Below are 60,948 nucleotides of genomic sequence, written 5' to 3'. Positions count from 1 at the left end.
TCCTATTTATCATATATGAGGTTCTACAGATGCAGCGCATAGAAGAACCAGAAATCAAACGCTAAAGTTTGGAATATTGCATTAAAAAGGTTAGATAGATATATCTAATGGCAAAAATGATTGTTTTGGATAATTTCTATGGTAGTTGTAATGATAAATACCTTGTAATATCAGGTTTAACATCAGTGGTAATTTGTTTTTTTTTTTTTTTTACTTTTCCTTTAAACCCAACATGGTTCCCTTTTCTGATCATCAACAGGCTGTTATAGACTTATGCTGGATAACTTGGCTAGACATTAGAGTAATATTATCATTAACAAAAATTTAAGCATTTGGGTTCGGAATTAAATTTTCATTTAATAAATGTGCATTGTTTCATAATTCCAAAAATGGGACACGACAAGAAAGACCTGAATTCTTCTACCAATCACTGTAGGTTGAACAATATTTTATTGATCTCTGTGGTTAGCCTGCATTTTTAAATTAACTACAACAGCAAAATGTTTATAATTTGAATAAAAATGTAATGTAACAGAGACGACAGATTTAAGACTGAAGCAGGCAAGAGAGGTAATGTTGAATATGTTTGTACCATTCAGGTTTTGTTCGTATACGTAGAGTATTCCTTTGAAGCACAGTATTTTGAGAAGTGTGAGCAGCTCGGTGAGAGCTTTCAGGCACTCGTATCCACCTTACTGACGGCAGTACAGAGCATCATCCTAGCATTGTCACATGCCTTTGAACTGCTGCATTATCGAATGGAGCTGTTCACTGCGCTTCTGCATGTTGATTTGTTCCTCTTTCAGTTTCTCTTGCTCATGCAAAATCTCCTCCTGCAAAAAAAAAAAAATACTTGCTTGATTTTTCTGCATCAGTTCAGAATGATGCCTTGACTGCTTACTAAAATTGTTTATTTAAATAAAAAATGTATTTTTCCTCTAAAGTCAGTTTTTGGTGTTTGTCCTGCATAGTCACATGGTCTAAATCAAATACTAAATCAGTTTTAGCTCCAGTTATGTCTGTCTTGGTTCTCTAGGTGTTATTTTAGCAAGCGGCTAAGTAAGGCCTATGCAGGGTTAAGGGGCCTCTGTATGTAAGTGTACTGAATGTGAGGATTTAATTTAGTGATCTGGTTCTAGGCTGAGAGTCTTGGGCACTCTTCCTTTTTTGTCTATACATTTTTGGCAAAACAAACAAACAAAAAACAACAAAAACATTAACTACATTTGTATAATCAGTCACAAAAAAGGAAAACATTGCAAAATTCCATCGCCAACATTCAGACCTTCATCTACGCTCTATGACTTGGATGATATTGTGTTTTATGTGGCCTCCACAAACCACTAGAAAGATCTTCGAAAGGTCTGAAATGTCAAGGAAATTGCAGTTTTCATACAGACAGAAAAGAAATGATGCTTCTTTGAGAAGAAGGAGTGAACATTGAGCTTCACGTCAAGAAAGAAAGCTGTTCAGCTTTATGGAGTGACTGTTTTTTTATGATAAAGTGGCGGCTGAACTGTGAATGTCTGTTTTCCTGATTGTTACTGGAAAGCAGAGCTTTAGCAGCACCAGATTAGAATGTTTAGTCTATAGGACTTGATAGCACCAAAAAATATGATGACAAAAATGTTGCCAGAACTACTAGCTAGGCTCAAGAAATGTTTTGAACCGAAATAGAATATTCTCGTTGAAAGATGGAATATGCAATCGCTGTGAGCAGCTACAAAATATAAGTCAATCTTCAGTGCTGCTAGCAAAGAGATCAGTTGAAATGACTTCAGATCATAGGAAAAGACTGACCAATTCTGAGCCCTCAGAAAGGTCAAAGAGGTTGCAATATATGCCTTTTCTTTGAAGGCAGAACAATGTTAGGATGGAAACTCACAGGGGTGACTAGCTTTGTGCAAAATGTGCGACAGGTGTCTGTGCTGGAATGATCACCATTCACCAGCTACCATTTCCACACCTTACACAGCCACAATAGCATGCCTTCCCATGGCTGCAGATGCCTGAAGTTGGACATTTAGCCAAGAGCAAAATTATCAGAGGCTGAAATCTGAAAACAGCCAGGAGCTGCCCAGAGTCCTGAGCATCCATGAGCCAGAATTAGAAGAGATGATGGGTTTGGATGACATTGTTTTTGGGAGGAAGTACATCTAAAACAGAGATGGTAGAAAGCTCTAATTTCTATACTGATTATCACTACAAGGCAGTGAATGTAGGCAGGTATAAGAATCTTTTACCACAGTAATGGACCATGTAATAGTGTGCTATATGCTTCACTTTGGACAAAACCATCTTTTAAAGAAATACAAATGTAAATGTTATGAAGTAGAATGAAGACATGATTGTTTTACAACCTTAAGATGCACTAAATGTTACTAGTAGTGCAATGTATTGAAATTCGTGCAAAAAGGTGAATTTACAGTATATTTAACAAAGCTCATAACATGGATGAGTTCATCCATCCATCCATCCATCTTCCAACCCGCTTATCCTACTGGGTCGTGGGGGGTCCGGAGCCTATCCCAGAAGCTATGGGCACGAGGCAGGGAACAACCCAAGATGGAGGGCCAACCCATCGAAGGGCATGGATGAGTTCATGTGCTGTGTATATGTACATTTGTTTGATGAAAAACTGACATGACATATAAGGCAAAATTAACAAATTAAGCCTCCAATGGCTTAATGTGAATAAGCAAAGCTAATCTGAAACACGGGAAGTGTGTAATCTCACAAATGAGGGTGAGAATGTGTTTTCATGATTTTACCTGTAGTAGGAAGCTATTGAAGCTTGATTATATGATGTTGGTATGACTTTACTGTACTATTATTTCTGATAAAAACACGTTGTAAACTGTTACTTGTTTACCAGGGATTTCATACCATTACATTACATAAACATACAAAAATTTCTTGAAGTAGTTTACATATAAGAAAGAAAACTGCTTTGTACACATCAGTGCTGAAATGTACCCTCAGTTTACATAGCTCTTTCCTCTCCTTGTCATTCTCCTCTGCCCGAGCTCGTAGCCAGGACTCATTCTGTGCTTTGTGCCTCTCCAGTAATTCCTTAAGCTCCTGCAAAACACAAATTACAAATATAATGGCTTCCTTTGCACCACGGATACACTAAATTGCTGAACAAATAAAAGTATATAGACAAAAGATTCCAGACACATACACAAACATGTTGTTTACTGTTTCTTAAATGGGTTTCAGTCAGATTTCTGCAAATTCTATATATGGCATTCTTAATTAAATCTGTTTAATTCAACCAACTTATTAAAAGCTGTAATTAAACACAGACCTCTTGCTGTTTCTGATGTTGCATGCAGTAGGCCTCACGTTCATACTGAAGAGCCATTGCAGTCTGGGCGATTGCTGACTGCTCACTGTGTCCAAGCAACCAAAACAAGACAGCATCATTGTAAGGCTGAATTCGGTTCCATCATCCTCACCACTCCCTTTTGGCACTTGCTGTCCCTGGAGGACAGACAACTGTACCGTATTCCCCCAATTGTTTAGGCAAATTAACCGGTCTAGTTGGTTTCCCCAGTATGACGAATTGTTGACCTATGTCTGATTACCAAGTGCTTCTTTTCCTGAATGCTTGATTCTCCCTTTGTGTGATTTAATGAGTGTTTCTCCAGTTACCTTGCCCAGTGAATGTTTGCCCCAATCCCCATCTCAGTGCAAGTGCATATTTCATTTCTCCCATGTTTGCATTTGTGCATGCCTTAGAATTCACCCCCATCCCAGGACTGATCTTATGGTTTCTCGACCTTTGCTTCCATGCATGACTACGAACCTTGCTTCTCATTTTGGTTTCCTCTTAGCTCTGCAGTTGGACTGTCCTTTAGGTTTCCTGTTACAGAATTCCTCATCTCAACATGGGCCCAGCAGTGCTCCATGGTAATCTAGCCCGCCTGGAGTGGCACCTGAAGGATATGTCTTCCACCTGATCTCCTGCCCCCATTCAAGCTCCAGTCTGACTGTCCGCTGCTGCTGCCACTGCTCCTTCTCCATCCTATCACTATCCCTTTCTGCAGCATTACGATGGTCTTCCTGAATACTGCCGGGGAATTGTTACGCAGTGTGAGCTGTGCCTCCAGACAAAAAACATCTCTTTGTTTTAGATGCCAACTGGTTCAACTCTAATCATCATCATCATCATCATCATCATCTAATCATGCTGACCAGAAAAGCTTGAAGGTGGGGTATAGCACTGTATCATCAGAGTAGCTCAGTGCTGCACTCATTGGTGGGGAGTGAGGTTGGAAACCAGTTGTTCAAGCTTCTCCAGCAATCATATCTGGTAACTGAGTTCACAATCAAATTTTGCACCCTGGCTGGAGCTAGTAGAGCAAACCAGCTCTTTTGATGGAAGAGGGCTCAATCAAGACAGACGCAGTTGGCGTGCTGGGGCAATTTAGGAGAGCACATCAAACTATCCATCTGGCTGGATAAGACTGTCACCTTCAGCAGCCTCAGGGACTAGTATCTTTTCCTCCTGTACTGACTGACAGCAAACTCATTCAACTGGGAAGGGTCCTGCTAACTTCAGCTGAAGGGCAGCAATGTATGCAGCAGTATCTCTGTCCCTACTGCGGGCAACTGAGACATCTCACCGCCCAGTGCCCTTCCCATCCACCCGGAGCAACACTGCTGCGCCATTCTTGTCAGATCTTCCGTCTTTCTCAACATAATATACCAGCAACTCATAATACCTCTCATCCTCCATTTTGATTCTGGTGTTCATCCATTTAACCCTGAACAATTATGGGGCAGCCAGGAATTTCACTAATGTCACTCTGGCTGTGTGTCTAAATCTGCTCCGGCAAACAGTTGAACTGCCACTTAACATCCGTGTTCTGGGCAGGTCGCTCCCTTGGGGATTGTTATATAATAGAACGCACGAAGCCTGTCCTCCTTCAACTGGATCTGTTCCATCATGAACAGACCCATTTCTTTGTGATCAAGTCCTCCTAGGATCTGGCTGTTCTCAGGCATCCTGGGCTGTGTAATCACAGATCTTGTGGTGCGTGGGTGAGATAACTGACTAGAATCCATCCTGTTTTTAGTTAGGTTTCAACAAGGTCAGTAGAACCAAATTGCCTCCAAACCATCCCAAGGCCTGCACAATTGACCTGTTTTCAGGACCTCTCTTATCTAAAAGTCACGTATATCCCATAATTTTGATGAATCTTGGGCAATGGAGCAATATGCTGAGGAGGCATTGCAGTCTGGATTCATTTGGCTGTCCACCTCTCCTGTTGCTTCAGGATTATTCTTCATGGAAAAGAAGCATGGAGGACTGTGTCCGTGTATTGATGAATGAGATCACGACTAAGTTCAGTTTCCCACTGACCTTGATCTCTGGTGCATTGGAGTAGATTCGGTCTGTTCCATTTCACTAAGTTGTAGTTGCAGAGTTGCAAGCTGGAGTTGTATAACCTAATCCAGATGCAGAGATCCTCTTCCCCCCTGAACATGTGTCCCACGTGCATCAAGTGTTGCATTGTCTCCATGACTACTCCCTGTTTGTTAAGGCAGAGAAGTGGGAGTTCCATATCCAACATTTCACCTTTCTGGCTACATTCTCTCCCAAAGTGTGGTCCAAAATGATCTAGCAAAGACCACTGTGGTGTCTCACTGGCTAGAGCCGAAAACCAATAAGGAGCTGCAAAGGTTTCTGGGATTTTCTAACTTTGGAGACTTGATAAAAATTTCAGCTCTGTTGCAGCTTCATTAATGGCTTTAATCTGTATGGAATATCAGCTGATCACCAGTACTCCCAAAGCGGACAAGCTGCTTTGCATCAGCTGAAGGAAACTTTTGGCAAAGCATCAATTCTCAGACAACCCAATCCTGAGCTGCCATTTGTCAATAAAGTAGGCACATTAAACATCATTGCATGAACAGTTATGTCCCTGCGAAGTGGCACCCCTTCTAAGTTGCACTCTTCCACCTTTTTTCACATAAACTGTCTGAGACAGAGTGAAACTATGAAGTAACTGGGAACTGCTAGCAATTATGTTGGCCCTGGAGGAGAGGAGGCACTAGCTCAAGGAGGCCAAACATTGATTTCAAGTGCTTACGGATCACAAGAACTTGGAATATGTGTGAAGTACCAAAATATTGAGGCCACTTGTCCACCTGTTTCATCCCTCCAGTTATATGGGAACTGTTGGGCAAGACGAAGCAAGTTTTGCTGAGTAATCCTACTCCACCATCCATGCCTCCTAACCAACAGCATGTGCCAGCCTCCTTCATAACTCATACAGTGAACCCATACTCCACTGGGTTCCAGACATCTGGGCATATGAAAGACCACAGAGCTGATGAGTCCACGCTTTTGGTGATGGTCAACGTAGGAGAATATTTAAGATTACTGTATGTCTCATCTTCTCTTGTCTGTACCCAATCAAAGACCACAAGAGTAGCTCCGTCAGGTCAACAGAAACCCTTACTTGTGCCCCAACACCCCTGGTTCCACATCAAAATGGACTTCATCCCTGGTCTGCTAAGGTCACAAGGTTGTACTGTGATACTGGAGGTCATAGATCAATTTTCTCTCATTGTCATCTGCTGTGGAGGTAGCTGAAGTCACCTTTTAGAATGTGTTTCAATTTTATGGCACGGTGGAGCATATTGTCGCTGACTGTCGATGACATGGACAGGTTCTGGTGAGAGTTTTGCTATTGGATGGGGATCTTCCTAAGTTTTCTCATCCCCAAACAAATGGACAATGTGACTGGTTAAACCAGGAGATAGGAATGTTCTTCTGTTCATACTGCGCTAATAACCAAGAAGACTGGAGCCAGCATGTCCTGTGGGCTTAGCATGCACAAAACTCCACACACCATTCTTCACCTCTCACCTGGTTTCAGTGTGTACTAGGGTACCAGCCCCTGCTCAACCCCAGCAACATGTTCATCTGTCTCCATCTCCTCTCCAAAAAGCTGTTCCCCCCAGTGGACCAAAATCCTTCGGCGAATCAATCCTGTTAGCTGCCTAGTCAATAGGTCGATAGCGCATCCCATGTCTCCTTGCACAAGCCAGTACATTTCAGCCCACTGCATCAGTCCACTGATCAACCAACGCCTCCTCCCTCCTTGGATATTGATGGTGATCCAGCATGTTCTGTCCACATCCTCCTCAACTCCAGACATTGGAGGGGACATCTTCTGTACCAAGTGGACTTGGGTCTTGGGTACCAGCATCAGACATCGTATACTCAATGTTGATTGGCGAGTTTCACTGTCAGGATTCTGACTGACCTGCCCCTTGGCCCTGGAGATACCCCCCCGAAGCATCAGTGAAAGGGGTACTGTAAGACTGAATTTGGTTCCACCATGTAACACCAGTTATGCTTCTGTTGCTCCTCTCTACCTGGTGTATTGACAGCTGTACATTATTTCCCTAAACATCTATGCTACTTAATTCGTCTAGTTGGTTTCCCCAGTGTGAGGAATTTTTGACTTACATTTGATTATTTCTCTGAGCATTTGACACTCCCATCTCGTGGTTTAATGAGTGTGTTTCTTTTGTTACCCTGTCCGTTGCATGTGTGTCTCAATCCCTTTCTAGTGTGAGTGTGTGTACATATTCTGCCATGTCTGCAAATGTGCCTGCTTCCCTTCACCCTCAGAACAGACCTTCTAGCTTCTCAACCTTTGCTTCCGGTTCTGACTACAACTCTTGTTTCATTTTGTTTCCCAATTAGTTCTGCGTTTAGTTCTCCTGTTCCTCAGTTATCTCATTACACTCATGTAGGAACATTTATATATTTTATATCACCAGTATTAGTTACATTTTGAATGAGCTCATTTCATGAATTATGCTGTTCGAATTTAACTATACGTCCCATATCTAGTGTGTTCCCCGTCTTGTGCCATATCATGCTGGCATAAGGATCCAGGCTCACTGCCTCCAGGCTCACTGTACTGTATAAGTAGACATGAAATATGGATAGAAATTTTATATAATATAACTTGTATTTGAGTAACTGGTACGAAACATTTATATTGACAGTTTACTTTTCAAGAAACGTCATCTTATAAAATTATGTACTGATCTCACAAACATTGCTTCTTGCTATAGAAGAACTTAAAACTGGATTTCCCATTTGGCAGGACAATTATCTTTAAAGCCATCCATCCAACTTCCAACTGCTTATCCTGAGCAGGATCTCAGGGAGCCTGGAAGTGTTCCCAGGCAGATTAGGCCATGAGGCAGGAGTGCACCCCAGAAGCTGGACTATGGGCAGTGCAGAGATGCCACTTAGCCTAACTGCATGTCTTTGGACAGAGTGGGGATAATATTCATAAACCCAAACCTACTGAGCCACTCTGAAATCCAATATAGGACAGAATTACAATGAAGTGGCATTAGAATGAGTGCCTTGAGTATCCTTGTTATCTGTAGAAATATCTACACATTATATAATATAATAAACCACATGATAAAATGCAAGAAAGTACATTAACACATTTGTGCTAACACATATGTCCACACTCAACCACCCACCTTTTAAAAAATACCATAAATATAAACATAAACATAAAGTACTTTTCTGCATAAATAATTCACAATCTCACTGTGTCCTACTGACCACTGCTAATCCATCGCATGGTTTTTGAAAATCATCAGCCATGCCGTTGCAGGGCTTTCCTTACCATTACAGCGGTTTGTTAACGCAACGGTTTTGTCAGTTTTTAATGTGGAAAAGGAAGCACTTGATCATGTTCCTAAAATAATACCATGTAAAAGTTATCTCCAAAGAGTACAAACGGTTCTCCAAGATTAATTTAGTTTCATCTAGCTGGGAAAAAATGATTACCATTGACCTTTAATATCAAACATGATATGAACGCTACGTAAATGAAGAAAAGCACACAAAACCAATGCACCAGCAACCTGGAAAAAAAGCCAAGTGACCATAAGTGTTCGTATAGATTTGTTGCAGCCCTGTCCCTTGTCCTGCTGTTTCTGTATATTGGTTTGTTCCGTTTTGTTTTACCTGGCTTTTGTTTGATTGTCGACATGCTAATGCCAAACTTAATTGTGTTTCTTTTGCGTTTTCCCTGCCAAAACTGCGAATTCCTGCTGCCTCTACATCCTGCCTATAGGCCTTTCTTCGTTCCCCCTCCTTCTGTCTCACCCAGGAAAGAGAAGCACTGACATAGAGCTGTGATCCTTCCGGAATTCCCCATGTCATGTGCTTTTGTTTCCCTAGCCACCCAGGTTTTCTCACAAGTGGTTTTACTAAATGAAAGTAAAAAAGAACATAAAACCATGGCAGTTGATGTGGATTGGGTTTTCTGTTCTTAAAATGAACTCTTCTAAGCCTTCTACACGCTTAAATAGAAATCAAACAGGCATTGCTAACTACATGAAAGTGTTTAAAGAACACTATTTGTGACAATACAACAAAACAATACTATTATAACAAATACTGGAAAGTGCTTCAATTACAATTATTAAAGCAATTAATAGAACATTAACAAGTTATTAATAAACATGAAACATATGGTTAAGGGTAAGTAAAACCAGCTGTGTCATGCATTGGACAGTATAACTGATTCAGGTTGAGGAGGCCCCCCCCCAGGTCTGGGTGTCTTTTCAGCTTTTCTATATTCAGAAAACATATTTATGCTTTGATTTGACTTCAAAGTTTCACAGCAGGTGGGAGAGCACAAAAGATCAAAATTGGCAACATGACATTATTGAGAAAACTGATTAAAAGTACATGAAAAAGTTTAAATTCATAGGGTATTGGGAATGTTTGACTTACCCTTTGATGCTGGGCTTTTCACAGACTGGCAGCAGAAGGTTTTCACACAGTTTAATATGGGCACTGCTACAGCAACAAAAACTACTACTAATGATTATGATACTACTAATAAATGTACCTGTCAAGCTTTTGGAACTCCGAGTCTAACATGGAGAAAGCCCTCTGGATCATGTCCATTGCTTCATTACGGACAGCTGCGAAATCCTTGCGACTTGCAGTCTAAATAGGCCAAACACATCAAACATTCACTAAAACAGAGGAGTTGCTTTCAATATCTTTAAAATTTTAGAGCATAATTGAATAAACAGAACAGAATATTTCTAAATATGTAAAACAGGATGAGGGGAATATAACACATATATTTCTTAGTGATTTCTAGGCTGCACTAACTGCATTTCCCACTGGAAACTGGAGTTTCACAGATTGGAGGCACATATGATCAGAGGTAAGTTCAATCACTGGAATAAAGTGGTTATACTGAGACCATTAAACTCACTTTTGTAGGGGGATGCATTTCAAGCCTAACGGGAAATGAAGGCTCACTTAGCTCATACTTGATGTTTGGAATCTTCGTAGGAGCAAATCTTGCCAAAGACAGACAATGCAAAACATAAAAACGCGTAAGAATAGAACAAAAATGATTCGACAGAAATCTATGACCACTTAAATGTAATTTTAAGGATTTAATTTTTCAAAGTGGAGGTCATGATGATAAAGAGTGTTGCCTATATAGTTATTTCCATTCCGATGCATGCACTAATATTTTTAAGGGAAATTTTTGCTTTTAGTACCGCCGTGGTAAAAGGAGCCAAAGAGAGCATTAGGTTGAGCACACTTCACAAAATGAATAGTGACACTCTATGGGAGCAGCTCACCCATTGCTGACTCCCTGAATTCCAAATTCAGACAGTATCTCTTTCATTACTGTAAAAAAGAACAAAGGCATTAGGCAACATAATCTAACATTGCTGAACAAAAACTTAAATCAGAGTGTGGCCAATAAAATGATTTACATTCTGCCTTCTATTTGTGAACTGCCTCTTTTGAATTTGGTTAAATAATTAAAATTACACTACACATTTCAGTGGAGGGGTCCTGTTTGAAAACTCGGCATTTTACACTCATTAAAACGTTACCTGGCTGTCTTTCAGAGGGGTTGATTAATTTCATCACCTTTAGGTCACTGAATTCTTGCTCTTCATTTTTACCTCCAAAAACATACATCTAATTAATAGAAAAGATTATTATATGTCAATATATTCTTAGTACATGAGCATATAAACTTATATAATTCGTAGAAACCTATACATTAGTATAAAAAACCTGCTTTAGGGAGTGTGGGTGAATTCTGATAGCATAGTTTATTACACATCAAAAGCTACACAAAAATTAAAAGACAGTAGAGAATTTAATCGCTGTAATTGAAGGGAAGTCTTTAATATCTCCAAACTGGGTCATTCAGGGACACAGCAGTGGGCTAAGTCAAGAGCAGCCAAAGGGAAGTGCCGGATCACAAACTTAATGTGTTATATTAGCCCTGCAGCCCTGTCAAACGTAACATGCATTTTTGGGAGTTCCCTTGGTAGCAAACACAGGACAGATGACATTCCACCTTGCATATTAGCTTCCTCTAAAAGAACAAATCTGCATTGGAAGATGTTAATGCCAAACAGAATTACAGACACAACGAAAGACAGGTTGTTTCTGATATACACACAATAAAAATGAAGTTTTTTCCAATACTGCAGGTGAAGTAAAATGTAAATAAATATGCAGAAGAGAAATACACAAGAATTATATTAGGTTTTCTGCAATAGTAATGGAATATACACAAGAAATAAACCACTAAAACTCTTGCTATGTTAAAATTTTAATGAAAATTCATTTAAACATGAAGTCACTTTATTGCGGTCTGAATACAGGCATTTTGCGTTCCTCTTCTCTTTTCCTTGCTGAGGGCCATTTGAATGACACTGCATTGGCTGCTACTCGACTGTATTAACAGCATGCTACAATTCATGAATTATTCATGAGCAGCCTATTACTATCCAGCAGGGAAAAAAAAGAAAGCTTCACAGGCAGGATGCCGGAGATTGTTCTAGATTTCATGCTGTTGCGTGTTGGGGGAGCCATGTCTGTACCGGAATGTTCCAGGTTTGGCAGATAATTGGTCACATAAATGTTTGTGCGTATAAGCAGATCCACCCTGGAGGAACCTGCACTGGGCAGAGAGTTTACGGTGCTGGCTACCTTTGCAGAACTCCACAGAGATTTACTCTGTGTAATTTCATACAAGTTTTACTAACAAGATATTTTAAAGATCATTTGTTCAGTATAATTATACAATACTAATGAAACAATTATCATGCTGTCAAGGTCTGATAAAAAATTTTTGTAACGCTTTTCATTAACTGCACATTCTTAATGCATTCATTATGCATTAATAGAACATTCAGCGCACCTTCTTAATGCATTCATAGAACCTTCATAAGCAGCATGTAAGTATACCTTAACATCCTAATATACGTTTAATACACATTAATAAATAACATTATATTATCATACAATTATAATGTTTGTTATTAATGTATGCTACAGCTGTTAAGGATGTTAGGATATTAAGGTATAGTTATGAATGTTCTATGAATGCATTTTGAAGGTGCTCTGAATGTTCTATGAATGCACAATGAATGCATTATGAAGGTGCAGTCAATGTGAAGCATTATCAAATTACTATGTTACATATATTCCATTCCTCATTGATGCACACTCTGAAACCCATTCTTATAGGAAACTTACTATATATCTTTCATTTAAAAAAAATACTATTTGGTTTCAGCTTAAAAGTATTTTGCTTTAACTGCTAGCACAGAAGTGTAAATTTTGAGCACTGCACCTACATCTAGATTACCCACTGCTGGCAGTGAAATCAGAAATGTTGCTCTTAGGCAGAGGAGAGGGCACAAAGGTCTTGGTTCTCTTCATCCGACACTCACATGACTATGAATGATGAACGCTGTGTGGTCGTGCCGGCGGGCCGGGGGAATCCCCATGTACAGAGGCACCTTCCATTTCATCTTTGCTGGGAGAAGAAGAATTGCTCAGAAAAGAGATCTGTGATGAAAAATTTATCACCAAAAAGTGATTTCTTAACCCGGATAAGAGGAATGATGCAGGAAACCATATGATGGCGAGCAAATTAAGAATGAAAACAAAAAATATGCTTCATGAGGATGCCATAAAGCTGAAATGAGATTTCGCTTTTACTGAGACGGTTTGGTTCTGGCATCAGCCATAAAATAAACGTACAGCTGAAAATATCTTCTCAAAACCCTGGCCCTGGCTGTGAGCCTAGAAAAAAAACTGAAAAAAGACTTTCTAAAAAAAATGCATCCTGGTGCCAAGGAAGAATTACTATACACAACGCAACACTACAGACAAAACTAAAATACTAGATACTAGATGGACTAAAGTACAGTTATAACAGAGAAATACATTAAAAAATAAAAGAGCAAAAAACAGAACATGCACAAAAAAATTCAATGTTTAACATAGCATTATAAAAATTAAACATCACAAAAAAGGTTGGCTGCGAATTTTCAGATTTGCGGCATAAAATGTCTCTCATGATTATGAGAGTGATCCAAACGAAACTGCATGCAGCACCACCCGGGAAATGTTTTAGAACTGCCTGAACAAAATTTTGTCTGCCAGCACTGCCTTCAGCTCGCCTCTTACCAATGCAGCAGGGCTGGCTTTTGTTTACCTAACTAGAACTATCTTGATAATTTGGATAGCTACGTCAGCTGTCTTATCATGATAAGTACAGGGGAGAAGGCAGAAGTATGGCTCTAGGTAGCAAAATAACAATTGCCTATTTTCTGTTTTTGTTTTCACTGGTTTCGTTGTGCTGCAAGATTTGTTTTAAATATTTAACGGCGGCTCATTGTATTCTAACAATTTGCTTTAAAAAATGTTAAAAAGGAACTTTTTCAGCTGCCCTCAGTGTGACTCAAGTGTATCCTGCCTACAGCTGTGGACCACTCCCTCCATACTGGCCACGAAAACTGAAATAAACAACACAAGCATTCAGGTGCCTGTTATTTTATGTGCTCTAAAAATGTGCCTACATACAAAGAGACATTAATCAGATTAAAGCTGCCATTTTAAAACTGAAAGGGGTTCTCTCAGTTATGTTGAGCTGAAATGATCAAAAATAGACTGCATCACTGCAGGACCAGGAAACACACAATTACAATCTAAGATCCAGTTGGACTCTACAGTGCTCCCAGTGGCAGTACACTAGTATTACTGGTCTTAGATGGGTTAAACTGGCGAGTACACCAGTCACAGGTTTATTTTACACTACCAGTCAAACGTTTTTGCACACACTGAAATTTTCTACATTTGCATGTCACTCACTTAACATTTAATAAAAATACACTCAATATTCTTTGCTCACAAATAAATTAACAGTATGTTCACCATTTGAGCACCTTTATTAGCAAGAAAATGTCATATCTTTGATTCATCAAAGTAACCTCCTCCAGCAATTATAACAGAAGAGAAAATCTGAGGGATTCTTTTTACAAGCGACATTAAATACTGCTCTGTTTCATGGGATGAAACGGTTAACTAGTGCATTTAAAGTTAAAGGACAGTCTAGAATTTGAATCTGCCATCACCACACAACCAGTTAATAGCATGTCAGACATGCACTGTTACATACTCTTTCCATGTTATAAAGGAAACTTGTTCTATATGACTTATATTTTCATTTATAGTTCTTTACTGAACTTTCCAGTGCTTAACAAGAATTAAAAGTCTGCAGTTTATGAAATAAATGGGAAAGTGATAAAAACTTGCCATGTGCAAAAACCTTTGGACTGGTAGTGTACTTTAAAATTTTCGATTTTGTTAATCATGTCTATAAATGTTTATTTTACTATACTTAGTTCTGCATATACCCGTAACAGTGGAAAAATCTTATTTGACCAAGATTTTTTCCTAGAGTCAATGTTATCAATGTAATGCATGTTATCTTACAGTGCTGGGGGCACAGAGCATAATTTATACTCATTTAAAAACATGAAATATTTTTCAGCAATAATTTAACACATAATATAGTGCGTCAATAGTAAGGCAGAACTATGTATCCTATTATGACATTTTATCTATATGGTTTACAGGATTTAAATAATCCATAAACCCTAGGCAAGCTTTACTTCCACAATCCCCCCCAGCATTCACCGACAAAATGGAGTTGGCTGGCTGAGTTTCTGCCCCCTCAGCAGTCTATAGTAGTGTCTCAATATCATCCTTTGGAGGACCCAGTCTAGGTAATCTTTAGCTGTGTCTGAAGGCAGGGACTGCACCCTTTGGAGGACCCAGTCTAGGTAATCTTTAGCTGTGTCTGAAGGCAGGGACTGCACCCTTTGGAGGACCCAGTCTAGGTAATCTTTAGCTGTGGCTGAAGGCAGGGACTGTAGCCTTTGGAGGACCCAGTCTAGGTAATCTTTAGCTGTGTCTGAAGGCAGGGACTGCACCCTTTGGAGGACCCAGTCTAGGTAATCTTTAGCTGTGTCTGAAGGCAGGGACTGCACCCTTTGGAGGACCCAGTCTAGGTAATCTTTAGCTGTGTCTGAAGGCAGGGACTGTAGCCTTTGGAGGACCCAGTCTAGGTAATCTTTAGCTGTGGCTGAAGGCAGGCAGGGGCTGCACCCTTCTAAAGCTGCAATTGAAGACTGACTGCATCACAGTGGTGTAACAAGGCTGTCCCACTTCGAAGGCTCCTTCAAATTCGGTCCAGAAACACATGCCGCTTTTGCTGAGTCGCAATCTATCAACATATCCCAGGATTCACTACGCAGCGGAGCCTTCAAAATGGAACAGCCTTGTTACGCCACTGTGACGCATTATGTCTTTGAAAGCAGCCTTAGAAAGTTGCAGTCCCTGAATTGATTTTTCTTTACTTAACAACATATTCAAAACTTTTTGATGTAATGAAGAAGTTAAAATTGGATTAAATGGGTTCACATTCACATTGCACTAGTGAGGTGTGAAATCCTCTAAAAAATGTTTGTGTTTAATCCTGTTTCAGCCAAATTTGGCATAACCAAAGATATTGTTGAAGGTACAGGCTACTTTTACAGACAGAAATGCCAACAGCTTGCACAAACATCATACTAAAATTCCTTATTTTTTAGTTTATACTATAACAGCTTCTCATTTAAATAAAACATGTTGCATTTAATTTGTACCGCAGAAATTTTGTATTCAATAGTAATCTAGAACAGGATATAGTTTCCTGAAAACTTCAAAATTATTAAATAATATTTTTGCTAATGTTATTCGCTATATAACTTCTAAATATTTCGCCTCAGAATGGTACCACTAAAAAGCACCTACAGCTCTGTTACTTACATGAGGATGGATATAACTGAAACATTATTAGCAATATTGCATGATCCGATCACATAATATAGTTCTGTACAGGAGAAACAATCATTGATTTATTAGTTAAATTGAGCCTAGTTTTAAACTTGTGAAAATGCTCATTCATTTACTGGAGAAACAATATTACTCTGGAGACAAGAAATGAAAATGATGGCATAGAGAGTCTGAGATTGTGGGGGGGGGGGGTTTGACACAATTTAAATATGAAGGTCTGTTTACAGGGGGGCAAATGAAGCAGAATTAAATATTGTGGGGGACACGTTCCCCCCATCCCCCCGGTTCCAACGCTCATGAATGATTATCATTTCTTTTGCAATTACATGGGAACTGAATCCTAAACTCCTAGTTTCAATATCTATTTATATATGTTTCTATAGCTGAGTATACAGGTAAGCACGTAAAGGGAAAATGTGCTTGGATTCATATTAATACCACTGTAAAGGCTGTTTGCACACACAAGGAACATCTTTCCACCAGGTGGAGCCATTTGCACACCGGAAAGTTTTAATCTGAACAAACGGAGTTTGAAAATTACTTTTTAAAAGTACGTCTTACTTATGAAGCAGATACCCAAAGCAACATACATTTTTTGAGGAAGGGTCTTGCCTAAGGGCCCAACCTTGGAATCTGAACCAGTAATCCAGCGATCACAGGCACAGTGTTGCATCCTGCTGAGCCACAGACAATCCCCCACATTCACAATATACTCACATTAACATACCAATGCTCAGTTTATGTATTTCATTTGTTGAAGTGATAGCTCCATTCTTACTGGTGCATTTCCCCCCAAACAAGTAGATATCCTGAGTTCAAAAAGTTGAGAAAAATATTTAAAGCTCTGAAAACTTGGATATGTAACCATCATAGAATTCTTTAACACACCCAAAACTTTAAATATAAAAAATATAAAGATGATATAAACACATAATTATATGAGTATATATGACAGCTTTATGAAATGCCTAATATAATGATATAATATTACATGGAAAATGTTTGTTGCACAAAACAATAGCTTCTAAAGCTATGTTAGACGATTAGCTGTGAAACTTGAGAGAATAGTTTCATCTTCTTTAGGTAGTAACATTTTTTAGAAAATAACTAAAGCGGTAGTGCACCAGTGCAACAATAATAGCATATTGATGCACAATCTGTAAAATCATGTTGCTTTTTTTGGTAATGCCTGTTTTTGTTTATTTTTGAATCTAGAATAATTAGTTACCTTGTCATGATGTGCTGTGATACTGTATCCTATGCAAGCCAGGGGACAAACTCCTTTCACCTCACATTTCTGCCATGTAAGGCTATCTAGAAAAAAAATCTTTCAGTGATATGCTGATGGAATAAATGTATGTCTTTTTTTTAGCATCAGCAGGGGAATCATACAACAAATGCAAATAACTAAGAAAGACATTCTACTGTTTATCTATGATTGCACAAGGTAATCTGTGTATCCATCCATCCATCCATCCATAATTTTGCTCAGTGAGTGATTCATTGTTCAATTTCTTCATGGGGGATAAAGACTATGCCATCCATGACTGAAATATGCTGCCTTTTGCAAGCCACTGATGTAATGATGTGCCTGAAAGAGTCAGCATGGCAAATGCTTAATGAAGTGTAAAATATAATGACATGCTCTATAACATATGTATAAGAAATATCTAGTATTTTCATCATGCATAAGTATAAAATCAATTTAAGAATTTGGTAAAAGCACCCAAGAGAAACTGAGAGACTGAGGAAAATATCTAGGAAGGGGTGCTGAACATGGGCTCCTTGCACCACAGGGCATGTTTCGAAAGTGAAAGAATCAACAAACGATGAACCTTTCAATTGAACAAACTCAACTAAGACTCTAAGTGAATAATATTCTGCCTTGAAATTTACAGCTACATAAACAGACTGAATTTGGTGGATTCAATCAAAATGAATATTGATGTTACAATTAGTGTTTTTGTTATTATTCTTACTTTAATTTTAACGAGGATAAGCGGGTAACAGATGGATGGGTGGATATTACCCATTATTTATAGTTAACTATTTTTATTGCTTTGGCACAGACTCAAAAATAGTGTTGAAACAACGTGTGAAAACTTTCTAAACCATTAGCTCGCCTGTTCACAACAAAATAGCCATTTCTCATTCTTTCACACAAATTGCAAATGTTCAAGCATATTTATGCAAATTATTACATACAACTATCTACAAATTGGCAACAATATCAATTTAGTAAGTCTTGCTGTTCAAAGTGGATTATGTTGCTTCTTTGTTTAGTTTTACTCTGAACACACATGTATACTGTACATCTGTTCACTGTGTAAATAATCACATATGAAACAATCCAACTAACAGTCATAATCTGTCAAGTGTTTATTTCATAAACTATTGTAATTTCTGCTAAACTGACAAATTGCTTTTCAGATTAATCTTGAATTTCGTTTATGAAGGGGAGTTACAGACAAAAGCAACAGTTTGTCCAGTGGGATGAAATGGATCGACATTATAGCACTGCGCCTACACTTATGCCTTACAGTAAGAATAGCAGTTTTGTATCAATGCATTTTTTATTATACAGCAATGTGTAACTTTCTCTCTTTTTGCACCTAGTATTTCCTGCACTTTACTATGTAGTAAAACTATGACAGGAAAATTGTTTCTCAACAAGTTACATGTGAATCCTGCAGTCGCAAGTGATGTTTGACATGTTCTGTGGAAACGTTGTACTGTTGAATTTGGTATTTGTGGAACAGCACTGACTATGCATAGTAATCAGTTTGCTATGTTGGAGTATTCAGATAGTTACAAAAAATGATACGGTAACCAATCAGTGTTACTGAGAAAGTAGGTAAAGACTAATTTGGAAATTTGCCGATAAGGAACATACTTACAGGGTACATTGTAATATTAACAATATGTTTAAGCATGTTAACTGCATTGGTTTTATACATTTTGATAATAAACAAGTAATTTAATTTTGAAACATGAGGTTTTGAGTGAGTTACAGAACTAGTGTTGTGCTATACCATATAAAAATCATTTTGGGAAATGGACCTAGTTTTAATTTGTTACATTTATTTTGAGATGTGTGACAATTCATAAAAATGTATCATGCAGGTTGTCACATATATAACATAATATAGTATTATAGAATCATATTTTATATGACATTCTGGTCATTTACCTGTATTGAGCACGTGGACATCCTTACAGTAGATGTTATTCTCTGAGCAGCCTCCAAGCAAGTAGATCTGCTCACTGATCATTGCAAATTTGTGGTCAAATCTGAAAAGAAGTTAGACGGCTATTACACATTGATGCAAAAAGTGCAACAATTTAGCAATTAAGTATCTATTTATATGTACAAATGTAATGCAGTACAGAGTCTACACGTCAGTCCATCACGGGACATATACTCAGACACACACTAAGAATAAGGTTAGAGACATCAGTTGGTGTAACTGCAAGCCTTTTGATTGGAACATAACCAAAGGACTCTGCAAAAAAAAACACAAAAGTACAAGGAAAACATTAAACCTGCACAGGGCTGGGGCTGGGAACTGAACTCACGAACTTGGGTTGAGGTTAGAGCGATACTCACTGAGCCACCACACCTCTCCTCTTTACAGTATTTACAAAAGAATGGAGAAAAAATGAAATTCCTAATACTGGCTTCAGTTATTTACACATAGTCAAATGCTAAATGTGGTTGAATGTTGCCATCAAAGATGATTTCCATTATCCACATATCTGATTAGACCCTAGCAGTGTAAATGCTACTATTTAAACACTACTACTAAATACATGTGCACCTGTCTTTGTCAAGATGGAAAGGTACATTACATTTGAATGTGCTGTACTTTTCTGGTGCTTGTTCCAACAAAGAGAAAATGAATTTATTGAGGGTCCCAATAGAATCATTGTCTGCAGTGTGCCAAGAACAATGGCAGTCACAGTAAAGAATAGATGGTCATCAGATTAATTTTCACAAGACAAGAGCACAATCAGCTACAGTTACTACAGCATAGCAACAGACTGCATTAGTTGTGCAAGAGAAAAAGTACCAAGCCCAGCTACTATTGCTAACTCTAAGAAAATTATTCAAAGATATATGTCTATTACCTCTATGTCAGCGAGTAGCAGACTCAATGTTCTGTTAATTCAACAAATCTGTCTAATTTCTTATGTTCATATAAGAAATTGTATGTTTTTATGATTGTTGTATTGAATGCATCTTCGACATAAATTAAGAAAAACTGCAAAGGAGTGGCTAATGTAGCCATTACAACCATTTTCATAAATCCACGCATCCCGTAATTTATCAAATTTACACCAGAACTACTTGACATCCTGAAGACGAAAATATTTACTTACTAAATCAGTTAACAGTGTTTTAATTTATATTCATCCCCCGAAACAGTCTGTGTCAAAGTTTCTATAGCAACAATAAACAAGCTGGTTTATGTCTGGCTCGCTCAAGCCTCATTTGCCCACAGGAACACCAGCATTCTGCCAATAATGGCTTCTTGTGGGACCTGCAGCAGATGAGGGTTAAAGGCTTGAGTGTCAGATGAGAGATGTTTAGAAAGCGGCACAGGGCATGGTGAGTGCTGGGAGAACATAAAGCGGCAGCAGCTTCCCTTGGTAAAATCCTTATGCTTATTGTGGCTTTTAGTCATATGGCTTCGAAATAGACAGACGGACATATTCAATGTCGTCATTGTATGTCTCGGCCTTCAAAGGGCATATTGTGAAGTCCCCAGTTGCCCTCTTGTCCCCTCCTTGGCTGGTTGCCATGGATGTCAGGCCAGATTTTACAGACCAGGCCTGTCACTATATTAAGAAACAAAGACAGTGAGCTGCAGAACATCTTCAGGGTTGCACCTAGACAGGAATGACAGATGTTCAACCCTTTGACAGCCTTCCAGCTCTTTTTAAGGCCCAGTTATAAATCTTAGGTACAATACAGTATGTCAACGCTGTATGTCTTCATGTTGCTTATATCTAATCCTGAAAACCACTAGTTAAAAATATTTTAAATAAATAAATAGGGGCTATGGAATCATGCCCCCAATGTTTACTTTGAAAGTATAAAGGTACCTGTTTGTCAGCCATTGAATTGATATTCTTGTTTTTTCCATGTTTTTATTTCTGCATCCTGCCAATCTCATTTCCCTTAATACCTGTGTATCTCTTTTCTCACAATTGATGATACTGTATCTCTTTTCTCACAATTGATGATACTGTATCTCTTTTCTCACAATTGATGATACTGTATCTCTTTTCTCACAACTGATGATACTATAACTGACATACTATCTTACCTGCCTTAGCACGACTTGTTGCCTCGTACCTAAAGGTCAACATTCGATCACTGTCAATCCTTTGCAACAGCATGAAGTCATTTACCCGGTTATTACTACATAGCTCTCAGTTTAACATGATGACTACCGCATTTCATTCCTTTCGTCGTTATAATTCAATACAGACCAAGTGTAATACTAAACATTGTAACGATTTTGTAAATTTGATTTTCCAATGTTCTTGGCAGAATAGATGCAGTGCACTTTTCCATTGTTTATTACTGACAGAATGAATAGAGGCAGACTGTGAAGGTTTTGGCCTTGCCACATACCAGGAAGAGCACAAAGCAGCTTCAGCTAAGCCGTTTTGGCACTGGACTGTGTAAAGCCTGTCCGCATACAGCTGAAGATATTCTGGAAGAAGAATGACCTGCATAACAAGTTTTTAAATATGTTGTCTCTGCAACAGTAATTTTTAGCATGTATTCTAAGTACAAATAACATTCATGCGCACATGCGCAAATCATTTGTCTCTGTTCTGGCTGATATTTGTCTACAGGAAATAAGGGAAGTATGAAATAAATGAATTAAGTCCTTCAAGTTTGCAGCGTACAGCTAAGTTGTGAATTTAAGAACCCGATACCTTTAAGATGATGTAATTTACCTTGCAGATGGAAGAAATCCTGTAGTCTTAACTGGAGTCCAGGTCAATGACACTGGCAAAATGCAAAGAGATGCTATTAAAGTTTTACGTCAAAGTAAATTGATTTTAAATTTAGCTGAAGTGATTTATAAAGAAATTCCCCAGACCTGTGTTGAACATCAGCAGGTCATCTTTAATGATACCATCAACAATTCCTCCAAATACATAGATGTTGTCGCCCACTGCAGCAGAGCTGAGCTTCAGACCCCTGGGAGATACTCCTGAAGTTTTCAGCTTCTCCCATGTGAGTGAAACTGGAAATGCGTATCTGCTATTAATATGAATGCCAATAAGTAACATATGTGTGTGTGTAAATTCTTAAATAGGTTTATTTATAGGGTTCTACAAGAAACTAGTACAGTGTTGCCATAGACTCATCTGCAAACAAATGTGAATTAAAGCATATAAATTTATAATCTTTTTCAGTAATTATATATTTCTTTCCTGCATTGCAACAGCTGTAAGGTACTGTGCAAAAGTTTAAGGCAGTCAAAGAAAATGATCTGAAAATCATCTTTATGTTGGTGTAAAACTAGGATATTATGTCTGGCAAAGTGCATCAACTTAGCCATTTGAAAACATTTAAATATAACCCCAGTATTTGCAGCAACCATCACAAACACCGGGCTTCCTCAGTCATGATCCTCGAGGGCCAGAATCCAAGGCAGTTTGCAGATTCCCCTGCTCAAACACTTGATCTTAATCAGCTAATTATCAGGTTTAGTATGTGTCTTTGACAAGAAATTCTGTGAACTGTGTTGGATTCTGGCCCTCCAGGACCATAATGTGGAAACCTGCCAAACACCAATGTATTTTTGGGCTTGGTCCATAGCCTATCCTAGAAGGTATGGGAACATGGCGGGGAATAACCTAGGTTGGGGTACCAACCCATTGCAGGGCACACATCCCCAATTTGCACATATAGACAATTTGGTAACTCCGATTCTCCTCAGCATGTTTTTGGAACCCAGAGTGCCCAGAGGAAAGCCCACAAAGGCATGGGGAGAACATGCAAACTCCAGACACATGGAGCCTGGGTGGGGATTCAGTCCCAGGTCCCAGAGATGTGAGACAACAGTGCTAACCACTACATCACCAACCACCTCTCTTATTAAACTAATTTAGTTAATTAATTGACCTTTTGGTCAAGTTTAAGAAATACATAAAATGGCTGGGGTGTCCATGAGGCTAGGTTAGGGAACTGAAGCGGTGTTCATCTAGCCATCCAACAAGATAGCAGTAACTTTTAGTAGAACAACTGAAATTATTATTATTTTTTGCTACCTTTTAATTTGCATACTTTATACTGTTAACATTGTTTTTTATCATTTTATCATGTCCATAAGGTGGTTTGTTATTGTGATCTTACTGATGTCAAAGCAGTAGATTCCTGACAGGCATTCCCTGGCTTGTGGAAACGACGATCCCCCAAACAAATAAAGCTTCCCTTTAATCACACTATAAAAGAAATAGCATATTATTGCAATATAAAAAACTGAGCATTCAACTCAGCAACATGCCTGTTAATACCAAATTTAAGGTGACTTATTTAGTTTTTAATTTCTCAGTCTTCATACAGAAATTTGGTGTAATCAGACTAAAGGTGAGTGGTAACAAACAGTTTTGAGGAAGTCTGAATTACACAAATTACACACAAAAAGCAATACGCTAAAGTCATGTTTTGAGTATTCTTTACCAAATACTATGTCCTTCCCTTGCTGATGGTACAGCTCCACTTTGTGGCATAACTTCCCAGGTAACGTTTGAAGGTGAAACTGAAATAAAAATGTTTTAAAAGTAACAGTACATGAAATATTGTATTTTTGAATTTGTTTTTCAAAAACAACTAATGTAAACATTTTGAAATAAATGATTAAACTGAGAAATATAGCAGAGAACTTATATGTTAGTAGGTGTTAGATTTTGTGCTATGATATTCACAACTAACACAACTACTGTTTATCTCTAAAAAGGCCATTTAAAACTTCAATTGCTTTAGTCATAGTCCACTGTTTCCCTCTGCTCATATCTTCCATTGTCTCCATTCAAAGCTGTTCTCCTCACTACTTTGCATATGGCCAATTCTCTCTTCAAATTAAAGGGAGTCTAGAATTTTAACCCATTTCTGGGGAAGGATCTGGCAAAGAGGCATATGTTGCAATACCTTCTCTTTAGATGCAGAGAAACTGGCCTGTTGCACTTAATGACAAATGACATACTGTGGGCTTGCACTCAGAATAATTAATATGCTTCCTCAGTTTTGGAGATTAGCGAAAAGGTAGGTAACATGATAATTTCAGTAATGTATCACTCACTTCCACCATATTTCACAGAAATTAACTGTGATTAAATATATTTAGCTAATTAATTGCTAAATATCTGTTTTGAAGTGCTGTTGAGGCTCATATCAGGGGGAAAAAGGACAGGTACGTGCAATGTATTTTCTAGAATTTGTATTATTCATCTGGATGTTTACAGAATTTTAAATACAAAGACTCGTTGATGCCTTGTTATTTTATAATTTTCTAATATCCTGATATGCCTGTCCAAGACTAAATCTTAAAGAACGGTTTCCAAATAAAACCAGCGCATTAGGAACAGTACTCGGTGAGACAATAGATGATAACTTACCTGTAAGTACATAGAAATCATTCAAATATATTGGCTGTTCATGCTGAAAAAAAGCAGAATTTTGACCTTTAGGGTTTGCCAAAATAACTAACTATACATTCAATGGGGTTCATTTAAAAATAAAGTACATCTTAATATAGCAGGGATACTGAGAATGTAACATTTATTCTTGTTGTTCTTCTGTGCCTCCCCTCAGTCAGCCTCACTCCAGTCACATTCCTACCCCATAACTTAAGCTTAGTCCTAACCAAGCTGTAATATAAGATTACAGTGCTATTTTGTCTCCTCTAAAAGCAGTTGTTGCAGACGTTTGTGCTGCTGCTATACATTTTGTGAGACGTAGTTGCCAGGTCACGATTCCCCAGTGACTAAGAATGTACTTCTCACTGCAGTCTTGCCAAGGGCATCAAAAGTCATTCTTATATGTGAAATTGATGTTTATGTTTCGTTTACTTTGCAAACAGATGGTTCTGCTGTGTTCTGCTATGCAATCTCATTGTGCAACAGATGACATTGTCTGATACTTAGAGTAACTGGTACCTGAAGCCTACTGGATGGATAAACATGTCCTACAAATTGAACTGCTAAGATGACAATGTCAGATGACTTAATAATTGTGGGTCCTGGAAGAGGGAATGAATTGCCTTTAACTCTTATCAGAGAAAGTCTCCATGTTAGAGAGAACTTGTGTATACATTGTTAACTAGTTTACAAAATACAATTTTTAAAAATATACATTATAAGGCCTTTTAAAATATACTTATTAGTTTTACCAGATTTAGTGTAGGAATTCAAATAATTGTTTTTAAGAGATGGATGGAAAAAATATTTAAAAACATATTTTTTATATAAAGAAATATTCCAAAACAAAAACTGCTTGGATTCTAAAAGAGAACTCTACACTGAAGGAATAAAACAAAACTGTTGTACATTCCATGTGTTCCAATAATTGAAACATATTAGTCTGTTCATTTAAATGTAACTTTCTCATTTATGTTTACGGTTGAACCTGTTTTTAATGGGTTAAACTTAAAACATTATTTACATTAAGGCAAATTCAAATATTTTGTGTGATTGGTTACTTCAAATATTCAAAGAAGTTGATTCTACATTTGCAACATTTTATTTTTTCAGTGTACCTTATTTCCAAGTATTGCCAAACAAACAAATACATATACATACTACAAGTAAATATGTTATAGAGAACTGCTTACCAGAAAGTTCACAGTGGACACACCACCAAACAAAAACGCTATGTTCCCTGCTACAGCAACAGCATGGCCATATCTATGCAAAAAAAAAACATTATCTCAGTTTTACATTGTTTGATAAAAGATGTATATCTTACAAAAGATCCTCGAAAAAAAGACTTCCCTATCAAACTTTTGACTCATAGACTTGGGCAAGCAATTACAAAACCCATAAAAATGCATATTTTCTGTAAAAAAAAATATATAAACTCACTGGAAACTGTGGCTGACATATGAACTTCTACATCTACTTAGAGAAAAACAATATCCTTCTCAGAGTGAAACCCACTGGGTAATTTACCTGGGGCTTGGTGGGTCGCCCTGGACTTCTTTATTAATCCACTGGCCACTTGCCAAAGCCATTTGGGATCCCTGGAAAATAGAAACAAAATTAATAGCCAGACATCAATTGTTTAATCCTCCTTTTCTGTGTGCTTTTACACTACAGTTAGAGCACATATTATCAATTTTTTTGCTACACAAATATTGCTTTCAGCTCTGAAAGTCTTATTACAGAGTCTCAAGCAACATAAGCAGTTTTAATTCTGAACCATAAAAACAAGATGGATGCTTTTTTTTTTCCTGTTACCTGTAAGTTCACAAACGTTCTCTCTTGTTATCCTGAGACAAACTGAGTTGAAGCTACTCGTGTTGCCTAGCAACTATAAACAAGAACCCTTCTGACAACCAATGAAATGATCACACAAAGTCCTATACATAATTAAAGCAAGCCTGTTAAGGATATATGCTCAGTTAGCATGAACGAATCTCATGATAATAATAATACTCATAATAATCCCTTTAGCATGATGTCATGCAATTCTTCTTAGTACATAAGCATTTCTTTTATTTTATAAACAATAAAAATAAATTGCTAAATACATCCATCCATTTTATCCTGATCAGGATTATGGGGGCCTGACCCTGCATCAGGGCAGCACAGGACACAAGGCTAAGGTACACTCTAGGCACAATGCCAGCCAGTTGCAGGGCAACTACACTCTCACACACTATGGGCAATTTAGAGACGCCAGTTTTATCTAACCGCATGTACTTGGAAATAAACACAGCAAAATATGTGCAAATGCAAATTCCACATGAAGAGAACTGGGGCGGATCTTAAACGCTCACCCTTACATGGGTAAAGCAACAGCACTGACCACTGTACAATGACTACACACAGATCATTCATTTTGATAAAGTGAGGGAGAATGGGAATATACAAACAAGTTCGAACATAAATTCCTGCAATGTTGGGTGTTCTTAAAGCTTGCGGTGTTAGTTCAAATGTCTTCTATTCCAAGAATTGCCATGACATTAAATTCAAAATTAGCACAAATTTTCACGGGACCATAGTCAAATAATTATCTACACAAATGAATCATTGTGCTGCATAAACTTTTATGATCAAAGAGTATGTGACTCAGCATGCAGTAAAGGACACGGTGCTCATTGGGTGTGAGTGCAATTCTTCGCTTGCAAAATCCACAAAACACAAAATTAAAATTAGGACTGCAACGTCATTCTAGGTGTGTATCTTTGGGCTGTTATGATGGCTTTCTTTTATGGACTGTCAGCATACCTGCTGCCCAAATGATTAAAAGGTGTGTTTTTTTCATGCAGTTTGTCAAATCCATTGTTGTTAGAGAGCAAAATGCTAAGGGCCAATCAATATACCTCTAGTACTGAAAACTTACTGTCATATGAAAATTTAATTTCAATGCATAACTCATATAAGGAACAGAGAATTTATTATACAACACAAGAGATGTAATATTTCAAAATCATTATCAAAGTATTTGCAAATGCTATCAATGCATGACAGTATTCAATGCAAAAAATACTGCAGATATCTTTGGGTAAACATGGACTTTTTTGTTCTTGAGCTTTTCAGCATGGCCATTATTGGTGTGTCAACAAACAACCAGTTATAGTTACATATCATCACATCTGTGCAAAATCTGATCATATTTAATAAATGTTAACTCAGTTTACTCATATTACGGACCATCCATGACTTTTTGTGTCACACTAGTGAAGTGAAACTGGGCAGCAGGATTAATTTCATATTATTCTACCAGTTTTATGTTCCATTTGTTATTTATTAAGCTATTGACATACCTTTAAAAAAAGCACTTAATATATACAATGTACATGCACACATGCCAATATGTGGGTGTGCATGGCTCTGTAGGCCAGGTAAATGGCTTGCCCTGCTCTTTCACCTCAAGCTACATTCTCATTGGTATGTCTCAAAAATGAGCAAGCTAGGTAATGTACCAGCACTCATACTTGTCCAAATGTAAACTAAAGTATTATTTCATATCGTATACTATACATACAATTTTTGAGCCAAGTTAGCAGATATCCCACCTCTCCCGAAAGTTCAGGGAGTTTCCCGCATATTGATAGCGGCTCTCGAACGCCCGCGCTCCTTCTCCATAGACACTAGATAAACTCTAGGGTCTTTGCTCGCTCTCTCTCGATCTAAAAAAACAAATGTCCGGGATATTGTATATAATCACGGAGCCGCTATCCATATGCGGGAGACTCTCAGAACTTCCGAGAGAAGTGGAATGTTTGAGAAAGTTTCTTTTGCATTTCAATACTTTGCTAGCAAACATAATTTGAATCAAAAATATTCTTATTCGTTATGCCGTATTTCACTATAATACCATGTAAATGGATAACGAGACACCCACTTCACACACTGACCCGCCTACTGCCGAAACTGACTTTCTGTACCTGACGTCGCTCACAAACGTAACCCTCAGTTAAACGGCTCGATAGACTCAGATGACGTCCTTTCCTGTTCCGATCACCAGGAAATGGCGCTTAAGACTTCTCCGGAACTGATCTGGAATCGGCTGGCTCGAGTTCGTGCCGCTTAAATCGATTTTGAAAATCCCTTTTAGCGATCTCCGATCAGTCTATAGGAGGCCGCCCACAGCAGGAATTCGGCTTTTTATTACAACAGCTGTGCCACAAGAACAACCGAGCAGCGTCGGTGTTGCTCACCCTTTCGAATTGTATTCTAAGCACAGTATTGGCTAGCTAGGTGAAACCCGAAGGCAACCTGGAAGAAGCAGGTGTACCCAAGATATCCACGCAGCATGGATTTTGTATAACTACAGCAAGATGTGAGGAACTGACCCAGGAAACAACCGAGAAGGCGACCAACCGCATTATGTTGGTCAAAAGGATTATAATGAAAGATGGGAGCACTGTAAGTGACCTTTGCGTGTTTGCCTTTCAATATTACTGCAACCAAGGACTGCAAATAAAAATTGTAATTGCGAGTATATGGGGTTTGGATAACTAGAGAAGTTTCTAAAAATCAAAAACGCAACCTCGGGTAGTTAGCGTTCTGGCTAACTAGCCCGCTAGCTACCTCACCGTGGTCGCCTCGGTACTTTAGCTTTGGACGGCCCTGATGTCTAGTGGATAAAAAACGTTTGTCTCCTGTAAAGTAGACCTCTGATTTTAGTCTTTTTAAAATTTAAAATCGTATGAAAATGCTCAGTGGGCTGGTCGGTGCAGTACCCACATTTTACTCCAAGTTAAGAAAGAGCAGAAGTGAGCTGTTTACTCCGGGGCGGGAATAAATAGGTGGGGACTTGTGTATAAATGTTAGTTGTATAATTGCAAAGCGGTTATACTGGTACGCATCGGGTGTGTTATTATAGCTCGAAGCGAAGCACCAATTTCCCAAATAACCGTTCATTTAGGAGTTCGCCAATGTACCGATAAACAAACACCATCCTTTTGATCCTCAGTTTTTTTTTAACTAAGGCAAAGTGACTACACGGCATATTTACTTCTGCCATTGTATCGGACGGCTGCCGTGAACGTGGTTGTTAACGTGAAAACGCAAGTAAAAATGTGCAGCCCTGGATCGTTTTTCATTTTACTGTCCCGTTTGTGGTGAGGCGTTCGCGATGGGATACCATTTTCCTAGCCGGCCGCCCTGCCAGTAATGGTAGTGTTACACCTCTTCTTATTGTTCGGAGGGTAATAAAGGCGGCTTTGATATTCTTATGAGCACAGGACCGACGGGCGACCACACTGTGTGGAGCTAACGGAGTTAAGCCCTGTGTTCCCTAGTAGTGTGAACTGGAGCGCTGCCCTTTGCTTCAGGTTGAAATAGCGTCTATTTTAAACTGTGTAATAAAGTGGATGTTATTTAAAAACTAGAAGAAAGAACTAGAAGTGTCTAGTCCGTCTTGTTCTGTTTGCCATGCTACTACCTGTGTTTTTTGTCAACCTTGGTGCTTTTGATAGCTGCAAATGTATTTTACTGGTTAATCTTCCTGGCTGGCAGAGTTATAACTTTTCGAACCACACCAGCTTCTAGGCCTGTCCAGGGCACCGAGTCTCTTGGTGCATTATTCAGAGGCATCAAAGATGCTAAAATTTTGGTGTGGTTAATGTATGATCCATGCGTTCTACAGTTGGTTCGGTCATCCATCCATTTTCCAAATGCTTAGCTTGTACTTGGTCGCAGAGGTTATTTGTCACATCATTATCAAAAAGTGGCACTTTTAAGGGTTAAAAAATACCTAAGTATGCAATGAAAGCACTAGGAATTGGTATCTGACAGTGTCTGACAGGTTTTTAAGTCTAGCTGTAGAAGACAGCATCTTGCAGTACTTAGAGTGAGTGATGCACCAACATGTTGACACTGATCCAGCAGTGGTAAATGGGAGGAGATGTGAAAGAGGCAACTTTAGCTTGAATGAATCGCAGATCAGTAGGATTGTTGGTGGTGGTGCCTGGAAGTCTGATGATGAGGGTATAAACATAAAAAAGATGAAATTCTGTGCCCATCTTGCAGTTTGTTTTTGCTTGGGAAAGGTATGTTTATCTGAGCCTTGGCCTTGTTAAAATCTGCATATTGGAATATTTTGTTTAAGTCAGTGACTGATTTACATGAGATAAGGTGACGTTGTCAGAAAGAATGTTACCATTGAATTGAGGTTCAGTAAAGACCTGCACACCCTGCTGCCTGGCATTTTCTCCCAGGAACTATGAACTGTTATGTCGAATGTTTGTTAGCAATTATGTTTATTGATAAGTGCTTGCGCAGCTTTTATTTGTGCTGAAATTCTGAAAAGTCAATTGTTGAGATAATGAGATGAATCAATGAATCTCAATCAACTGGTCATTTGAAAACACAAATACACAGTATTGCAAACTTGGCTGGATCTTTGAAGTTTTCACAGAACATTTCAACAGAGTGTATTTTACTTGGCGTTCGCAGAAGATCTTGTGTTGGGGGGGGGGGGGGGCTTTTTCCTGTAATATGTATACTTTATTTTTCTTGATGGTAATGCGTTTTGGAACACATGAAATGCATGTTTTATACATTTAAATAATGACTGCTGATGCCATGTTTGCTGAAGGTACTTTTGCTTGATGCTGTCACCTGAGCATTGCAGATGTCTGGGTTTCTTTGTGAGTGTTTTGTCTTCCACTGACTACAACGTTCTGGTATAGGTTCTTGCTAGAGCATAACTTGAATTTGTTTTTGTTTGTGTGGAATTATTTTCAGAAATGTATGTACTTTATATATGATTTATATACTTTAGCAGTAGTTGGTTTTAGCCAGTTTTTAAAATGGATCATTCTATTGTAGGGTTTCCCAACCTAGTCCACGGGGACCCCCAGATAATCCAAAGTTTTCGCTCCATCCCAGCTCCCAGCCATTCAGAAACATGGAATATCTGGTACAGGTGTGTTGGGAGCTGGGTAAGAGCAAAAATGTGAACTGTCTGAGGGTTGCAGAAGACTGGGTTGGGAAACACTGTTCTAATTAAATGCATTCATCATAATATCTACTTTCTTTAAAAATGCAACTGGCCTTGTACATTGTCAAATTGTGTTGTCTTTGCAGCGCTTAGACTTGCACATCCTTTGGGGTAAAGTAATTTATGAATACAGTGTTTATTTTTATTTCTTCTCCTCATCAACAGGGTGTGGGCAGTGCTAGTGTTACCCATGCTGTGGTGGTCATTTTCCTAGAATTCTTTGCCTGGGGACTGCTCACCACACCTATGCTGACCGTAAGTTGTATAATATAATGGTAACAGACATTTTATATTCAGGACTTGTACACGAAGGAAGTCTCATGTATTCTAATAAGATATAGAGTATATAGACGTTTGAAGAAATGTTTTGATGATGTTCCAAAATCGTATGTGCTTTTTATTTATACATGTATCTTATTTCAGGTTCTACATGAAACCTTCTCAGAACATACGTTTCTCATGAATGGTCTCATTCAAGGTGTAAAGGTAAGAGATGATCAAACTGAAAATATGTGCCTAATTTGTTTTGAACAATTGCTAATTGTTAGCATTTTAGTGTATGCATTCCCACATACTATAGTAATGCATTTTCCAAAGATAAAAGCTATGAGAGAAATATTTTTGCTAAAAGTAAATGACCAAAAGGCAATAACTGGTGACGAGAGCATTTCTCCAATTTCTTTGGTACCTATGCTTAGAAATAAGAAAATGAATACTTCATGAGTTTAGGCTCAACAGTTTATGTGCTGCCCTGCATTGTGGCTCCTGTTTCGGTTACCTAAAGTCTGAATGGTAGATGAGAGCCGGCACTGCTTTGTTGCTCTTTAATCCAGCCCTGATTTTCCATGTCAGGGCCTGTTGTCCTTCATGAGTGCTCCACTCATTGGCGCCTTGTCTGACGTGTGGGGCCGGAAGCCTTTCCTGCTGGTCACGGTGTTTTTCACCTGTGCCCCGATTCCACTCATAAGAATAAGTCCCTGGTAAGAGGGCAGCACGCTGCTCTTTGTGTCCAGTTTCCACAGACTTTTAATTAGCATGTTTGGCTTAAATAGTACTTTGGCTTAAATAACTTTCAGTCAATTAGTGATAATGTTATTTGTGTGTTTTAGTCCATTAGCATAATAAATATTGTGCTTTAGCCATTTTTCTTTGTGGCCTAATGTCTTAATTTTTATCTGCATGTACACAAGCCGGACGTAGATTTTTAAATGTTTGATTCTCAATATTTCGCTGATGTACTGAATATGTCGTTAGTAAATGTCATTTAAGAATTTCTTCAATTTTCTTTTGTTCTCAGGTGGTATTTTGCCATGATTTCTGTGTCTGGGGTCTTTTCTGTCACTTTCTCTGTAATATTTGCATATGTAGCAGATGTCACTGAAGAACATGAAAGAAACACAGCATATGGATTGGTGAGCATCTCCATCTTTAAGCACCAGAGTGATTTTGTGGGTTTTTTGTTACTTTTATGTGGAAGATCTATGTAAAATATTTACATACTTGAGTTCAATGTTTGTAGAATTTCTTGGCTTCTGCTGAGGCTGTTGAATTTCCTTTTTTTTATACCAGGTATCTGCAACATTTGCTGCTAGCTTGGTTACCAGTCCAGCAATTGGTGCCTACCTCTCTGATAATTATGGAGACAATCTAGTGGTGCTGGTGGCCACAGTCATTGCGCTTGTGGACATCTGCTTCATCTTACTGGCTGTGCCAGAATCTCTGCAGGAGAAGATGAGGCTTACATCCTGGGGAGCACCAATTTCATGGCAGCAAGCTGACCCCTTTGCTGTGAGTCATTGTCAGTAATTCATACACAGACGGTGCTGTGCTTCCCTCACCCTAAAGAGAACTAAGGAATGTAGAGGAATTCATTACACTGTGATGTGGTATTTCATTTTTATAAAAACGTGTGGTTCTGGACAATGTTTGATGCATGTAGTCAGTTTACAGCAGGGCAGTTTGGAATAGTGCGTCTTGATTTGTTGTATATTCCTCCACTCTTGAAAGTGAGTTACTTTTTAGTTGACTGCATAAACTGAATGAAAAAACTTTTGAAATAGAACTTCATTTTATTAAGCTTTAAATTATGCTTGTAACACACATTTATACACCCACATTCAGGAACTTATCCCCCCCCCCCACCCCCTCGCTCTATTAAAAAGTCATTTAACTACAGCTACAGAGACATTTATCTTTTTACTGGCCTTGTCTTTTCTGCAGTCCCTAAAGACAGTGGGGAAGGATTCCACAGTTCTGCGCATGTGCATCACAGTATTCCTGTCCTATTTACCGGAGGCCGGACAGTATTCCTGCTTTTTCTTGTACCTTCGACAGGTGAAGCTCCCCCCCCCTCCAAGTATCTGTTGTATGATTGAGCCCATGTCTTAACCATGCAGTTAATCATTTACGAATAACGCTCTGCTAGTATGACGGTATTTCAAATACTTAAATATTTTAGCAGCGAAGTTTGCTTATTACTTGCTAGGCAGTTCTGTATATGAAACCCGTGTGGCACATAAAATACAAACATGCACAAGTGTTTCTTATAAATCTGATTTTTTATTAGCGAAGTCAGTGTTTTTACTGTGTGTGTTCATTGAATATGCAAATAAGTCAAGCCTGCTGGTAATATTTAAGGTTCATTATCCAGGAGGGTGTGTGCTTGAGGAGAATTGAAGCCCTTCAGAATTTATCTGCAAATAAACCAATTTATTATGTAATTACACTTCAAAGTGCAATGTTATTTCAGTGCAATTTTTTTCTAAATTCATTGTAACAACGTTGCTATTGCCGACCAATGCTGATTATTTTTTTTTTTTTCATGGCTTCATCTAGTGACTGCTCTTGGTCTTAATTCTCACTTTGTGACGTTATTGTACCATTAATTCCTGAAAGAACCAAGTAATCTTCTTAGTGCTGTCTCAGGCTTTCTGTAGAGACTACAGACACTGTTAATCTGCCGACGCAGGTAGCTTGGGCAGTGCTTCCACACGCCTCATCCAATTATGTCATTCGCTTTGATTTTCTTACTGTTGGGTGCACTTTTGACACTGGGTGTGGAGCTAAGCAGATGCTGTAATGTGTTTCCTTACTCTGTTTCAGGTCGTTAACTTCTCATCCACAACTATTGCAGCATTTATAGCAGTAGTGGGCATTCTTTCCATCTTGGCTCAGGTATTGTACTGCGTGATGATGTCCTTGCACTGTATGTGTGTCACCACAGTGTTCTTTGCTGACTTGGTAATATGGTAACCACTTTGTGAATCTGGTGAGTGTTGGCAAGATGTAGAAGTAAGCCCTTATATCTCTCCCTCCCCCCCGGCAGACAGCATTCCTGAGCGTTTTAATGAAATCGATCGGAAATAAAAACACGGTGATGCTCGGCCTTGGGTTTCAGATGCTCCAGCTAACTTGGTATGGTTTTGGATCAGAACTCTGGTAAGTCATCTTTCCTCTGTCATCTCTTTCCCTGTCTCTGTGTGATTCTAAAAATCTACCCAATGTGAGAGAGTCTCTTCCCTGCCCTTTATGGTGTCTGCTGAAATGAAGTACGACTCGTCAGTAGTTTTTCAAGAATCATACAAGGGCAGGAATGCATTTTTTTGTGTTTTTTCAGGTAGGACAAACATTGGTACTTAATTGTTAAAAGCATTTTCTGCTGTGATGCAACAGCTGTGTGTCATTCTGGCTCTGGGAGAGCGATAAAAATAACAGGCTTGATATAACGTTGAGTGATGAAATATTGAATGGTTCTGCTTCAGCTTTTTTTCCTTTTGATTCCATGAATAGAAACTAGACAAGCTTTTTGGTTATTCAGGACACTACACTTGAAAAATGATCTTGAAATGTAATGCTGATCTTTATTGCATCAGCCTAGCAGGTTTCAGGTGAGATGTACAGAGATTGCTGTCGTACCTTTTCTGTGCTTTTATTCAGATGTGCTTTTATTAGGCCGTGTGTGTAACCAAGGGTGTTGCTTATATTTTAGGTCTATTGCATATAAATATTTACTCATGACGTTGTGTAATCCTAGAGGTCAGAATGGCTGAAAAGGCCTTTAACAGCGTCATGTCTGTGCTTTATTCGTTTTTGTGAATGCTGTCTGGTTGAAGCATTCGTAAAGAATTTAGTAAGTGTCCCTTAATGAAGTCACTGTGGCAGTCATGCAAATGGCATTTAGTATCTGTGGAGTTTGCATTTTTAGAGTTAACATGCCGAAATGACTGACACAACACAGAATTGTTGAAGAGACTGGTGACTGCAAAAGCAAAACCAGATGACATCTTGCTCGTTTTTATTCCGCATTAAGTGATTTAGGTGAGCAGGAGTGCGCTGGCTTCCTGTTCTCACCAGCCACCTTTCTTGTGTCGCGGCCTTATCTTTCTCTAGTGCATGTTTTTCCTGCAGCACATTAGTCAGGCATCTGACAGCGGCAGAGCCGAACTCCCAGCACGCTGTGCGCTCTGGCCCCAGCCCAGCTTCCCTGTCCCAGGTGGCTCTGCTTGTTTTTTGTCCTATCAGGGCTGTTGGAAGGGCTCGGAGCCCCCGCGCTGTACAGGGCCCTGGCAAACATGCACCGCTGCACTGGTTGTGTCTTTCAGGATGATGTGGGCGGCAGGAGCTGTGGCAGCCATGTCCAGCATCACCTTCCCAGCTGTGAGCGCGCTGGTGTCCCATTGTGCAGATCCCGATAAGCAGGGTAAGGGGGGGGGGGAGCTGCATCTTGGCAACATGGTACGGGGGGGCTTGAAATGTCCGTTGGTGCCACTTTCCTCTTCTGTTAATGGATATTCTGCTAAGTGTGCAAGATGCTGAATTCTTCTGAATCAGTACAGATGGAAGATAAACTCAGTCCTTGCATCTTAACAACATCAGTTGGTCTGTGTTTGGTTATCACAGCTTGCAGGGCCTCTCAGTGGACACTGAAGGTTTAATCCTTGAATGCATCTTTCTCTAGCTGGTCAAATACAGATGCTGTCTCCATATTACTACCAAACGGTTAAGGTGAGAAGAGTGTAACACCTTCGCTAAAGGGTGTTTCTTGTTCTGCTTCCCCAGGTGTGGTGCAGGGCATGATCACAGGCATCCGAGGGCTGTGCAATGGACTGGGGCCGGCCCTCTTTGGTTTCATCTTCTTTTTGTTCAACGTCAAGCTGAACGACTTGCCATCCATCCAGAATGACGTGGCCTCCTCCTTAGAAGACCCCACTAAGCAGGTGAGTGCTCGGCTGTGGTGCATGTGCTGTGGTTTATCAGAGTCTGGATTCTTTGCCTTTGGTCTGGTTTTTCAGAAGCCATTTTTATTTGTAGTTTAAATGACTGAACACCCAGGCGCGGATCGCTCTAAATGCTCCCTGTTAGCCTTGTCCTGTTTGATCTGGCCTAGCAAAGCCCCAGAAAGGTGTGCTCACTTTGCCCCAACTAACTCCCGCACAGTTGGCTAATTAGGCAGCTTGCCCTCAAATCGCACTGAGGTTGTAGCACCCAGCCTGGGCTTTTAATCGGCTTGTTCATTTGTGATTGCTTTGTACATTCTGTCATGCATAGCAGATGGTGAAATGATGGGTTGTGAAGCCCCAAAGTCTTTTAAGGAACTGCAGTCTCTCTTTTTTTTTTCTTCTCTCCTCTGGGTTAAGCTGGTTTGACTAATTAAAAACGTTAGTAATATATTCTTTTCTCTCTCTTCCTGCCCCCCCACCTTTGTCCCAGCAGAGAGCGTTAATTCCCGGGCCTCCCTTTGTCTTCGGAGCGTTCTCCGTGCTCCTGGCCTTCCTGGTGGCAATGTTTATCCCGGAGCAGCACGCTCTGGCAGCGAATGCCTGCAATGCCCGCAAAAACAGTGGCAGCGACAGCAGCACGGGGCAGACCCACAACCCCCTCCCAGGCAGCGATGATGACATCGAACCTCTGCTGCAGGACAGCGGTGTGTGACGGAGCCTCCCCCCCCCCCACAAGGAAACGCAGAAGCTCTGACCTTCCAAGACCAGTATAGCTGCACATCAGTTCACATTCCTGGCTAGGAACGTTTTTAAAAATTATTTTGCCGCTTCAATGAATGAATTTTTTCCCCAACTTTTATATATTTTTTTTAAGTAATACTGTTTAAATAGGTCGAAGAGAGACTGGGGAAATACATGTGGGGAAAGATGTCCTCTGACACTATAAGAATGAAAGAATTGTATTATACTAGTTCTGTGAAACCCTATTTAATCAGAAATGGTTGCTTCTTTTTAATGACTTTCTGGAGGAAGGCTGTTGCAATATACAGGTTCAGTATGATAAAGCAAAGAAATTGTATGTTACAGATCAATCTCATTTCATAGGTCTATTAATAAGCCTTACGACATTTATGCAGTGACCTTTTATTTTTTATGTAATGGACTGGAACACTTATCTTTACGCCTAATAAGTGCAAAGGCAGTGGTCTTGATAGTACTGCTCACATAGTTCTTGAGTTTGTTACTGTAGGAAATCGTGGGGGATCTTTTCCCACTTAAGTGTTTTTCACCCTCGTTAGTAGGGTGAAAGGCAGTAACATTCTTCAACTGGTGGTATAGATGTTTACTACATTCTATGCATTGGTCTTATTCTGTACTTTGTGAGACATGGGCCCGCGCAGCAATTGCGACATGAATTTTTTGTATAATTGTAACTTGTAATATATGATATAAATTATGATCAACTTCTATTTATATACACATATACCGTAAATAATGAACATATAAAACAAGTATACAAAACTCTTGGTCAATATTAGCTTAGTGAATATGCTTTTTATGGATTTTATTTAGCCTTTTTTAATTGTGGACATTTTATAATCTGAAAGAAATCAATCTAAAGGCAGTGTTTGACATGGAAGCGCATTTAAATGGAGAAATAAACTTTTTCATCATATGGCATTATATCCTACTGCTGCATAACTCATCCCCCTTATCACCAGCCACCACTGGCTCACTGGTTCTCCACCTTTTCTACTTTGTTGCTTTTGATCTTTTCAAAGAAATGCATATCAGTTCCCTATGCACATACAGAGACAGTAAGCATCTCTCTGTCTGCTTTGGAAGCGGAGAGTTTACAGTCTGTTCCTTTTTAAAGGGTATTATGAAATATTTACAATAACTGATTAGCATTTATGGATTGTTTAAGCAGCAGCTTGGTTTTCTGTCAATTTCTGCCTTCCCCAAAACTTATTGTCTGATCTGTATTGTTTACCGAAAGTGATTCTTGGGAGTATGATTTGTGGAGTACTTTGGCCACATGTGATTTCTCCCTGGAGTCACGGACAAAAATATGAGGCTTTAATTGATGGTTACACTCCAATCCACTGCAATGTACAGATTGGATCTGTTAATAGCAGCGAATCTCCCTGAATTCCCAGATGTGTCCTAAATAGTCATGACATGCCACTCTGTTACAGAACTGTGTCCATAAATGGTGTTTTTTTTAGAAAAAGTTTACCCGTATAATGAATTGCCTCATGGAAATGTAAAGAGAGTTGTGTTTTAAGTACCTTAGTAATACCTGTTCGATTGGGATGTAAGCAGATCCTTTTGCCGTTTCTCCAGAGCTCGCGATTACCCTTTTATTTCACCATGTTCAGTTGTTGAAAGTGAGCGTAATACACAAACTTGCTATAAACTCTTGCTGTTCAGAATGTTTTTAAGAGAGATTATGCATTCACCAAAAAATGATGTCAAATGATATTCAGCTGGATTCAGGTTACAGTGGCTATTTTTGTATAATACTTGTAACTACAGTGGAATAAGTGGGTATTTTCTTTTTCTGTCTCCTAAGAAGTATTTAAAAGCATAATTTATTATACATTTCCAGAAAAATATATTTTTGGAACAGTTACATTTATTACCCCACAACAATTCTTCAAATCTTTTGACTCTTTGTATGATTCTCTTGCATATATGAAGATTACGGTTCAGCAGTCTTCAGATAAGCAAGCAAGTCTTTTGTTCAAAAGAACCCTAACTCCCTCTAGTGTTGCGTTTGATAATGTGTTCTGCATTTGCAGAGTACTTGATTGATGGATTTACTTTTTTTCCATTCTGCATCTCTCTGAATTATATTCAAATGTGCCTAATGTGTGAACATATTATTTTTAAGAGTAAAAATATTTATTGGTGTGTACATGGGGCAGATGTTACTGCAAATGATGTGTACATGGGCTACATATTTGTAATTGCTATGTTTTTGTCTAATAGTACTACAAATTAGTTGCAATAATAAAGTATGTTTTAAAATAATGTATTTTAATATTATTGTCACTAGGTGGCAGTGTAACACTAAATACCTCTTCCTGTATAATCTGCATTGTGTACCTTTAACGGCATTGGTTTGTCTCTAAGATCATTCTTATGAGTTTTTATACAGGTTCTGCCTAAAATTTGCCAGCTCGGCAGGGTCAAACCAATGTGAGGAATTGGAAAGCCCTGGAACCCAGTGAAAAATAATGTGGCCATTTAAAAATTAATGTATCAATACCACTGCAAACGTTTTTGTTTGGAATCTGCTGTGTATATCAAAGTATTGGGCCATGAGGTGCCAGGGTCTTCGTTTCTGTGTGTGTTTGTTTTATTTTTCCAGTGTATTTTTTCCATCTCAGCCAGGTTGCAGAAGTGATGATGTCAGCCGAAGAAGTTTTGCTTTTCAGCACTTCTCTTCCACTGGTATGTGTAGCCCTTTCTGGGGGGAAAAAAAAGATGCCGATATTGTTCATTATTTCTCAATTAATGAACCGCAACACCCTGAAACTCTTGTGTTAATAGAAGTGGGCAAGTGTACTTGTACCGCAGGTTGTCTATTGCAAAACAGCAGATACAAACTACAGTTTAACAAAAAAACATTTATTTTGTCACATGTTCTTACTGCAATTCCTCATAAATAGGCAGATATGACATTTTCCCTTAACATAAACAAGCAATCTAATTTAATAGTAAACTGACAGCATGTAATTCTTACTGGCTGAATTTCCTTTGGTAGTACTTTAGTAGGAAAATTGGAAAATTTAAAACCCCAATGGCTATGATAGAATTGCAGACTTGCATCATTATGCATTATTAAGAGTTTAATAAGAAATATATCACATTTTGAATGGGGAATGACAAATGGTGATGCTTTTTCGTCACCGCTTAAATGGTTGGCTATCATCCGTTCTTTTTTAGTCTCTGTACATAATGTGTTACTGTAAGAAGCAAAAGAATAACGATAACATTCTTTGTTCTTTGTCAGCTCAACTCAACATTATTATTTTCCACCTGCAGGTGGCAGTGTGTAGGCATACTTTGGAATGCTGAACCGCTTATTTATTGTGATACTATTTGAAGTTCCTAAAAGTTTGTTGCAGGTTAGGTTTTTTTTTTTCTTTTGCTGTGCTTGGGGTGTGGTGAGATGGCAACTATACTTTTCATCCGTTTTGTGATACAGTCAGTTACAAATAGCATTTCCATTGCATGCTGCCTAACGGACCTCTAAATTTAATTGTATTCAGTAACAAGGGTTTTTGAATAAAATATTCCGACATCATTCCAAGTCTACATTTATAAATAAAATAATTCACAAAAGCTTTAGCCTTATGCATATGCAGGCCAAATATATACAGCTACTGACTTGGAAACTTAATTTGCCCGTGAATTGAAGTTTGCTTTTCTAATGGAAGTGGAAATAGTAACATAACTATGCATGTTTCAATGAAGTAAATAGAATAGTTCATGTGAATTATGATGCTGCAAGACTGGATGAAATTTTATAAATGTGGAGAAAAGCATGCAGGTTTTATCAACTCATTCATTTGTAAACCTCACAAAGAGTGATATCAGAGAGCCAGATCCATTCCTGGACCACACAAGGCACAGTAACGTTCTTGACTGGATACCTGTATATCACAGGACACTATATCACACATAAACACACCTTCTGCATCTAACAGGAACTTGTCTCTCATGCAACATCTGTTTGGGTTGCAGGAGGAGTCCATGCTTAGAGTAAATAACATGCAAATCGTATACAGATGGGGATGTGCGCAGGACCACCTTGCTTCTTTGATGAATATCCAGAGTATTTTGCCATACATATTTCACATGCTCTGTGCATCCTATTCAATGTCTCATTTGTTTAGCGACACTCACATATGTGTTTGCAGGCTGCTCACACTTTGTTGACACGGAATTGAAGTCTCATTGGTCTGTGTTGAACCAATCATAAGCCCTCGGTGATCTCTGTAAAATAATTAGCATGCAACAGTTTCTGCTCATGAGAATGTATTAGCGCATAGCACAGTGACTCAGTGGGTAGCAGTGTCACCATGTTTCTCTAGGGCTTTGGGATTAAATCTCACCCCTGCTGCGTGCGCGTGTCTAATTTGCATTACTTCCCGGTGCCATTTTTGGGCCAAAGACATGCAGTTAGGTGAGCTGGCATTTCTAAATTGCCCATTGTGTGTGTGTGTGTGTGTGTGTGTGTGTGTGCCCCCTCTCAAGGACTGGCATCTTGTCCAAGGGCCCCCTGTTTTATGTCTCATCCTGCCCGGGGAGTGCTCCAGGCTGCCCCGTGTGACAATATACCTGATAAATGGATGGAAGAGAACATCTTTATAAATTTTACTAAAAGATTGCATTCCCTTTCTGTGATTATGATAGTAAATTATCCTCTTCACTCGAGCAAGAACTGCTCTTCAAAACTGTTTCATCTGACCTTTACAGACAAATGCAATAGAGAGCCATTTGCCATCTTCCCTTTGTCTTCTCTGCTTCTTGCCATCCCACTTGGGCACAGTTGACAAAGGCGAAGTGTCACCTGAATTAGAGGCCTGGCTGTCGTTGTCCCTGCATTGGCTGATTGGAGTTATTTTGGCTCCGTATTTGGGTGGGACTTCTGCTCTCCCTGTTTATCGTTAAATATTACAGCGTGGCGTTATACATAAAAGAGAGGAATTTCACTGAGCCAAAGCGCTGTCAGTGTTAGAGGAGAAACTCACATTTGGGTTCACAATAAACAGATGGGCTTCTGCATTGCGGTGGTCTGATCAAATTGCCACTGTGAAATATGTTGACCCCAAGATACGAATAGCATCAGAGATACGGGCATTCCTAAAAGCTGACTTCAAAAATCTTTATTGCCTATTTTTTTTGTCATTTATTTAAATTATCATGCCACATGTGAGGGCAGCATACTAGCTCCGGGCTAGCTAAGTTATCTCCATTTTCAAGGCTGGTGGCTTCAGTTTGGCTGTAGCTGTGCAGGTCTAAGGTTTGCATGTTCTCCCAACAAAGCTGTCTGCTTCGGGTGAGCTGGTGGGTTTAACCAGAAACTGACTTTAGCAACAATGCCTCTGCAATAGAGTGGTACATCTTCCATGGATAATTTTGGGCCTTCCTAGGAAAGCCTTTGGATAAATAGCAGCTGTGTTGTAAATATGATTTTAAGTCTTGATATTTGCTTTTCATTAACAATACATTCACAGTTATGAAATCCCTAGGTTGAACATCATTTTGAATCATTTTAATCGATTAATCCTCTGTCCTCTCTATTGCAATAGAATCTTTCCATTTAGGTTGCAAAGGTCTAATTTATTATGACATATTCTGAATGGCCTGCTTAAATGTCAGCTCAAGTTCCCCCTGATATTTGATAAATTTTCTTCTAAACCTACAAAATTTTGACACATAATGGGTGGCTGAAACGTTGAGGCATACCTAATAAAAAGCCTTTATATAGTGACACAATTTGCAAATAAAAGGGAGACTTTTCTGAGAGAAAAAGATTCTTCAAAAAAGATTGTTATAATACAGTGTACATCCATCCATCCATCCATCCATCCATCATGTCTGTGGTCTGCAGGATTGTGCCCATGGGAGGTGCCCATGGGAGGTGCCGAAAGGAGGTGCCCATGGAAGGTGCCCATGGGAGGTATTTGGGGAGCCAAACCCGGAATATCAGGTTTCAGTGCTGCTCACTGTACCTTCATGCTGTGACATAGATTTTACAGATCATATTCATATTCATCTTCATTTTCTATACTGCTGGTCCTATGCAGGGTTGCAGGAGTCCAAAGCTGATCCCAGAAACAACAGGCATAAGGAAGGAAATAACCCAGGATTGGGCACAAACCCATCGCCGCAGTGCGTATATTCATTATTTAAAACTGTGTCTGTGTTTTTGATTTTATGCTTTAATGGGTAATATAAAAAAAGATGATTTGTGTGTGTCTATTCAAAGAGGAATTTAATATTTAAAATGAAAATGACTTTTATAACAATATGCTACCATTATAACAACATCGGAAAACATCTTTTATTAACGGGATTAATGGAAGACAATCCTGATATCCTGTGAAGGAAGGTGTGCAAATTTAATTTGGAATTAGAAGTAAAGTGATCCTTCTGCATCTGTGTGTGTGTTGTAAAATCGCCTGCTCTGTGGATGGTGAACATCTCACTATCGAGCACACAGCACTAGCATGGCACTTTGCGGTTGAAAAATATTTCATCCCAACACTTCAGAAAATAAAGTGATGGAAGAGGGCAAGGCAAAGCATTTTTTATTTGACACAATCAGCAAGAAAGGGGGATGTTTTCCTAATGATGGGAATTTTGTGTGAGGTAACTGTATAATGCTGTATGAGGCCCACGGAAGGCTGTGCCAGAAGTTAGCCGTACACCCCCGAGGTTTTTCTCCTATAATTACAATATGTTTTTTTATTTCTCTTCATAGGCTCTATTCTTCCCGCACCCCCCTTCCCCACCCCCCACCACAATATTTTTACTCTATAACATTGTAATTATGTGAATCTGTCATCATCTTCGTGTGAAACATGTATTTATATTACTTTGAGGCAAATATGTTTGGACATCATGACATAAAACTGAATTTAATTGTAGTGAATTGAATGATGGTGCAAAAGGATCAAGCAAATATGTTTTAATCATCATTCAATAGGAGAGGAGAAGAAATACTTTCTAAAATGTGACAGGATTGTAGTTTATATTGAATAAATAAGAGGAAGTTTAAAGTAGTTTAAAATGTGGAAGTTGCTATTGCAGTGTGTCTGCATGTGATGCACTGATGTAAAAGATTAATGAGCCCAGTTAAAAAGTCACTGGTTAAATCAACATCCTATCAGGTCAGACAACTGGAGGAACACGTTTCATTCTCCTCATTCCAAAAACACCCAACTTATTTGTGCTAAATGGACTTCCAGCTTCCACTTATCTCATTGTGTTTATAATAGGCTATAAAATTACTATACTGAGCATCAAGCACTCCATAAAAAGTTAATTATCAATCCAGCATTCTCATTTTATTTTCTACAATTTGTACTTTGTAAAGGAAGCAATTTAGCAGCCGGCCTTGGCCCTCTCCATGAAATTAGCTGGGTATTACACAGAAGATATGACCTTTCTGAGCAGGATGCAACCATCTCTGCTGTGCCAAAACATAACTGAAGCATTTCTGCCATGAAGGTCCTGTTTCCTCAGGCAACACCCTAAACCTCTCAGAACTTCAATCCAGCTAAGTCTTTATTAACTATTTTTGCCATTTAAAGTCTCTTCATAGCTGATTGAATAGCTTTCTGTTGGGTTTTCGTACCGTGCACTTTGTAATGTTTAGCTGAGTCACGCTGTCTGGGCACTGCCACACCTTACTGGCTTCTATGCTCAAAGCACTAATTGCTTTTTTTTCCCAGGAAAATGAAAAATATCCTTGTGAAATATCTCAAAAATAAGGGGAACTGGAGGAATCTGTCACTTTTATGGTCGTCTCAGAATATATTGAAAACCAAGGACTCCTTTTCAGGTGGGTAAGATTGTGTGAAATGATCTCAGGCGGGATAATTTTCAGGTGGGTTTGAACTAAATCAAAGCTTTAAGTCTTTTAGCATTTGCAGTGTAAATGCTCTGCATATTCCAGGAAAAAAATGCTGTGAACCCATTACCAAGAAATAACTTTCTGATAATGACAATGTCCTTTCCTTTAACTGTTATCTTAGCCAGCAGCTTTCGTATGAATCAGTGCAAAGATCATTTTTCTAACTACTTATCCTGTCCGGGGTGGGTGGCATTGTAGCCAATGCCAGGCACTTTGGGCACACGGGCCAGTCAGATTAAATATGGGGCAAATTTTGTCGTGTACCTAATACTACTTTCCTGTTGGGTACAGGGTCAGACAGTCTTATTGGCAACATAGGCGGCTGCCCAGGGTGCCAACTTCAGAGGGGGTGCCGACTTGCCAGGCAATATTTATTTGCTTCGGACAGAGTGCACCGGCAGTGATGCCTGCCTGGCTCAACCCTGACCTGGACAAGTGGTTGGAAGATGAATGGATGGATAAGTATTTATTCTCTGGTTTGTGTGTTACAAAAACAACTCAACCAGATTTTCCATATAAAGAAAAACTATTCCTGTATGATACTGGGAATTAATAACAGCAATGTGTCAAGGGTTATTCCAGGTTTGAAAAAGCATCTATAGACTAGAATCTGATGGTTGGGAAAAATAGTGATCAGCAGTACATATGTTGACACTGAGCAACTGATTTTAATTTCTACTTATGCTTTTGACCAATATGTAATTGGAAGACACATATTGTTGTCATAAATGATTCATCCATCTTCTAAATGCCTGTCCTGCTCAGGGCTGTACATTGGCAGCATATCACACAAGGCTGGAGGACACCCTGGTAGGGATGCCAGTCCATCATAGGCACATACCCCTTCTACACCCAGTTAGACTGACAGCATGTTCTTGGCATGCAGGAGCAACCTGCAGTGCCTGGAAGACACCTGTGTAGCAAAGAGAAAACATGTCCATAACCCTGGAGGTGGGATGCAACAGCACTAACCAGTAGCCTGCCATGTGTCACAGAGTATTGAATGTGAGTCAGTTCACTGTAAACCCATCTAGGATAAGTGAGTGGAAAATGGATGCATAGTGAAAATAACAGTAACTGCTTCTAGCAAATTTATATGCCTTTCTTGAAGCGTCTCATTAGTCATCAATACCAAAAATTAATAAATAATTAACAGAGAAAACAGGTATAATTTCTTTCTAAGCTTGTACCATGTCAAATAATAGATTTTATGTCAAACATAAACTCATTAATTTCATTAGGAGCGAAGTCCCTTAATTCTGTGATACTACATTCAGAGATTATACACATAAAAATAGAACAGTTATTGCATGTTTTTCAAAATTTAACCCCAAGTATCTCCTGGTAAAATAAGTTCTAAAAATTTCTTCTTCATTCTATCTTCATTCATTAAACATATCTTTCAACAAGTCAGCAGCAAAAAGGCCAATATGTTTTCAAAAAAGGAAATATATGTAGTTCCAAGTCTCTATAGTCTTCATTATTGCCAGCCACTTGATAGCAATGAGAGATACATAAACATTTTTTTCACCTTAAACACTGAAATGACCAAAAGTATACTGGTAGGCTGAAATGAGTGCGGAGCATGTTGATTGTTCATTCTTTATTCAATAGACCCAGTGAAATGCAAGTGTCAAGCGCAGAACCTTGGAGACTCAATATGCGGGAGACCGGGAGTTTATTAGAGAGATCAGGCAGACAGAACTTGAATTGGCGGGCAATACTCGTAGTTGAGGTCACAGGTTCAGGGAGCTCACATAGCCGGAGGGTTCAGTCCAATCATCTCCAATAAATACATGAAGGATAAGAGATGAGCAAACAAGGGAGATCCAATGGATGGGGGGACTAGGAAGGACGGGAGTGAAGACGAAAGATAAGTAATATAATAGGAGAGACTCAGGACATTAGAGAAAAGCTCTGGAAACAGCAATAGCTCGGACTGAGTTCGAGGGAGGTTCAAGTTTTAAAGCCTTAATTGGTGTTAATTAGGCTCGGCTGTCAGACGAGACATAACAAATATATGTACTTTATGCCAAACATGGACATGAGAAAAAAATCTTTGTTAGGTAATCAGTATTTACAAATGTATTATGTAGGATAGAATAGATGGATGGGTTGGATGGTGAAGGTGAATCTCCCTAAACCAAAGATCACTGCACTCCTGTACATGTTTAAGAGCTGCATTGTATATGAAAATGCATGTGCAGGCAGTCCTGCTACAATGTGACTAATGCGTTCCTGGAAAACCTTGGGTTCACTAAAATTACATAGTAAAATACACCTATCCAGCGGCAAAAGTGAGTAACTTATGCCATATAAAATGAATTAAATAATGAAGAAAAAAAACGTGATACCAGTGGCCAATTATTTAATTATATAAATTTTGAATAATAAAAAAATAAAAATAATAATATATTAATAAAATATATCACAAACATCTCGTCCGTTTCTTATGAGTCTCACAAGAACTGCCTAATAACTTAACATGCGAAAATCAATAACTTGTCCACTGCCTTGATTGGGGAGTAGCGATGGCCAAAATGGGGTGGCATGGTGGTGCAGTGGTTAGCACTGTTGCCTCACACCTCTGGGTCCCAGGTTTGAGTCTCTGCCTGGGTCACATGTGTGTGAAATTTGCATGTTCTCCCCATGTCGTCGTGGGGTTTCCTCTGGGTACTCCGGTTTCCCCCCACAGTCCAAAAACATGCTGAGGCTAATTGGACTTGCTAAATTGCCCATAGGAGTGCTTCCAGGATTGGCTCCGGACCCCCTACAACCCAGTAGGATAAGCAATTTGTAAAATGGATGGATGGATGATGGCCAAAACTGCGCTTCAAGAACCATTTCCTATATTTTCTGACCCCGCTAGATGGTGTGCTTAAGCATGCTTAGAGCCCTTTTATGAAGAGAGTATCATCTAGTTGGGAGTAGTGAGCTGCAGCCACCATGGCGGGGCATTCATACTGTACAAATACAACGGATTATTGTTTACGGAGGGCCACTAAAGGCAACGTGGCTATAGCGAAACTATGGAATGAGACTATGGAAAGCAAATGTTAGTGAATTGAAAACATTTTTGTGTTTGTATATGTTCATTTGTAAAATGTTTTCAGATTTTTAGAATCTAAGAATTTAACCTGTGCAATGTGTGGATGAACAAAAATTTCAGTTGTTTTAGATTTGAAAACTGGTTCGAAATAACAGTCTGTTCACGATCACTATCGTTCACTTGGGTATTTGTTTTTGTGTGCTAATAGTGCTTATCGCGTTGCAGTTCGCCTATTGCTTTTTTTCTCGGACTGAAAATGGTGCAAATACAAATGCCATTCTGTGTTGTTATGGACTTCAGTACCAATACATCGGTCGCATTAGATATCACGCGTTGTAGCGAGACTGACTGTATATATAGCTCCGTGTTTTTTGTATGTTTGTTTAATGTGTTGTTAGTGTCAGTGGTGGGCAGGGTTCTGCTAATATGCTAACTGCAAATTAGCGAAGCTAACTTTTTCGTTAGCAGACCGTGAAAGATCCGAAACGGAAGATATAGCTGATGCTGGAGTTGAAAATAATGAGACACTGGGGTTGTCAAAAAATGTATTCTTAGATACTAATCAATATAAAAAATTAGTGTCCGATTAGATAATCATATTCACCATTACTGATACCAACAGTGCGGTTATCGCCTCATTCGCCACACAGCACCACTACAGCCCAGGAACACGTGCACGCACTCGCGCAGCCCTCCTCTCCTCTCAATAGCCGCTGAATACGTTTGTGCTGGTTAACACACACATACCGAGTTGGCTGAACCTTGCATATGCTGCAGTTAAAGGCACTTCGCAAGCTGCTTTAATAAAAACAAAACAAAAAAAACCCGCAAAAGTGCCGCTTGGAAGTATTTTGTAGACGAGCATGGACAGGCTAAGGATGTCGATAAGCCTCTACGCAAACAGTGCTGCAAAGTTGTAGCGACGAAGTCAAGTAGCACGTCAAACTTGGTGAAGCACCTTAAAGACTGACATCCCGGTCTTTATGAGAAATTTCGCGAGGTCAGTAAAGCTCGCGTTCCAGCAACACTGAACTTATCAAACACTTATCAAAAATGTTTACTTGGCCGGCGCACACCTTAAGCTGTTTATCTATAAGCAGTTAGCCGACAAACACGTTATCATTAAGGTCGCGTATAGGCTCAATGGCTAATAAAATAATATAGTTAATGTGGGAACAATGTAAAAACGTAAAACAAAAATGTGTTCTGTAAAATTCTGTAAAAAAAAATACCGTCGTATACCATGAAACTGATTGAACACTGAAAAATACCGTGATATAATATTTTGGTCATACCGCCCAGCTCTAAGATCACTGCACTCCTGTATCTATTTAAGAGGTGTATTATATATGAAATTTCATGCATTGATAGGCCTGTGGTTTTTTTGTGCGTGTTTAATATGTGGTTAGCATTATGAATAGCTGTCAGTCCCAGGGGCTTTTAAGTACTCAGTGTTCTGCTTGGGGTCTAATGGTACCAATAGTTTTTCCATGGTTGTGTATGTGTCATGGTTTTGGGGCCATGGTAGCTCTGTGGTCTCAGTATCTTTATATTTAAATAGAAAATATAAACATGTCACCCTTTAAATAATGATTTCTTTATTTTTCCATATAACAACTGTTCATTCAGAAACATGGCAGCATGACTAACTCGATCTAGGTTATGTCTCTACTGTATGAAATCCAGGAGAGAAAAGCATTAACATTAAAGTTGCTTCTTAACTTTGATAATGTGTAGCTGCTTTGTTCTGTTTTCAATTAACCATGTATACAGTATGTACAGTCTCATTACAGGCAATATTAAATTAAAAAACAATAAAGTCTAACATTAAGTGAGCTACCTGTCTACGCATTCTGTGTTAGCATTTTTCTGTGCTTTGACAACCTCGAAGTGATTTTCCGTTTCTATGTATAAACAGGGCATATACTTGTATAGTCTGTTTTTTTTACATTTAATACTGAGTGCAAAATTAAGTTGGTATCCTAATGAGATGCATATTTCTTTATTGTTCTTTGTCAAAAGATGATGATGTCTACACTCTCTGAAACAAGGCAACTGCTACCAAAGCTTTATAAAATAATCATATCACTGCTAAAAATAACTACAGATAGTGTAGATAGATAGTCAATATTACAAACTCCACACCCAAGAGCACGCAGTGTTTTTGGTGCAGCAGACCCACATAAAGGAGGCAAAACATGTATTGTGGCAAGTGGTCGAGTCAAAGAAAATGATAACGCTTTAAAAAAAAAAAACCTCTTTATTAACAGCCACTACTGGTTTAATACTACCAGTGGCACAGACAAGGAGACCAACAGTTTACATAACATTTGCGGTTCTACGATAACAAAGCACTCATTCCTAAAATTACGCAGTAACAATTAACCTAAATAGACGAATACACATATTATTTTACACTATTTAAAGATAAGCACGGTGCGGTAAAAGCATGGCAGCTGCTAATCAGCTCCATGGCATCGCATTATGTCAGCCAATTGTCGACGGTAGGTGGGATAACCTCTCCTACAGCATCTTATTGCTGAAACGATGTCAATTAGTTTTGAAGTATGCAGCTCCCTTTAGCCAGGAGGCAAACAATTTTAAGCGATCTGCTGTTGTATAACAACATTTAAATTCTAGCCCTCGAAAAAGATGACCCCAGTTTTTTAGATGTACTTCTTTGGGGAAAAAAAAACATCTCATATTCACGCCAGTACGTATAGGAAAAACGACAGGCATATTGTAATACTGCGGTTCACATCGAAACATCGGGGGTGTACGGAACGGTTCGATAATATACACCCCTATCATTACACCCCTACTACAGGCACAGGTCTATGTTTGCGAAAGTCACAGCAGGAGAACACAGCAGCTGAAAACCCCTATCTTCTTGAGGCTGAAACGTTGTCTTAAAACCTCGGAAAAGTAGTAGTTTTTCCAGCTGCTTAAAAAGAGCCGGAAACCTGCCAAAATCGGGAAGCATCTCATCCAAAAAGTATTGAAGCTGATGGCTTCTCCAAGCTAGAAAACTCCTAACAAGCAAAGTCTGCTTATCTTGATCTTACACTGAGAACTGTGGGAGCACAAGATGTTCATACTCACACCCAGCTGTCCATGTTAAAAGAAATATTCCACTAGTGTGTGAAACTTTTTTTATGTACGGTACTATATGCATTTTCGAACCCTAGATGACAGACTAAGTTTTGTGTTAAATTTGCTGCCAGATGAAGCAATGCTTGTCCCTACTGTTTTACTACGAGTAAAACTGAAAACACTCACCTAAATATTTGGTACCTTTACATACACTTTTCCTTACATAAAATTAAACTGAAATATGTATGAGGCAAACATCATCATTCTTGAAAAGGAGCTGCAATGCTGAAACAAGATATTATGTGATGAAGTGGTCAGGAACATGAGGTGATTTTCAGATATGAAATTAAAAAGAAAATGACCTCATTGATAACACCTATAAATCACTGCTACGTTTCTTACTTTTGCTTGTAATTAAAAGTTCATCCATCCACCCTTCTGCCAACAGCTTTTCCTGAGCAGTGCTGCAGGGGGCCTGGAGCCAGTCTCAGGCAGCACAAAGCACAAATTGGTGGATCGTGGTTTTCCCCGCCTCGTGCTACTCAGCAGGTACTCGCCATGGTTCCCTGAGCTCCCCACAAGCCTCGCAGTTTCGGAGATGCTCCGACTCAGTCGTCTGGCCATAATGATTTGGCCCTTGTCAAAGTCACTCAGGTCTATACCCCTTGTCCATTCCTTCTGCATTCAGCATTTCAGCTATGAGTACCGAATGTAAGCTTACCATCTAATATATCCCAGGCCTTGACACACATCAGTCAACGTTATTTGCTTCTTGTGGGGGTATTCATAATGTTTTGGCATTTGGAGACATATAATTCATAAAAGTTATGTACATTTGTGTGAAAAATAATGCATTCATGCATCAAATTCTCTCTTGGGTAGACTGACATTAAGTTTGATGTTATGGACAGATAGAAATGAATGCTTGATGATTAGCTGATCCCTTGCATCTCTTTCGATAATCTTCAACAATCTTTATTGGTGGGACAGCTCTGTGGATTGGGTCTCAGAAGGTTGCTGGTTCAAATCCTGTGGTTGGCAGAGTGATCCCACCATTGGGCGCTTCAGCAAGGCCCTTAACCCCAATTGTTCCAGCTGTCCTGATGGAGGTCCCACATATATGCTGAGCACTCACTGGCTGCTTTTCCTTCACTTTCTGGTCAGACTTCTCCATTTCTACTCTTTTTAGGTCAGGTGGCTGGGTCATGTGATGTGACACTATCACTCTCCTTTGTAGGCGGCTGGGCATGACCAAACTTTAGATTGGTACTGTATTTCTTAACAGTTCCACCTGCTAGTAATCATATATAACAATACAACAGTTATGCCTCTTAAGTGTTTATAAATATATAAGCACAGACCCTGGATAATCGGTTTGCATTTTATAATTGCACATTCCATGTGATGGATAGTATGTTATGCACTATATGTAAATATATGTATGTGTGTGTGTGTATATATATATATATATATATATATATATATAATATATATATATATATATATAATTTCCACTGGTCTTGGTCATGTGAAAATAAAGATTTTGGTCAGAATAAGTCATTCAAAATAAGCATCAGAAGGACAACAATTAACTGTTACTGCAGGTTCTGTATGGTGACAATGACACAGAGGAGGACATTTCAGAGAGATTTCTCTCCTGGTGCGATGTATTAATTTTTCTCTTAATTAGGACTCAGATCTTGATCTGTGCCTTAATCTATTGAAAGCTAAAAGATAATATAACCATTCTGAAGAAAAGAAAAGTTACAATACAACCTTAAATAGTTGCTCTGTTACTAGCTTAGCAGCAGTGTGACCCCAATTTAAAACAAATATTTTAGGGTTTGACATGCAGCTGTGTGTTCAGTTAAACCTGATTGCTCTGTCAAAAGATGCAGAAGTTTAGCTAATCCGGTGCCAAATGCCGGCTAATTGATTTTTATTACCAAGTCATTAACGTGTCCAAAACTGAGCTACATTACATTTAGTTTTTTGCATTTCTTGATGGGGTGATGCACTGTTGCCTCACACCTCTGGGACCTGGGTTCCATGTGTGTGGAGTTTGCATGTTCTCCCTGCAATGTTGTGGGGCGTCCTCTGATTTCACCCAACAGTCCAAAAACATGCTGAGGCTATGTGGAGTTACCAGATTGCCTGTAGGTGTGTGTGTGAGTGAATGGTGTGTGAGTGTGCTCTGTGATGGGTTGGCACCCTATCCTGGGTTGTTCCCTGCCTTGTGCCTGTAGCCTTTGGGATAGGCTCCAGACCCTCCGTGACCCTGAATAGGACAAGCAGTTTCAGAAAATGGATAGATGGATTTCTTGATTGCATTTTCAGTTCTGTCAAATTATTAATAGCGTATACTGAATTTAATATGAATTAACCCATTATCAGACAATTGTGAAATTTCCTCTGACATTAGAATATGAAATAGGATGTTAGATTTTCAGTTAGGACAACAGCGACCAATAAAATAGGCCAATTTATATAAGACAGTGATGGACATTAATTCCATAACCAGCACAGTATTCTCTTTTTAATAGCCTACATTTGGTCTATTTGCATTGTTTATGTGTTGTTCTAAAGCCAGGGACGGAACCAGAAATTCCGCTCAACTTTACATTTAATTTTATGTGTTTATGTGAATCAGCCAGGGTATCGATGCCCCTCCAATACCCCCATCTAGGGTGTGCCTAAAAAAATCGGAATATTTTTCTGGAGGGAAAAATTCATTGGAAATGAGCTGATGAGAAATCTGCAAGTTATTTTTTGCTAGCAGGCCTTTTCAAGGAAAATCTTTTTTAACTTTTCCTTTTTTAAAAAAAAAAAAACTTTTGTACTAATGCAAGGCTGCAGTAAAAGTCAGTGTATTAGGGCTCTTTTTTCTTTATAATTATTCAGTGTAATAATATGTCCACCTACTGAGACACCACTACACCACTTACAAATTATAAAAATGAGAAAGTAAAATTAAAACTCTATTTAAAATTTAAAATTTTAAAATTTAAGTTGGTTGCCTTAAGATTTAAAATTGAGCCTCTGCAGGCATAACATATGTAATTAGACGTTCCTTTGGTTTCATCAGGATTGCCTACTAGATGTAATAGCCTGCAGGTTGACATTTCAAGGTATTAAATAGGTTGTTAATAATATCTGATTTTGGGATATGTTTAAACTATGACCATCTAATCTGCAGCTAAACTGTGCACTGAGTAGCTTTACAACGAACCACAGAAAAAGTGATATCAATTGGGCTTTTATTGCCGTTGTGTGCATGGGGTATTAAAGTGGCACGTGATAATGTTCCCCATGTCCATGGTGCAGCATAACGACACAAGGCAGAGCACAACAGGGGTTTAACATAAGACAACCGAATTATACAAAGACTACATATAGTACAGTAAAGACAGGACTAAGTGCAATAACACATGATTCATGCATGACATACAAACAACAACCCAAGGAAACAGAACAGAAATTTCAAAACTGAACGTGACCTTGATTTCTATTAGGAAGCTACAGTGGCCCTGGACTTGAAACAAAGTACATTAATAAAATACAAAAAAAAAGAAAAAATATGTGTAATAAAACACAAACAAAAAAATAAGAAACACAAAACTTGGCAAAAATGCAGAAACGTTAATAAAACAGTTTTTTTTGTATTTTCTCAGTTTTTTTTGTGTTTCATGATTTTGCAGTTTTAGATACATATAGTTTTTGTTTTTACATTTCCATAATGTTGTTGTGTCTTCTTAATGCGCTGTGTTTTGTACTTCGGAGTCACCATAGGAAACAGCTGGTTGGACTTAATATATTGTTGCATCTTAAACTTCTGGCTCAGAGGACAAAGCAATGAAGTTTAAGAAGACATGTGACCAATTTAAACTCCACACTGCAGCTACGTTATTCAGCCATTGTCACTCGTTTACTCCACCACAACAAAGCCAAGGCAGACTCTTAGCTTCCAACATAACCACCGCAGTAATCTTTGTATCCATGACATACAGTTAGAAATTGGGAGAAAGCACAAAACACACATCAGCAAAAAATGGGAGAAAACACAAAACACACATCAGCCCTATATTTCCAGTACGGTGAGCATATTACCTACCCTGACAATATCACCTTCACACATACATACAAAGTACCAGCCAAGCGCAATGCTTCTGAACCCTTTTTGTGCCTGATTGCCCTTTGTCTCAGTACTGGATTAGTGCTTCGGTTTTCAGAAAAAAAAACTCTTGTATTCTTACCTTTCAGAATCCCTCTGCTTTTACTCTGCAGCACATGGGAATGTGAACCACTGTGTACTTATTTGAGTAATCTTTGTGATGGCATCTATAGTTTATCAGTATTTAGGGGTTAATTCTTATCTTGTAGGCCCTATGCATCACAAGGGCGTATTGAGGACAACTGGACTCTCAGTGACAGTTCAATAATTCAAACTTGCCACCAGATATACGTGCTGGGAAAAGATCTGTTAATATTACAGTATTATACTTCATATTGGCACATAATACACAATAACCTTTCTTGTCTCAAGGGATTATGCTTGGTTTATTGTTTTGTTTATGCAGAAATAGAGTAAATTGTACCATAGTACTTTACATTTTTTGCATCTATCATCAATGACTGCATCTGGCTACAAGGGAATATAAGAATTAATCGACCATGAAATCTGGTTATGTATGGTAGATGTCATTTTGGAATATTTAGTTTTACAGTGTACTGGATTACTTTAACATATACAGATTCATTCAGATTTCATGTACGAAAACATTGCAAACATATCTGTAACATCATTCATACCTATTATTGTTTTATAGTAAAAGATAATGAATAATGTTTTTTTTTTTAATTAATAGCTATTCTCCAGAGAAGTTTTAGAAAAGAAAAAAGCCATAAATTATATTTATGGTTTTGCATTTTATTTTTTGCCCCTTTATTTACAGTGTTTCATCAGCTTTATTCCTAAAACTGTCCTAAAAACAAAATGACACACAAAAGAAACTTTTCATTTAAATTGCGCTTTTCTTGATTGCAATATTGCAACGAGGCAAGATTCCATTGTCAGTACCTGCACAAATATATTAAGTGTGGTGTGGAGAAAATGTAAAAATCATTTATACCAAAGAACAAGTTTTAGAAGAACTTTCCATTCTGAAAGCTAAAATTTGCATAAATATATTTGAAAGGATATGCTAAGTGCAATGATGTTTCCTTGACCACCTACAACATTTCTTTTGTCTGCATATTTTTATGTGAACATAAAGACCTTTATTCTTCCAGTATAAACTTATTATCCTTCAAAAACCACCCTTAACTGATGCCTGATATAATTTCCTGTCTTTAACATGAATCTTGGTTTTGTATTCCAGATTATGCTTGCTTCAGGCTGTATGTAAGTGATGAGAGATTCACTGAGAACTGGGGGCAAACACAGATTATGCGCAGATTAATTCAGCAAAGCTGACCTTGATCTATAATGGAATCTTCTTTCCCAGCATGACTTAGGTCTTTGCAACCCAAAAGGCTCGTAAGTGCCCAGAGACCTAAAATAAGACAAGTGCATGACAGAGAAGGATGATACTCTAACTGTAAGTGAACAACTATAAAATATATCTGTATTGGTTTCAGCTCCTGATTTCTCAGAGACAAACATAATAAACTAAAATTACAGGAAAAATAATAGAGCAGAAGCAAAGGTACAGTGGAATAATACACTTTTCAGGGCTTTGGTAGTTTAGTTTTGCTCATTGCTGCATTTCCTCTCAACTAAAAGTGCATGCAATGGAGGGAAACAGAGTTTTGCATAGTCTCCCTGTAGGAAGTGGTGGAAGTGATCAATAAAAGAGGACAGCTACAATATTCTGGAGCATGTGGTACTGAAAGAATATCCACACTGCAGAGCCTTTATGTATATTTTCAGGACAATTTTTCTGTTGTTTTGGCTACTTGTATATTTTAGTGTTGAGTAACTGCCTGGGGCTATTAATTGTTTATTGCAAAATGTTTTTTTCTATAGAATCCCCGTTTATTTATATATATAAATTTTTTTTTATCCCAAATCCAATTACCTTCCCTATACAACTTTATTGCCAAGGAAACCCATTAGAGGTGTTTTCTAATTTTGTTGGACAGTTATCTGAAATCCCACAAGAGAAAAGAAACAAAAAATATAGTTTTTGCATGCAAATTATTTTACATATTATGTAAAACATTTTTTAAACTACATCTGCCATTAGAGGAGTGTTCTGAAAGAATCCATTAGGATCACATATGATAAAAAAAAACACAAACTATTTAGGTATGTTTGCAGTGTGGTTCTATGAGTAAGCTAAAGAATTCCTTAATTGAAACAAAATTTATATTAAGAAATTACTCTCATTCCTGTTGCTGTTTAAGCTTTTCCACCAATAGCAATCATAAGTTTCTCATCACATTATGTTTCGAGGTCTCTTTAGAAAATAAGTAAATGAGCTCAATTATCTAGCATATGTTTGTCATCTCCCCACTGGCTTTCTTCCTCGAAATTGAATTGATTTTGAAGCTCACCCAGCAAAGTGCCACTGGATATTTAACATGGAAAAGCTGCTTGTTTAAATGCAAATTCACATTGCTATTTTTGATGCACAGAAAGCTGATGTGTGTCTATGTGTATTACAAATTGTTCAAACATTTTCTTATGAATAAAAATCTGCCTACAAATATAACAGGTAAGACATATCTAAAATGATCCCCGAGTAGAGGGATATTACAGCAATATAACAGTTTGACAGCTTCAAATAGCAATGAATTTGTTATTATTAGCTGCCTTTTGTGCTGAATGCTGCAAAACCCAAATTCCTCATGACTTTTGCTTGTGCAGAAGTAATTCTGGTAAATCCTTGCACTTTTTTTTTGACCAATTTTTGTCCCGAAGGACTTAAAGCTCCCCATCTCACTCTTGCTGTTGTTTTAATCCTGAATAGCATATTTTTCCATTTCTGCAACAAGGCACAAAATGACCATATGCAATGTACATTTTTGAAACATTCTTGCTCTCATTGACAGGATTTTGCTATGGGGTTTAAAATGACCATTCAATGCACAAAACAGCTGGCAAACATTCTGAAGAAGTGGATCTTTTTGATTAGCATTGTGTACCGTACTGATTGCATTCTCAATCCACAGAGGTCCCTCTGCTTGCCCAGATTATGTGGTTTGGCTTTTTCCCCCCAACCACACAGAGTTTTACAGTGTAGTACCATATTATTAAATGGAATACTTATGGCTATCAATCATTGTAGCTGTAGCTGTTTTGTAGCTGTGTGAGAGAATTTCTAGCAGGCACCTTCAGGATAGGGAGATTCGGGTGCCTGAGCACCTGCCTGTTTTGCCTGAACTACTTAATGTGAATTTATGCATGAGTTTTAAAGGTACTGAGTGGCCCTTTTTAACCTTTGAGCACCTGCTTCTCAAAAAATCTCTGCGCAGCCCAGACTTCTAGGGCACAGGGATCATGTAGAGCATCATGCACACCATCCAGGACAAAGAGAAATTGAAATGTCGGTACCCCCTCAGAATATGGCACCCTAGGTGGCCACCTATGTCGCCTAATGCACTGACTGGCACTGCTCAAAAACATGGGCTACTTTCACTTCCCTCACAGTATGAAGTGAGGGCTTAGGCCAGTGACATTAAGGTGACCACTAACTCCAGATGTTCCATTTAAAGAGACCAATATCTGCTGGTGGGCAGCCCTTCCTATAACAGACAATATCAGATCAATAGTCTGCTAGATACTCTGCCCCCTGGAGCAGACCACTTTCCACAATAAAGACATTTAACAGTTTGTAACAGAGCCATTTGGCTTTGCCATGAATCCCTGTAGATTTGGCCTTGCAGTAGGGGCTCATATGCTGATTATAGTGGGTAATCTGCAGCAAACTGGAAAGTGTGCTAGTAGCAGGTTATATTAAAAGTGACCTTCATTCAGCAAAAGACACACACATAGCGGGCCATACAAAAGGAGCTGGACACTTGCCTTGAGCACTGAAGCCTGGCGTGCTACCTGTCAACTTCATTTGACATCTGGATCGGAGCTTCTTCACCTGATATAGAATAAGTGTCAAAGTGTTTTTGGTGTCCAGTGGCAGTGGGACCAGTTTAGGTGTTTAGACATTAATTCTACACAAACTGTCTGAACATTTTAAGCTAATTCATGCCCTCGAAAGTTTGTGGAACACAAAAAGTGTCTCACGATATACCTGTGCTCTTTAGCTCTCCCCAACAGATAAGGACTCACTACCCTTTGAGCAATAGGAGCCTCCATAAATCACAGACTCCTGACACCAGCTGTGTTACTGCAGAGGACAGGTCAGTCCCCCTTCAAACACATTGTTCTGTTTAATATATACTGTATAATTCACATTTCAAAATGATAATGAATGGGATAAATTATGTTTTATTTCATACAGTTTCATTTGTCAAATACTATTATCTTCTATGTTTGTTTCACTGTGCATTAGGTGCTCTGTTGTATCACAGATCTTGCCAAAGTGCCAGAAAATTCCAGGGAAAGATTTAGAAACAACATTTAATTGTTTTATGAATATTTACTTTAATATCAAAATATTTACCATATTAAATATGTTATTAAATAGTCATTTAATGGTTTCCCGTGTGTGGACCACTCTAGGAATTTAGTAGTTTTATACAATTTCCAGAGCATTTTGTAAACATCTAGACTGGGTATAGTTTATTACTGTACATCAGTGCTACTGCCTGGATTTTGCAGGACAGCATCTAGCATGCTTAGCTTAAAGGAGGAAAAATAATAAAAATGAATGAGAAAACACTGATCCATCTTCCATAACTGCTTATCCAGTGGAGAGCTGTAATAAGCTTGGGGCCTATTCTATGAAGCACAGGCAAACTGCAGAGAGTACGCTAGCTGAAGTAAATCACGTCTTTGGACTGCAGGGGAAAACTGGGGGAGTA

General features: G+C 38.6%; 2 protein-coding genes across 2 annotated transcripts; one reads left to right on the top strand and one right to left on the bottom strand.

Annotated features, from left to right (window-relative positions):
- Positions 1-258: 258 nt before the first annotated feature.
- Positions 259-28,899, bottom strand: zmp:0000001301 (rab9 effector protein with kelch motifs). Its single transcript, XM_049018831.1, has 19 exons — positions 28,818-28,899; positions 26,444-26,514; positions 26,107-26,179; positions 24,893-24,935; positions 23,958-24,036; positions 23,631-23,719; positions 22,369-22,515; positions 22,223-22,274; positions 19,440-19,540; positions 17,478-17,563; positions 16,977-17,058; positions 12,796-12,881; positions 10,936-11,023; positions 10,675-10,723; positions 10,296-10,383; positions 9,918-10,018; positions 3,311-3,395; positions 2,977-3,081; positions 259-833 (listed from the first exon to the last, which is right to left on the bottom strand). Exons 1-19 carry the CDS (start codon positions 28,818-28,820, stop codon positions 729-731), a joined length of 1,533 nt encoding a protein of 510 aa, XP_048874788.1. The 5' UTR covers positions 28,821-28,899; the 3' UTR covers positions 259-728.
- Positions 28,900-28,948: 49 nt separating this feature from the next.
- mfsd14ba (major facilitator superfamily domain containing 14Ba) lies at positions 28,949-40,204 on the top strand. Its single transcript, XM_049018832.1, has 12 exons — positions 28,949-29,368; positions 32,115-32,204; positions 32,373-32,435; positions 32,802-32,929; positions 33,247-33,361; positions 33,519-33,737; positions 34,170-34,283; positions 35,052-35,123; positions 35,275-35,387; positions 36,551-36,648; positions 37,008-37,165; positions 37,662-40,204. Exons 1-12 carry the CDS (start codon positions 29,330-29,332, stop codon positions 37,878-37,880), a joined length of 1,428 nt encoding a protein of 475 aa, XP_048874789.1. The 5' UTR covers positions 28,949-29,329; the 3' UTR covers positions 37,881-40,204.
- Positions 40,205-60,948: the final 20,744 nt, after the last annotated feature.

This window comes from Brienomyrus brachyistius, chromosome 7 (assembly GCF_023856365.1).
Source record: "Brienomyrus brachyistius isolate T26 chromosome 7, BBRACH_0.4, whole genome shotgun sequence".
Classification (NCBI taxonomy): domain Eukaryota; kingdom Metazoa; phylum Chordata; class Actinopteri; order Osteoglossiformes; family Mormyridae; genus Brienomyrus; species Brienomyrus brachyistius.
The sequence above is the reverse complement of the archived record's forward strand: the minus strand, read 5'-3'. Positions and strand labels throughout refer to the sequence as shown.

Coding starts and splice junctions, on each gene's coding strand:
- mfsd14ba (XM_049018832.1), top strand. CDS start 29,330: ATGTTGGTCAAAAGGATTATAATGAAAGATGGGAGCACT. Junction 32,436..32,801: donor GTCTCATTCAAGGTGTAAAG/GTAAGAGATGAT, acceptor TTTCCATGTCAG/GGCCTGTTGTCCTTCATGAG. Junction 33,362..33,518: donor GAAACACAGCATATGGATTG/GTGAGCATCTCC, acceptor TTTTTATACCAG/GTATCTGCAACATTTGCTGC.
- zmp:0000001301 (XM_049018831.1), bottom strand. Junction 22,275..22,368: donor CCTGCTGATGTTCAACACAG/GTCTGGGGAATT, acceptor GCATTTTGCCAG/TGTCATTGACCTGGACTCCA. Junction 17,564..19,439: donor TGTCCACGTGCTCAATACAG/GTAAATGACCAG, acceptor TTTTTTTTCTAG/ATAGCCTTACATGGCAGAAA.